The sequence below is a fragment of the Pleurodeles waltl genome, chromosome 5, assembly GCF_031143425.1.
Source record: "Pleurodeles waltl isolate 20211129_DDA chromosome 5, aPleWal1.hap1.20221129, whole genome shotgun sequence".
NCBI classification, from domain to species: domain Eukaryota; kingdom Metazoa; phylum Chordata; class Amphibia; order Caudata; family Salamandridae; genus Pleurodeles; species Pleurodeles waltl.
The window spans coordinates 1662831092-1662903180 of record NC_090444.1 but is presented as its reverse complement, the minus strand read 5'-3'; the positions used below and the strand labels follow the sequence as shown (position 1 = coordinate 1662903180).

At 45.5% G+C, this 72089-nt stretch overlaps 1 protein-coding gene across 1 annotated transcript; it reads left to right on the top strand.

Moving 5' to 3' along the window:
• The first annotated feature begins 36990 nt into the window (after positions 1 to 36990).
• LAPTM4A (lysosomal protein transmembrane 4 alpha) lies at positions 36991 to 71349 on the top strand. The gene is made up of 7 exons (XM_069235989.1): positions 36991 to 37205; positions 47487 to 47607; positions 54938 to 55014; positions 55110 to 55232; positions 68415 to 68510; positions 69569 to 69667; positions 70694 to 71349. The coding sequence occupies exons 1-7, from the start codon at positions 37107 to 37109 to the stop codon at positions 70766 to 70768; spliced, it is 690 nt and encodes a 229-aa protein (XP_069092090.1). The 5' UTR covers positions 36991 to 37106; the 3' UTR covers positions 70769 to 71349.
• Positions 71350 to 72089: the final 740 nt, after the last annotated feature.

Below are 72089 nucleotides of genomic sequence, written 5' to 3'. Positions count from 1 at the left end.
TGCTCATGGCCTGGAAAATCTCGGGCGAGATGGCCAGATCTGTGGAAGTTCAGAAGAGGCTGTCCACTTTATACACTAGGCTTGGGCTCTGCCCAACCACAAGTGATATGCTTCAGCATGGGGGAAATGGGTGGGATGGTGCCTGGAACAAAGTATGGATTCTGTGGGGGTAGATTTGAAAGATGCCATTATTTTTTTGTCAGACAGTGCTTCTGCAGGTTTATGTTACAGGTCAGTAAACAGTTTTACACATGAGCTATTTATGCTGGCCATACGTATGTGGATGATAAGCCACTAGCAATGCATCCTTTCATTTGAAACTGCTTGTAGGAAGTTGGCTCTGTATGTGCTATTTCAAAGTAAGGAATAGCATGCACAGAGTCCAAGGGTTCCCCTTAGAGGTAAAATAGTGGTAAAAATAGATAATACTAATGCTCTATTTTGTGGTAGTGTGGTCGAGCAGTAGGCTTATCCAAGGAGTAGTGTTAAGCATTTGTTGTACATACACATAGACAATAAATGAGGTACACACACTCAGAGACAAATCCAGCCAATAGGTTTTTGTATAGAAAAATATCTTTTCTTAGTTTATTTTAAGAACCACAGGTTCAAATTCTACATGTAATATCTCATTCGAAAGGTATTGCAGGTAAGTACTTTAGGAACTTCAAATCATCAAAATTGCATGTATACTTTTCAAGTTATTCACAAATAGCTGTTTTAAAAGTGGACACAGTGCAATTTTCACAGTTCCTAGGGGAGGTAAGTATTTGTTAGGTTAACCAGGTAAGTAAGACACTTACAGGGCTTAGTTCTTGGTCCAAGGTAGCCCACCGTTGGGGGTTCAGAGCAACCCCAAAGACACCACACCAGCAGCTCAGGGCCGGTCAGGTGCAGAGTTCAAAGTGGTGCCCAAAACACATAGGGTAGAATGGAGAGAAGGGGGTGCCCCGGTTCCGGTCTGCTTGCAGGTAAGTACCCGCGTCTTCGGAGGGCAGACCAGGGGGGTTTTGTAGGGCACCGGGGGGGATGCAAGCCCACACAGAAATTTCACCCTCAGCAGCGCGGGGGCGGCCGGGTGCAGTGTAGAAACAAGCGTCGGGTTTGTAATGGAAGTCAATGGGAGATCTAGGGATCTCTTCAGCGCTGCAGGCAGGCAAGGGGGGGGTTCCTCGGGGAAACCTCCACTTGGTCAAGGGAGAGGGACTCCTGGGGGTCACTCCTCCAGTGAAAGTCCGGTCCTTCAGGTCCTGGGGGCTGCGGGTGCAGGGTCTCTCCCAGGTGTCGGGACTTAGGATTCAAAGAGTCGCGGTCAGGGGAAGCCTCGGGATTCCCTCTGCAGGCGGCGCTGTGGGGGCTCAGGGGGGACAGGCTTTTGTACTCACAGTCTTAGAGTAGTCCTGGGGTCCCTCCTGAGGTGTTGGATCGCCACCAGCCGAGTCGGGGTCGCCGGGTGCAGTGTTGCAAGTCTCACGCTTCTTGCGGGGAGCTTGCAGGGTTCTTTAAAGCTGCTGGAAACAAAGTTGCAGCCTTTCTTGGAGCAGGTCCGCTGTCCTCGGGAGTTTCTTGTCTTTTCGAAGCAGGGGCAGTCCTCAGAGGATGTCGAGGTCACTGGTCCCTTTGGAAGGCGTCGCTGGAGCAGGATCTTTGGAAGGCAGGAGACAGGCCGGTGAGTTTCTGGAGCCAAGGCAGTTGTCGTCTTCTGGTCTTCCTCTGCAGGGGTTTTCAGCTAGGCAGTCCTTCTTCTTGTAGTTGCAGGAATCTAATTTTCTAGGGTTCAGGGTAGCCCTTAAATACTAAATTTAAGGGCGTGTTTAGGTCTGGGGGGTTAGTAGCCAATGGCTACTAGCCCTGAGGGTGGGTACACCCTCTTTGTGCCTCCTCCCAAGGGGAGGGGGTCACAATCCTAACCCTATTGGGGGAATCCTCCATCTGCAAGATGGAGGATTTCTAAAAGTCAGAGTCACCTCAGCTCAGGACACCTTAGGGGCTGTCCTGACTGGCCAGTGACTCCTCCTTGTTGCTTTCTTTGTTCCCTCCAGCCTTGCCGCCAAAAGTGGGGGCCGTGGCCGGAGGGGGCGGGCAACTCCACTAAGCTGGAGTGCCCTGCTGGGCTGTGACAAAGGGGTGAGCTTTTGAGGCTCACCGCCAGGTGTCACAGCTCCTGCCTGGGGGAGGTGTTAGCATCTCCACCCAGTGCAGGCTTTGTTACTGGCCTCAGAGTGACAAAGGCACTCTCCCCATGGGGCCAGCAACATGTCTCTGGTGTGGCAGGCTGCTGGAACTAGTCGGCCTACACAGACAGTCGGTTAAGTTTCAGGGGGCACCTCTAAGGTGCCCTCTGGGGTGTATTTTGCAATAAAATGTACACTGGCATCAGTGTGCATTTATTGTGCTGAGAAGTTTGATACCAAACTTCCCAGTTTTCAGTGTAGCCATTATGGTGCTGTGGAGTTCGTGTTTGACAAACTCCCAGACCATATACTCTTATGGCTACCCTGCACTTACAATGTCTAAGGTTTTGTTTAGACACTGTAGGGGTACCATGCTCATGCACTGGTACCCTCACCTATGGTATAGTGCACCCTGCCTTAGGGCTGTAAGGCCTGCTAGAGGGGTGACTGACCTATACTTGCATAGGCAGTGAGAGGCTGGCATGGCACCCTGAGGGGAGTGCCATGTCGACTTACTCGTTTTGTCCTCACTAGCACACACAAGCTGGCAAGCAGTGTGTCTGTGCTGAGTGAGAGGTCTCCAGGGTGGCATAAGACATGCTGCAGCCCTTAGAGACCTTCCTTGGCATCAGGGCCCTTGGTACTAGAAGTACCAGTTACAAGGGACTTATCTGGATGCCAGGGTCTGCCAATTGTGGATACAAAAGTACAGGTTAGGGAAAGAACACTGGTGCTGGGGCCTGGTTAGCAGGCCTCAGCACACTTTCAATTGTAAACATAGCATCAGCAAAGGCAAAAAGTCAGGGGGCAACCATGCCAAGGAGGCATTTCCTTACACAACCCCCCCCCCAAACGAAAGAGGATGAGACTAACCTTTCCCAAGAGAGTCTTCATTTTCTAAGTGGAAGAACCTGGAAAGGCCATCTGCATTGGCATGGGCAGTCCCAGGTCTGTGTTCCACTATAAAGTCCATTCCCTGTAGGGAGATGGACCACCTCAACAGTTTAGGATTTTCACCTTTCATTTGCATCAGCCATTTGAGAGGTCTGTGGTCAGTTTGAACTAGGAAGTGAGTCCCAAAGAGGTATGGTCTCAGCTTCTTCAGGGACCAAACCACAGCAAAGGCCTCCCTCTCAATGGCACTCCAACGCTGCTCCCTGGGGAGTAACCTCCTGCTAATGAAAGCAACAGGCTGGTCAAGGCCATCATCATTTGTTTGGGACAAAACTGCCCCTATCCCATGTTCAGAGGCATCTGTCTGCACAATGAACTGCCTAGAATAATCTGGAGCTTTTAGAACTGGTGCTGAGCACATTGCTTGTTTCAGGGTGTCAAAGGCCTGTTGGCATTCCACAGTCCAGTTCACTTTCTTGGGCATTTTCTTGGAGGTGAGTTCAGTGAGGGCTGTCACAATGGATCCATATCCCTTCACAAACCTCCTGTAATACCCAGTCAAGCCAAGGAATGCCCTGACTTGAGTCTGGGTTTTTGGAGCTACCCAGTCCAGAATAGTCTGGATCTTGGGTTGGAGTGGCTGAACTTGGCCTCCACCTACAAGGTGGCCCAAGTAAACCACAGTTCCCTGCCCTATCTGGCATTTGGATGCCTTGATAGAGAGGCCTGCAGATTGCAGAGCCTTCAAAACCTTCTTCAGGTGGACCAGGTGATCCTGCCAGGTGGAGCTAAAGACAGCAATATCATCAAGATAAGCTGTGCTAAAGGACTCCAAGCCAGCAAGGACTTGATTCACCAACCTTTGGAAGGTGGCAGGGGCATTCTTTAAACCAAAGGGCATAACAGTAAACTGATAATGCCCATCAGGGGTGGAGAATGCTGTTTTCTCTTTTGCTCCAGGTGCCATTTTTATTTGCCAGTACCCTGCTGTCAAGTCAAAGGTACTTAAGAATTTGGCAGCACCTAATTTATCTATGAGCTCATCAGCTCTTGGAATTGGATGAGCATCTGTCTTGGTGACAGAATTGAGCCCTCTGTAGTCCACACAAAACCTCATCTCTTTCTTTCCATCTTTGGTGTGAGGTTTGGGGACTAAGACCACTGGGCTAGCCCAGGGGCTGTCAGAGCGCTCAATTACTCCCAATTCCAGCATCTTGTGGACTTCCACCTTGATGCTTTCCTTAACATGGTCAGACTGTCTAAAGATTTTGTTTTTGACAGGCATGCTGTCTCCTGTGTCCACATCATGGGTACACAGGTGTGTCTGACCAGGGGTTAAGGAGAAGAGTTCAGGAGACTGTTGTAGGACTCTCCTACAATCAGCTTGCTGTTGGCCAGAGAGGGTGTCTGAGTAGATCACTCCATCTACTGTGCCATCTTTTGGGTCTGATGACAGAAGATCAGGGAGAGGTTCACTCTCTGCCTCCTGATCCTCATCTGTTACCATCAACAGATTCACATCAGCCCTGTCATGGAAGAGCTTAAGGCGGTTCACATGGATCACCCTCTTGGGGCTCCTGCTTGTGCCCAGGTCCACTAGGTAGGTGACCTGACTCTTCCTTTCTAGCACTGGGTAAGGGCCACTCCATTTGTCCTGGAGTGCCCTGGGAGCCACAGGCTCCAGAACCCAGACTTTCTGCCCTGGTTGGAACTCAACCAGTGCAGCCTTTTGGTCATACCAAAACTTCTGGAGCTGTTGGCTGGCCTCAAGGTTTTTGGTTGCCTTTTCCATGTACTCTGCCATTCTAGAGCGAAGGCCAAGTACATAGTCCACTATGTCCTGTTTAGGCTCATGGAGAGGTCTCTCCCAGCCTTCTTTAACAAGGGCAAGTGGTCCCCTTACAGGATGACCAAACAGAAGTTCAAAGGGTGAGAATCCTACTCCCTTCTGTGGCACCTCTCTGTAAGCGAAAAGCAGACATGGCAAGAGGACATCCCATCTCCTTTTGAGTTTTTCTGGGAGCCCCATGATCATGCCCTTTAATGTCTTGTTGAATCTCTCAACTAAGCCATTAGTTTGTGGATGATAGGGTGTAGTGAATTTATAAGTCACTCCACACTCATTCCACATGTGCTTTAGGTATGCTGACATGAAGTTGGTACCTCTGTCAGACACCACCTCCTTAGGGAAACCCACTCTGGTAAAGATACCAATGAGGGCCTTGGCTACTGCAGGGGCAGTAGTCGACCTAAGGGGAATAGCTTCAGGATACCTGGTAGCATGATCCACTACTACCAGGATATACATATTTCCTGAGGCTGTGGGAGGTTCTATTGGACCAACTATGTCCACACCCACTCTTTCAAAGGGGACCCCCACCACTGGAAGTGGAATGAGGGGGGCCTTTGGATGCCCACCTGTCTTACCACTGGCTTGACAGGTGGGGCAGGAGAGGCAAAACTCCTTAACCATGTTGGACATATTGGGCCAGTAGAAGTGGTTGACTAACCTCTCCCACGTCTTGGTTTGTCCCAAATGTCCAGCAAGGGGAATGTCATGGGCCAATGTTAGGATGAACTTCCTGAACAGCTGAGGCACTACCACTCTCCTAGAGGCACCAGGTTTGGGGTCTCTGGCCTCAGTGTACAGGAGTCCATCTTCCCAATAGACCCTATGTGTTCCATTTTTCTTGCCTTTGGACTCTTCAGCAGCTTGCTGCCTAAGGCCTTCAAGAGAGGGACAGGTTTCTTGTCCCTTACACAGCTCCTCCCTTGAGGGTCCCCCTGGGCCTAAGAGCTCAACCTGGTAAGGTTCAAGCTCCAAAGGCTCAGTTCCCTCAGAGGGCAGAACTTCTTCCTGAGAAGAGAGGTTCCCTTTCTTTTGCTGTGTTGCAGTTGGTTTCCCAACTGACTTTCCTGTTCTCTTGGTAGGCTGGGCCATTCTTCCAGACTCCAGCTCTACTTGTTCACCCTGTGCCTTGCATTGTGCTCTTGTTTTCACACACACCAGTTCAGGGATACCCAGCATTGCTGCATGGGTTTTTAGTTCTACCTCAGCCCATGCTGAGGACTCCAGGTCATTTCCAAGCAGACAGTCCACTGGGATATTTGAGGAGACCACCACCTGTTTCAGGCCATTGACCCCTCCCCATTCTAAAGTAACCATTGCCATGGGATGTACTTTCCTCTGATTGTCAGCGTTGGTGACGGTGTAAGTTTTTCCAGTCAGGTATTGGCCAGGGGAAACCAGTTTCTCTGTCACCATGGTGACACTGGCACCTGTATCCCTCAGGCCCTCTATTCTAGTCCCATTAATTAAGAGTTGCTGTCTGTATTTTTGCATGTTAGGCGGCCAGACAGCTAGTGTGGCTAAATCCACCCCACCCTCAGAAACTAGAGTAGCTTCAGTGTGGACCCTGATTTGCTCTGGGCACACTGTTGATCCCACTTGGAGACTAGCCATACCAGTGTTACCTGGATGGGAGTTTGGAGTGGAACCTTTCTTGGGACAGGCCTTGTCTCCAGTTTGGTGTCCATGCTGTTTAAAGCTATGACACCAGGCCTTTTTGGGATCAAAGTTTTTACCCTTGTACCCATTGTTTTGTGAAGAGGCTCTGGGCCCACCCTCCTGTGCAGGTTTTTGGGGGCCTGTAGAAGACTCTTTACTATTTTTAGTTTTCGTTGTCTCATCACCCTTCCCCTGGGGAGTCTTTGTGACCCCTTTCTTTTGGTCACCCCCTGTTGAAGTCTTGGACACCCTTGTCTTGACCCAATGGTCCGCCTTCTTTCCCAATTCTTGGGGAGAAATTGGTCCTAGGTCTACCAGATGCTGATGCAATTTATCATTGAAACAATTACTTAACAGGTGTTCTTTCACAAATAAATTGTACAGCCCATCATAATTACTTACACCACTGCCTTGAATCCAACCATCTAGTGTTTTCACTGAGTAGTCTACAAAGTCAACCCAGGTCTGGCTCGAGGATTTTTGAGCCCCCCTGAATCTAATCCTATACTCCTCAGTGGAGAATCCAAAGCCCTCAATCAGGGTACCCTTCATGAGGTCATAAGATTCTGCATCTTTTCCAGAGAGTGTGAGGAGTCTATCCCTACACTTTCCAGTGAACATTTCCCAAAGGAGAGCACCCCAGTGAGATCTGTTCACTTTTCTGGTTACACAAGCCCTCTCAAAAGCTGTGAACCATTTGGTGATGTCATCACCATCTTCATATTTTGTCACAATCCCTTTGGGGATTTTTAACATGTCAGGAGAATCTCTGACCCTATTTATATTGCTGCCACCATTGATGGGTCCTAGGCCCATCTCTTGTCTTTCCCTTTCTATGGCTAGGAGCTGTCTCTCTAAAGCCAATCTTTTGGCCATCCTGGCTAACAGGAGGTCATCTTCACTGAGAGCATCCTCAGTGATTTCAGAAATGTGGGACCCTCCTGTGAGGGACTCACTATTTCTGACTAACACAGTTGGAGACAGGACTTGAGGGGTCCTGTTCTCCCTATTTAGGACTGGAGGAGGGACATTGGCCTCCAAGTCACTAATTTCTTCCTCTGTGATGGCATCATCAGAGGGGTTTGCTTTTTCAAACTCTGCCAACAGCTCCTGGAGCTGAATTTTGGTAGGTCTGGAGCCAATGGTTATTTTCTTTATATTACAGAGAGACCTTAGCTCCCTCATCTTAAGATGGAGGTAAGGTGTGGTGTCGAGTTCCACCACCTGCATCTCTGTATCAGACATTATTCTGCTAAGAGTTGGAATACTTTTTTAAGAATCTAAAACTGTTTCTAGAATCTAATTCAAACTTTTAACAAACTTTTAAACTCTAAAAAGACAATGCTAAACAGGGACTTAACACACAAGGCCCTAGCAGGACTTTTAAGAATTTAGAAAACTTTCAAATTGCAAAAATGAATTTCTAATGACAATTTTGGAATTTGTCGTGTGATCAGGTATTGGCTGAGTAGTCCAGCAAATGCAAAGTCTTGTACCCCACCGCTGATCCACCAATGTAGGAAGTTGGCTCTGTATGTGCTATTTCAAAGTAAGGAATAGCATGCACAGAGTCCAAGGGTTCCCCTTAGAGGTAAAATAGTGGTAAAAATAGATAATACTAATGCTCTATTTTGTGGTAGTGTGGTCGAGCATTAGGCTTATCCAAGGAGTAGTGTTAAGCATTTGTTGTACATACACATAGACAATAAATGAGGTACACACACTCAGAGACAAATCCAGCCAATAGGTTTTTGTATAGAAAAATATCTTTTCTTAGTTTATTTTAAGAACCACAGGTTCAAATTCTACATGTAATATCTCATTCGAAAGGTATTGCAGGTAAGTACTTTAGGAACTTCAAATCATCAAAATTGCATGTATACTTTTCAAGTTATTCACAAATAGCTGTTTTAAAAGTGGACACTTAGTGCAATTTTCACAGTTCCTAGGGGAGGTAAGTATTTGTTAGGTTAACCAGGTAAGTAAGACACTTACAGGGCTTAGTTCTTGGTCCAAGGTAGCCCACCGTTGTGGGTTCAGAGCAACCCCAAAGACACCACACCAGCAGCTCAGGGCCGGTCAGGTGCAGAGTTCAAAGTGGTGCCCAAAACACATAGGCTAGAATGGAGAGAAGGGGGTGCCCCGGTTCCGGTCTGCTTGCAGGTAAGTACCCGCGTCTTCGGAGGGCAGACCAGGGGGGTTTTGTAGGGCACCGGGGGGGACGCAAGCCCACACAGAAATTTCACCCTCAGCAGCGCGGGGGCGGCCGGGTGCAGTGTAGAAACAAGCGTCGGGTTTGTAATGGAAGTCAATGGGAGATCTAGGGATCTCTTCAGCGCTGCAGGCAGGCAAGGGGGGGGTTCCTCGGGGAAACCTCCACTTGGTCAAGGGAGAGGGACTCCTGGGGGTCACTCCTCCAGTGAAAGTCCGGTCCTTCAGGTCCTGGGGGCTGCGGGTGCAGGGTCTCTCCCAGGTGTCGGGACTTAGGATTCAAAGAGTCGCGGTCAGGGGAAGCCTCGGGATTCCCTCTGCAGGCGGCGCTGTGGGGGCTCAGGGGGGACAGGCTTTTGTACTCACAGTCTTAGAGTAGTCCTGGGGTCCCTCCTGAGGTGTTGGATCGCCACCAGCCGAGTCGGGGTCGCCGGGTGCAGTGTTGCAAGTCTCACGCTTCTTGCGGGGAGCTTGCAGGGTTCTTTAAAGCTGCTGGAAACAAAGTTGCAGCCTTTCTTGGAGCAGGTCCGCTGTCCTCGGGAGTTTCTTGTCTTTTCGAAGCAGGGGCAGTCCTCAGAGGATGTCGAGGTCGCTGGTCCCTTTGGAAGGCGTCGCTGGAGCAGGATCTTTGGAAGGCAGGAGACAGGCCGGTGAGTTTCTGGAGCCAAGGCAGTTGTCGTCTTCTGGTCTTCCTCTGCAGGGGTTTTCAGCTAGGCAGTCCTTCTTCTTGTAGTTGCAGGAATCTAATTTTCTAGGGTTCAGGGTAGCCCTTAAATACTAAATTTAAGGGCGTGTTTAGGTCTGGGGGGTTAGTAGCCAATGGCTACTAGCCCTGAGGGTGGGTACACCCTCTTTGTGCCTCCTCCCAAGGGGAGGGGGTCACAATCCTAACCCTATTGGGGGAATCCTCCATCTGCAAGATGGAGGATTTCTAAAAGTCAGAGTCACCTCAGCTCAGGACACCTTAGGGGCTGTCCTGACTGGCCAGTGACTCCTCCTTGTTGCTTTCTTTGTTCCCTCCAGCCTTGCCGCCAAAAGTGGGGGCCGTGGCCGGAGGGGGCGGGCAACTCCACTAAGCTGGAGTGCCCTGCTGGGCTGTGACAAAGGGGTGAGCCTTTGAGGCTCACCGCCAGGTGTCACAGCTCCTGCCTGGGGGAGGTGTTAGCATCTCCACCCAGTGCAGGCTTTGTTACTGGCCTCAGAGTGACAAAGGCACTCTCCCCATGGGGCCAGCAACATGTCTCTGGTGTGGCAGGCTGCTGGAACTAGTCAGCCTACACAGACAGTCGGTTAAGTTTCAGGGGGCACCTCTAAGGTGCCCTCTGGGGTGTATTTTGCAATAAAATGTACACTGGCATCAGTGTGCATTTATTGTGCTGAGAAGTTTGATACCAAACTTCCCAGTTTTCAGTGTAGCCATTATGGTGCTGTGGAGTTCGTGTTTGACAAACTCCCAGACCATATACTCTTATGGCTACCCTGCACTTACAATGTCTAAGGTTTTGTTTAGACACTGTAGGGGTACCATGCTCATGCACTGGTACCCTCACCTATGGTATAGTGCACCCTGCCTTAGGGCTGTAAGGCCTGCTAGAGGGGTGACTGACCTATACTTGCATAGGCAGTGAGAGGCTGGCATGGCACCCTGAGGGGAGTGCCATGTCGACTTACTCGTTTTGTCCTCACTAGCACACACAAGCTGGCAAGCAGTGTGTCTGTGCTGAGTGAGAGGTCTCCAGGGTGGCATAAGACATGCTGCAGCCCTTAGAGACCTTCCTTGGCATCAGGGCCCTTGGTACTAGAAGTACCAGTTACAAGGGACTTATCTGGATGCCAGGGTCTGCCAATTGTGGATACAAAAGTACAGGTTAGGGAAAGAACACTGGTGCTGGGGCCTGGTTAGCAGGCCTCAGCACACTTTCAATTGTAAACATAGCATCAGCAAAGGCAAAAAGTCAGGGGGCAACCATGCCAAGGAGGCATTTCCTTACACTGCTTACATGCGTTAGGGTGTCCAATCCACATAAGCACAGGTATGCCCAATTATGTGATGTTAATTTTCTTCTACGTGCGGTTTGAATAGTGGCTTGATAATGCCTTGTTGTCGAGGAAACAACTTTCAACTAAATTGACTACATTGTTTTGTCTAGTTTAGTGTAGAATAGTCTTAGATGTGAAGACTCTGGATTTAGCAAGAAGGTCATTTTCTCCTGAAGGAGTCTCCTTTGCAATCTCTAAACTAACAAGGACTCCACCTCCATGCACTGACTACCCAGTTTTCCCTCATAACGATATGTCATCAACTGTTTGAAGGTATATAAAGAACACACTCTTGTTAGTCGCTCTGATCCTTTAGGTCAGTCACTGTTGGCTATTCGAAAGCCTTTCAAACCAATATCTACTGCAGACCTTACTAGATGGGTCAGGTGGATCATGGCAGAGGTCTGCATTGATGTGTCTATGTACAGTGCTCCTTCTGCTAGAGGTGCTATGGCTTCTAAGGTCTTTGTTCTGGGATGAAGATATTTTGTGTGCGGCTGATTTGACATCTGACTCTATGTATAAGCAATTGAATTATTGCATGTGGCTTCTATGTGGTGGATCAGCTTTGAACTAGCATAATCTGAGCCTCTGGATCTGACAGAATTAAAGATTTTCTAGCATTAGTGACAAGAATTTTGAATTCTATTAAGTACAAAGAGGCAAGGATTATCCCACCAGGTTATGTGCAATGATGTGTAGTTTCTACACGGACATGTTCTTCTAAGTGATGTTAACCTGTTACTGCTCTGCAGTATGCATATCTTTTTATGTTTATGAATTGACCGACCCATCTTTTTGTTGAAACTGTTTTCACTGTATGTTGTCTGTTCCAGGAGCTGAACAAAAACAAGAGTGAGGTGGCCTTGTCAGGAGTGGCTATGTCGTGGATGAACGGAACTTGCGGTCTCAGGAGGGAGTTGATTTGAGCTGGAATATATGTCAGGACTGGAGGCTCAGAATATACTTCTCTTTCTACACTAACTCCAAAACAGCAGCCAAATAAAACATTAGAAACCCTTATGTAAACCCTTCAAACCTCCCCCCCCCAAAACCATACTCCACCAATTATCATGGTTCATAAACCCCAAAACTGAGAGACACCATCTAGACTGCCTCTTTCTTTGCTGCTCTGCAGTCAGATAATTGCCTCTCAGCTCTATGTATTTGTTGATGTGATTAATACTAGTCATACTTATTGCTCTGTTTCACATACTGTGCTTACTTCTTGTTTCCTTTCATGCCACGGCCATCTCAGCCCTCTTGCTTTCTTGGTGCTTCTAAAGCTTCTGCCACTCATTTTTGGGGCTCCCGGCCCACTCTTCATCTAGCACATGTTGGACTTCCCCATCCTGTGTCCTGCTGGCCGCCGTTGCTTCCACTGCTCCGTTTTGGGGCGAAGGAGGTGCATGCTGCCCAATTGGGCTACACGTGCATAGCCCTCTTTCTACATTAGCAGCCAGTGCTACTTACACATGTGGCGCTTCTGAGAGTTTCTGCCCATGGTGACGTAGCAGCACATTCCCCAGGTTGCAACAACAGAGGATTGCCTCATTTTGGAGTGCTTTTTCTCTTTAAATTGCTCTTTAATGGATTACTTGGTTCTGTGAACCTGAGGCTTGACAGTGCTCCCTCTCAACACCCTGATAGGAGTCTCTCAGAGTTGCAGCAATTCTGGTCTGCCTTATGCCTTCCCAGGCACTTTTCCAGCTTGCTCAGGGTCCTGCCCTCTTGCTCCTCCCTCAGAAGATTGATGGATTTCTTGCTTTAGTCCTACTTGGTGACTTCACATGTCCCAATATGTCTGACTGTGAACATTTCAACCCCAATGATTATAATGATTATGAACAGGAGGATGATGAGGGGTACTACTTTGATGAAGGACTGGTGGAGGTTATCGACCTCTCTGTACAGCGTTCCTTGGGCAAGGCAGTGTGGGTGGTGCTTCAATGCATCTCACACCACCTTAATCAGTTTACTTGGCGCCAGTCAGCCTTCGCCTCCTTTACGGTGACCACGGATTGCACTGGTTCCCCCACTCACCCTCCTCAACACAGACTAAATCAGACTGGCTGGCCGCATACAGAGACCATTGTGAGGTTATCGCAGAAGATTTTAGGAGAACATACTTATAGTGTCCGGTCAGTGCCTCTTGACCCACAACAGGCACCTCTCACCTTGACTTGGACTGTGACCCTCCCTCTTCCACCAGCTTCGACCTGAGTGAACCTTCGAGCAGAAAGGGCAGTGGAGCCAGTAGCCCCCTGCCAAGTGGTTTCAGTCCTCTATCCTTCATAATCCCTTTGATTTTGAGCCAGACAATATGGTCCACCCATGATCCTCAGACTGGACGCCGACTCCAGTGGTGGCTGACTACATGCAGACTCATGTCCACAAGAGCTTCAAAAAGGAGGTGATAATCACCTCAGAGGGAAATGTCTAAGGCCCGATCTCCCTAATCAACAGCTGAAACCCCTGACAGAGACCCAAGCAGGCTTATTTTCCTCAAGTAGTGTGCACATGACCCCAAGAAGGGCACTGACCGCGCCCTAAGTGCCTGTGTGGACAAATTGTTTGATGTCTCTAGCCAATTGACAAAGATTTTGGAACTGCCGGTGGAGGCATGAGAAACGGGTAGGGGGTTGAAGCCAGAGATTCTCGCTGTTTGGGCTCATCGGCCAGTCTGCCTCCTGGGCAATGTCAATTGTGCTCTCTTATCTGAACAACACAAATCGGTCTTTTGGACACTTTGAAAGCTGACTCCGTAGCTGAAGGCAATATGTTTGGAGATTGCTTTGCAAAAGACATTGGAAAGTTTGTGAACATGTTCACCGCCCTTGACAAGGCCCAGACCTCCCTCAAGAAAGTCTTTCAACCCTTTTTTGGACAGGACGGACGAGGTTGAGAATACTTAACTGGCTGCTCCATCTCTCAAGGTCCTCAGAGGACACCCCCAGAGCTAGATTTTTCCCCTCTAGATCAAGGAGTTTCAGAGGTCGTTTCAGCAAGGGAGTGGCCTAGGGAGCACAAGCTACCTTCAGCTCTCAATATTCAGGTAATTCCGACTCCCTTTCCTTTAATTATTTTGGGGGGCAGACCTCGCTATTTTGCTCAAAACTGGGCCACTAGTTCTTCAAATGTTTGGGTTCTAGACACTGCACGAAGTTACAGAATAGAGCTCACTCAACATTCTATTTCGTCCCCTCCATTTTACCATACAAGAAATACGTTTTATTGACTAAAAAATACACAATCTGCTTTCAAAGCAGGCCATTATCCCTTCCAGTTGTCATCTCAACCGTTTCTGCTGCACAATTTTTCTTGTCCAGAAGAAGGGCAGATGCTACTCTCTGGTGCTAAACCTGTGTCACTTCAATCAGTGGGTGGTCTCCACAAGTTTTAAGGTATTCACCTTCTTCGAGATCTCCTTTAAAAAGCAGACTCGGTGGTCTGGCTGGATCTAAAAGATGCCTACCTTAGATTCATATTTTTGCATCTCACAGGTGGTTTCTGTAGTTCCAATGGCGGTCCCAGTGGTTAGAATACCTACCCCTTCCTTTCGGCCTTTTTTTCAGCACCTTGGGCCTTCATCAAATTGATGACGCTGGTGGTCAAATCTCTGAAGGTGACGGGTCTATGTGTGATTGTCTATTTCTATGACATGATCATTATGGCCCATTTACCCGATACCTTGCCTCTCTGCCTTTCATGAATGACATCCCATCTGCAGGAGCTGGGTTTCGTTCTGAACCTCAAGAAATCAGTGGTAATCCCTTCCCAAAAGATGGAATTCTTGGGTTTCCAAGTAGACTCGATCATGACTCAACTGCTCCTCTCAGCCACCAAAAAGAAATCGATGAAGACGGAATTAAAATCTATACTGAGCAAGCAGACTGTCTCTTTGAGATCTGTAGCAAGTTTGGTGGGGTTCTTGTCCTTTTCCATCCAAGCAATCCTTCTGGGCATGTTGCATTACAGGGCTCCACAGCTCTTGAAGATCCATCACCTCTGACACAGGTTGATGTGCGGTTCTCAACTTCTGCTATCTCAGGAAGCAATAGCAGAAATCATGCAAGGCTGGAACTACAGAGACATATTCAGAGCTGTGCCAGGCGTGGTCATCAAATCAAGTGCCAGGCTTTCGGGTTGGGGTGCTCGGTTTGGAGAATTCTCAACAGGAGGTCATTAGTCACGAGAGGAGCTTGCCCGCCACATTAACTGTCTTGAACTTTTGGTTCGATCTTTTTTTATCAAAAAGCCATCACCCAAGCAGGTCACCTGCTGCAGCCTCCTTCGCATTGGCAAAGTCTCAGTGGTTCAGTATATAAACAAATTTGGTGGAAGCAGGTGTTGTATGTTGGCAGAGATTGTCTAGGACTTCTGTCTCCAGAACAGGATCGCAGTGATGAAAGAGAATCTGCTTGGAAAGGACAAATCTGTGGCGGATTGGAATTCCAGGTTCCGGAGGGATACCACTGATTGGAAGCTTCAACCCCATGTTTTTCAGATGGCTCATCTGATGTTTGGTTCTTGCAAAGTGGATCTGTTTTCCCTCTGACTGTATTGTCAGTTGAAGGATTTCCACAGTTCAAGGCTGGGCCCAGTGGTGTTAGCCCACGGATATCTTTCTTGAAGATTGGTCGATGCTGTTGGGCTGAGTTTCCTCCATTTACGATGATTCCCAGGGTTGCTGGTCAGACGCCAGCAAGCGACTTTGGTGTTAATCACTCCCATTTGGAAGACCCAGTCTTGGTTTACTGTTCTTCTGGAGAGGTCGATGGACTTTCTGTTGACCCTTCCAATATTCCCAGAGCTGTTGTTAGATCTGGCGAGGATGCGCCACCCCTTTCTGATGCAGGGCCAGTTGGCTCTCTTGGCCTGGAATATCTCCAAGCCAAGATAACTGGAAGCTACCCCCTTCATACACCAGGCTTGGGCTCCAGCCACCCACAAATTATATGTTTAGGCATGGCACAGGTGGGTGGGTTGGTGCCTGGAACTAAATTAGGATTCCTTTGGGGCAGATCTGAAGGATATCATTAATTTTCTATCAGAATGGGCTTCAGCATGAATGTGTTACAGTCAGTAAACTATTTTCAGTGCGCCATATCGGAGGGTCATTCCCAGCTGGATGGTAAACCGGTAGGTATGGGTTCTTTGATTTGAAAGTTGCTCAAGGGCATCAAAGTTTCTAACCTATTCCTAGGTACCCCCATTTATGGGATTCTACTTCTGTTCTTCGGCTGTTTGAGCGATGGCTCGACAATAGGTTGCTATCAATGATAGAACATGTAATTGTGTCTGGGTGTCATGTAGAAGAGTATCCGATGTGAGAGCCCTGAACTTAGCAGGTAGGTTATTTTCTCCTGATGGTTTTTCTTTTACTATTTCAAGATGGACCAAAACTCTCTCTTGATGCATTGAATACCACACTTTGCCTCACAATGATAAACTTTCTGTTGCAAAAATGTCTGAAGGTATATGAAGAGCGCACACTTTCTTGTTGTGCTCACCCATTTGGACAAATACTGTTGGCTATTCAGAAGCTGTTTAAGCTGGTGTGTACTGTGACTCTTGCCAGGTGGGTCCTGGCAAAGGCCAGCATTGATGCCTCCCTTTATGGGGCTCATTCAGGCACCATGGCCTCCAAGCTATTTGTGCTGGGATCCAGGCTGGAGGATATCTTTCGTACAGCCAACTGGTTGTCTGATTTGATGTTTAAACATTTTCATTTTAAGCCTATTGTTCATGCAACTTCTATTGTGGTGGATCAGCTTTGAACCAGCATAACCTGAGCCTTCAATAACATAGAATGAAAACATTTCAAGAATTTTCAACAAGAACTTTAGATTCTATTAAGGACACAGAGGTGAGGATTATGGTTTTGTATTGATATTTGGTGATTTATTTTACTAATATCGAATTGGTCATGTTGTTTTGTTGAATAAACAGGTGCTGTTCCTCCTCTGTTAGGACGGAGGAGCGTAGCCCCTCCCTCCCCCCGCCAGCAGCAGCCTCTGCAAATCACCTTTAATAAACAGAACGATAATAAACCATGTTTATTTTCGTTTTGTTTGTTAAAGGGGGGGGCCATTGGGGATGATGACGATGAGGGGATTGCACTGTGCACGCCCCTCACTGCACATGTATGTTTGGCTGGCCGTCTCCAGCCGGCCAAACATACATGCACAATAGGCAACAGCGCAACACAGTTGGGCTGCAGAGAGCATGCACAGGCTCCCAATCTGCCTGAGAGCACCCTTGCTTTGAGCAGCGTCAGGATTGACCGCAGGGCAGGCAGGGAGCCTGTGCCTGCAGAGCAGGAGTGGAGCAGCTTGGCAGCGGTGAAGCAGGTAAGTTATTTTTTTTTTATTAATTCACCCCTCCCCCCATACCCCTCCTGCACCCCCCGGAAACCCCTGCGGCGCCCCGCCCCAACAAAGCCCCGCAAGCCGCTGTGGTGAATAAACACTATTTCCAATATATGTAGTGCATTACCTTACCTGGATGAGAGCTCTGTTTTCATGGCCTGTTGTTGGATTTTAGGAGCTGCCCAAAAACAAGTATAAGCAACTCTGGACCCAGAGAGGGGCTTTTGTGGCTTGATGAAGCTGGGCTCCTGTGGAATTCCGTCAAACGAAGACTTGTCTTTGAATTGGTTTTGCCGTTCCTGTGGTTCCTTTGGATGTTGTATGTTGATCTTTGGACTTTTTGGTGACATTTTGGGGGATTTTCAGTTATTGAGCAAAGAAAGAGGCAGCTTAGATGTTGTCTCTCTGTTTTGGGGTCGATGAACCATGATGATTGGTGGATTATGGTTGGAGGGTGTTCGTTGAAGCGTTCATGGGACTTGTGGTTTCACATAAAGTTTTTGTAATGTTTCAGCTGGCTGCTGTTTTGGGGGCTAGTAAAGGAACAAAATCATAATCTGAGCCTCTATGTGTCCTTAATAAAATCTAAAATTCTTGTCAAGAATGCTAGAATTCTTTTAGTCACTTTAGAGATGGCTCTGCAGTTTCCTTTTGTTTCTGTTTGGTTTTGGATTTATTGTTCATTGGACATATTATTGTTCAACTCTGGGTTTATTCGCAAAGCGACAATCAAGATGGTGTTTCTTAGTTTTAGCGTCTTAGGAATGCCATGATTGGTGGACTGTGGTGGGGGGGGGTGCTTTTTTTTTTTTTTCTTTTTTTTAGTTTATTACAAGTTTTTCTACTTTTTTGATCGGCTGCGGTTTGGAGCTAGCAAAGTGAGAGAAGCATAATCCTCACCTCCTTGTGCTTAATAGAATTGAAAATTCTTGTTGTGAATGATAGAAAAAATATAATTCTAAATCAAGACCAGAGGCTTTGGATTATGCTTTTCTTTCTTTACTACTGAAAAATGCAGCAACCAATCAACAAAAACATAGGGCCTAATATAGGTCTTGGCGGAAGGAGTACTCTGTCACAAATGTGACGGATATCCCGTCTGCCATATTACGATCCCCACAGGAGATAATGGGATCACTATATGACAGACAGTATATCCTTCACGTTTGTGGCAGAGTATTTCCCCCTGACATAAATCGGGGCCTTAAACTACATTTCCCATCAGTCTCTTGTCCTTTGACAATGCTGCTCCACCAATCATAGTCCATCAGCTCCTATAAAAAACCATGTGACCACAGTCCTTCCTCTTTCTTTGTTTCTGTACAGCATCAAATAAGTGTTGCACTCTACTGCTCTTATTTTGTGTGTACAAGTTTGGTTTTAGTCATTAGTTCTTGCATTGGTTTACAGCACAGCCCTTCAGGTTTGTTTTATTCTGGGGGACTGCGTTCCCTCTCCCTTGTGTGCGTGCTGCTCAGGCAAGAGGGACTTAATCCTTTTTCTATCCCGAGCTCCACGCATGAGCGCTGGAGCTGCACCTTCATTGAAGCTCCGATCAGCACTGAACCTGGGCTGCTCAGTTTTGGATCTCCCAGTCAGTACCCAGATTATTCCCATTGGGGCTGCATAAGTGTTATAGGGCAATGCCTTAGGGGGTTACAGGTGGCTTGCCCAGCACTGATTTGCCTGTCACAGACAGTGGTTACTGCCAATTACCTTCATCTGTTTGAGGTCCCGCTTCTGAGGTTTTCTCCCATATAATTACCTATTCTCCTCTGGAATTAGTACACAAGGCTATGCACCATAATGGTCCTTTATAACAATGAGGGTGATTCCTTTGAGGAGTTTGGTTTTTGTCATTGATTGGTATATTGTTTTGCTGCTCGCCCATTCAGGCAGTTTTTTTTTTCCTGAGGGAGCGCGTTTACTCTCCCTTGTTCTGCCAGCATGCAAATTTGTGAAAGATCTTGGCAAGTATGTAGCCACTGCCTCAGTGTTGGAGAAGGCTCAATGTTCTATTAAAAAACTCTTGAACAGTGGCCTTTTTGCAAGGGCCAGACACTTCAGAGGCCAGGCGTTGGGCCATGGTTTCACACAGGCTTCCCCCAGGAGTTACTCCCACACAGGTCGAGGTACATCATCTTACTCTGGATTAAATATCTACTACCCCTCATGCAATAGAGGGGACAAGGATGCTCCAACAGGGGCAGTTACCATGGAGGAAACACAACATTGGACACTTCCTACTCAGGTAAAAAACATCCCATGTTCCAACATTACTCAGTGGGTGCAGAACCAGTTTGTTCCTGCACAATTAGCAGAGGATCACTCAGGACTCATGAGTGTTGGAGTTCAGGGTTCCAAACTAGAATTTTATGTGACTCCCTCTTAGAAGACCCCCCATTCTCCCTTTTTTCCCCAATCAAAGTGTGTTTTTTATCGATGCAGACATTCAAGGGATGCTCTGCAAAGAAGCAATAGTTCCCACTTTGCCTCAACCAGAGGTTTTATCAGCACAATTTTCCTTGTACAGAAAAAGGCAGGGTTTTCACCTTGTGCCTTAGGTGGTATATTGCCAATTCAAAATGGAGGGCATCCATTTTCTTTGAGACCTCCTCCAGGAAGGGGACTGGATGGTGTGCCTTGATCTGTACGATGCCTATCTAACAGTCCCGATTTTTACTCTGCACCGGAGGTTTCTTCAGTTTTGTTGGCACCAACAGTGGTGCGAGTTTACCGCTCTTCCATTTGACGTCTCTCCCAGTAGTGCAATATCTCAGAGAGTGGGGAGTCCGAATGACTGTATACCTCAATTATATTCTCACCATGGCTCAACAATAAGAGACATCCTTCTCCATTTCTCTTGGGCAATGCAACTCCTCCAGGATTTAGGCTTCATCATCAATGTGGAGAAATCTCTCCTAGACCCAATACAGAATCTCAAGTTTTTGAGATTCCCTCTTTCGAAGATGAGTTAAGGAGGGCCCTGGCTTCTCAGACTATATCACTGAGAATTTTGGCCAGGCAGGTGGACCTTCTGGCATCTTCCAGTCAGGCCTTCTTTCCAGGTCCCCTCCATTATCGAGCTCTGCAGTGCCTAAAAATTCTGCATCTCAAGAAAAGACTGTCCTATTCATAGCACATAATTTTGTGGGAGAAAACTAGAATGGGGATCTCCTGGTGGCTGGATCATATGGATGCCTGCTAACTGCAATGCCCTTTTTGCCTCTATTCTGGAAGTGGTCACAGAGTTGGATGCCAGCAGATGGGGCTGGGGGTTGCAATGTGGCCCAGTAGAGATGGGTCACCGGAAGAACTTCACCTTCATAGCAATTGCCCCGAGCTCCTGGCTGGAGCTTTTGCGGTTCGAACTCTAACTCAACACTAAGTGAAATGTCGCATCCTGCTTTCGGCTGGACAATGATTCAGTAGTTTGGTATATCAAAAGGTTCGGAGGTACACGTTCATGTCTCTTATTGAAGACTGCAAAGGGCTTTTGGCATTACTGCCTGGAACATCAGATATTGGTGACAGCGGAGTATATTCCGGGTCAGCCGAATGTGGTAGTGGACTGGAGTACACAGTTCCTTCATGACTCCTGTGACTGGAGGCTTCACCCTCACATATTCAAAGCCCTGAACCACTTATGGGGCCCAGTGAGGTGAGGTGGATCTTTTTGCATTGCATCTAAATGCTCATCTTCCAATCTTTTACAGCTGGAGACTGGACCCGCTATCGGTGAGCTCCAATGCCTTCCAATGCCTTTCTCCAGTCCTGATCAGGGAAAGTTGCTATATGCATATCCCCCTTTCTCCATGATTCAGAGGGTCCTCTCTCAGGTGCATCGCCAGACCATAGAATTTGTTCTGGTGACCCCTTGTTGGAAAGCACAATCATGTTTCCCCAGTGGCAATGTCGCTATTGTGCTCTGGTTTGGATTCAGACATTCCAGGGTCTTTTTTTCAGACCCGATGGGTCTCTCCCATCTGCTGCTGGCTAAGGACCCATTGTTACTGATGGTGTAGAGGATTCCAAGAGGCAGTGGCAAGTGCCAGGCATTTTGGAATAAGCTCTTCCTGTCTCAGAGCCCAACTCCCAGTACTCACAAAAGATATACTGCTGCTTGGCGCAGATGGGTTCATTGGTATAGTGAGCGGGGTGTTGATCCTTTGGGGGCAAATGTACAAGTGAATATTAACTTGACATGACATTCAAGGTTTAGCCTACAGAACGATTAATAATTTTCATTCTGCAACCTCTGCAGGCCATCCCTATTTAAAAGGTAAACCTGTGAGAGAACATCCATTGATTTGTAAACTCCTCAGTGGTATTACAATGGTTCGCCCCTCCCCCCCAACCAAAGTGTTCTGTTTTGCGGGATGTTAATGTGGTTCTCCAATTTTTAAGGGCTCGGCCTGCAAACGAGGTTCTCACGAGGAAACAACTGTCAGCTAAGATGACCTTGCTTCTGTGGCTCATTTCATGTAGGCAGATTTCCAATGGGAAAGTTTTGGATATAACAAGTACAGTGTTTACACCCTCAGGGTCTCTTTTCGTATATCGAAACCTACTAAGACCAATTCACGCTGTATGAGTTATCTAGCTTGTCCTGTTAATCAGTAATTGTGTGGGGTAAAAGGCCTTAGGGCTTATGAAGACTGTACCTGCGAATGTCACAGGAACCAATCGGGACAATTGCTTATCTCCTTTCAAAAGCCCTTTCATCCTATTTCCTCAGCAACAATGGCTCATTGGGTCAGGTGGTTGTTGGCCAAAGTGGAAATTGATGTGTCAAGTTTGGGAGCACATTCAGTGCAAGGCTATGGCGTCTAAAGCTTTTTCCACAGGGTCTAGGTTAGAGGACATTATGGCAGCAGTGGATTGGTCCACTGATTCAATTTCTAAGGTGTTTTATCACAAACCAGTTGTGGATGTAGCTTTGTCGTTGGTGGCACTGCTATAAACTAGCATAATTCCAAGCTTCTGGTCTGGAGATAGAATAAAAGGTTTTCTAGCTAGCGCATCAAGAATTTTCAATTCTATTAAGAACACAGAGGCAAGGATTATCCCACCCTAGGACATATTGATAATGTATGTTATGATAACATTTTGTTGGTGTTGTCTACCATGCTTAACCTGACGTCATTGTAGTAAAAGTGAAGGTAAAACGAGCCAATCGGGTCATTTTACTTTCACTGAATCAGTAGCCCCCTCTTAGCACTGATCATAATGGGAGAGGCATCATTGGAAAGGGGAGAATCTCCCTTTTCCAAATGTAACTCTATGCAGAGGATGCCGCGCATGGGGATCACAACAGGAAGGTGATCTTCGAGCAGGGATCTACCCACTAGCCACCAGGGATGGGGGAGCACTCCCTTGGGCAAGGGCTTTTGCTCCTCCAGGACACATATATATTTAAATTCAGTCTTCCTGCCCCATAGGGGGAAGATGGGGCAACAGCTCCCAAACTGCCCTTCCCGGGGGGTAGAAAGCCCACTAAGCACCAGGGACTCCTTTTTTACTTAAGTGTATGGTTGGGGGCTGCCCAGAATAGGCAAAGGAACCATTTTTGTTTTTTTTTAAAGAGGGGTGAGGGCTTATAGGCAGAGTAATTACCCCTGGTCTGCCCCACCCCGGGGGCAGAAAGCCCACTAGCTGCCAGTGAAATGAAATTCAAAATAAGAAGCGCGGGGCTGCCACCATGGGCATGGCCATGACTCCACCCCAAATAAATGGGGGTATAGTTATTCTCCCCCCTTGGGAGAGATGGGGTTAATTACCCTGGATCTATCCCCGGGGGACAGAAAGCCCACTAGACACCAGGGAATACATGTTAAAAAAAGGGGAATGGGGGCTGCCCACCATGGGCATGGCCATGCCCCAGCCCAAATGGGGGCACAATCTTTTTGCCCAGGGGGGAGATGGGGGAATTACTCTGATTTGACCTGCAGATTCCAGAACTTTCCATCACCGAAATGTGAGGAAAATGTGTTTTTTTAGTCAACGTTTGAGGTTTGCAAGGGATTCTGGGTAAAACAAAATGGTGAGAGCCCACCACTGCAAGTCAGCCCACCACTGATACCCCAAGGTGTCTAGTTTTTAAAAATATACGTTAGCTAGGTTTCCCTAGGTGCCGGCTGACCTGGGGTCCAAAATCTAGAGCTGCCCACTTGGAATAAAAGGGTCAGTTATTGGTGGAAAAATGTGATGCGTCCATGTTGCATTTTGAGCCGTTTCCTATTGTGGGTACTAGGTCTACCCTCACAAGTGAGGTACCATTTGTATGAGAAGACTTGTGGGTGCATAGAATAGCAGAACATGTGTTGTTTCACTTCATTTGTGCCTTTCAAATATAAGCCAGTGTATAAGAAAAGACATTTTGAAAAATACCTTCCAAATCATGAGCTAGTACGGGTACCCACAAATTTAGAGATGTAGAAATAACCACTGCTTCTAAACTCCTTATCTTGTGCCCATTTCAGAACTACATAGGTTTCTTTGATACCTATTTTTTACTCTTTTACCAAATGAATTGCTGCATACCCGGTGTACATTGAAAACCTACTGCAAGGTGCAGCTCATTTATTGGCTCTGGGTACCTAGGGTTCTTGATGGACCTACAAGCCCTATATATCCCTACAACCAGAAGAGTGCAGCAAACATAATGGCATATTGCTTTTAGAAATCTGACACAGTTTGAAAAAGTTACGAAAGAAAACGTAAACAGAAATGGCTGTTTTTTCAACTCAATTTCAATATTGTTTTATTTCAACTGTTACTTTCTGTAGGAAAATCTTGAAGCATCTACACAAATGACCCCTTGCTCAATTCAGAACTTTGTCTACTTTTCAGAAATGTTTAGCTGTCTGGGATCCACTATTGGTTTCAAACCCATTTCTGTCACTAACTGGAAGGAAGCTGAAAGCACACAAAAAATAGTAAAAATTGGGTATGTCCCAGTAAAATGTCAAAACTGTGTTGAAAATGTGGTTTTCTGATTCAAGTCTGCCTGCTCCTGAAAGCTGGGAAGATGGTGATTTTAGCACCGCAAACCCTTTGTTGATGCCATATGCAGGGAAAAAAACAGATGTTTTCTTCTGCAGGTCTTTTTTCAAATTTTTCCCCCAAAAAAACAAAGGTATTTTGGCTAATTTCTTGGTCTCCTCCAGGGGAACCCCCAAACTCTGGGTACTTTTAGAATCCCCAGAATGTTGGAAAAAAAGGATGTAAATTTGGCGTGGATAGCTTATGTGGGCAAAAAGTTTTGGGGGCCTAAGCGCGAACTACCCCAAATAGCCAAAAAAAGGCCCAGCAGCTAGGGGGTTAAAAATCGGTTCCTTTTTAGATAGCCCGTTGCTAATATGTAAAGGATGAAGCTCCTTACTCAGCAGTTATCTTCTCATACTTTCTTGCAGTGAACAGCTGCTCAGGACACATGCAAAGGTCCCAGAGAAAGGCGCTAACTGTCCTCCCTTTCAAAAGCAAGCATTACACATTCCACTAGAGAACACTAAGCCAACCAACGAACACACCATATTACTGTTGCATCTCTATTACACAATAAGATCATGTTCACATGAAGACCCTAATGAATACATAGACCCTAGGACACCACAGATACTTTCCCTGGAAAAAAAGCTATGGAGCATTAAGCGCTAACTAACGCAAATAGCCAAAAAAGGGCACAGCACTGGTGGGGGGGTGGGAGCGTAAGTCCCAGCAGCTAGCGAGGTTAATATAAATCTCATATTGTCCTATATTTCAACCCACTCTTTATTTCAATTTTCTCTGAGAAATATGGTGTTTTGGCTGATTTTCTCATTGACAGGCATGGATAACAAACTGGCGTAGGTGATGTTTAGGCACAGCCGTAAAGGTTCAAGATGGAAGAATTGGTGCTGAACTTATGGCTAATGGGTGTGAACTTCAGGATCATCTATTGGTTGCTGTTGGTTACTGATATCCATGTTGAAGAGAGGTTGTTCATGCATGGTTTAAGCTGTTATATATTTGCGGGAAAAAAAGTGGAAGGACAGAATTCTATGTCAGGACCGGAGGCGAGGATTATGCATCATCTTTCTTCACTTTATGTTAACAGCAGGTTCAAAGTTCAAAATTAAAAACGAACTACAACACCCATGGGACCACATCCCCATGGTAACCAATGTCCAATCACACTGTTATCCGACAGTCTGTATAAATATCCCTTTGTGACGACGTCCGTCCTCTTTCTTCACTGCTCATTCGTCAGTTAAGTGTAATTCCTTACTGTCTCTGAGTTGGAAGAATGCTTGATTACTACTATTATTGATTTTTGCCTCATTATTGTGGTTTTAGCTTGAGCTTGCCGCGCGTGTACTGCTTTAGCCTTGCTGCTTAGCAACCGAGACGCGCGGTAGGCATTTACTTTGTCCGAGCGCGGTTGGATTTTAATCTGTGTCGGGTCCACCAGAGGGTGCTCTTTCGCGCGCTCTGGTTTCCCGAAGCGTTTCCTCAAGCAATTTGAGCCGCGTAAAGCGCTCAAGCGCCTCAGGGCAACGCGTTAGGGTTTTCAGTGAGTTCCCAGCTCACTTTCAACCCCAGCATTACAGCGCGTTTGCGGTTGAGTGAATTTCTTGCCGACAGTAACGCGACGATCGCAGATCGCGCGTTGAGGCCTTTCTGCCTCTGATTTTCCCTGAAAAGAGTGCGGGGGGGCTTCCCTGTGTATTTTATAGGGAGATTTTCTCCTGTCATCACCCTCTCTGTGTCCCTCAATGCAGTCCGCACAGGACCACAACAATTACCCCACCCTATCCCCTGGGGAGGGCTCCTCTCAGCGGGCGCTGCCCCCTGAGGTGGACCTCCTCCTTACACAGGCCATCAGTAGGGCCTTGGCCCCCTTAAAGGAAAGTGTGGCCAAGCTGTCAGATCATGTGTTTAAGGGGACAGGCACGTTTGGGGGGACGGGGGCTGACCATAAGGGAACGGCAGCCCCCAAGAAGATTCGCAAGCGTGCCGCGGGGCACCTGGAGGGCTTCGGTATCCTTACTGAAGCATTCCATAAGAATGCGCGCACGCTGAAGCGTCCACCCTTCCGGGAGGGTTCTGAACTCGGAGAGACCGGTGAAGTGGTTCACCTCATACCGGACCCTGATGCGGGGTCTCCCAAGCGGGTCGAGGGGGACACAGAAGGGGATACCTCCTCGGAGGAGGACGAGGATTCAGGACATCCTTGGCGTCCAACCTTTAATTTGTCTGACCCGCAAGGAGCTGAGGACTCCAAGTCAGAAATGTTTCATCCAGAGGATATATACCACCCTAGATTCTCTGAATGGCATCCAGACAAGAGAGTGGCGACTATGTTGCCAGCAAAATCCGGCAGCCTCTCGAAAATAAGGTTAGAGCCCGGTTGCGAGCCGAATGCCCTCGCCCTACGCTGCCAGACAAGGTAGCAGCAACTCCCGAAACAGACCCGAAGATGTGCACATTCTTCGGGAAATACGTGAGGGATCCCAAGAAGGGCATAGACTGCTCCTGGAGGGGGAGCCAGAACAAGTTGTTGGATGTCCTGGGACCCCTAACTGAGATCATTCAGCTCGCTGAGCACGCGAAGCGCACCAATACTCCCATGCCCACGGATATCGTGGTGGGATGGGCCCAGAGGGCGGTATGCCTTTTAGGAAATGCCAACTGTGCCCTCTCGGCGGAGAGGAGAAGGTCCCTTCTCATAAAAATCGACCCCAAGTTAGGAGAACTCTCCAACTCAGTGTCTGGGGCTATTGCCCAAGGGAATTTGTTTGGCGACCCCTTCGTGAAGGAGTTGAGCAAATTTGTAGCCACCTTTTCAGCGCCTGATAAGGCGCAAAGCTCCATTAAGAAGATCTTCCCGGGGAAGGTTTTTGGCGGAGCCGGAAGAGGCAGGGGTTGCTCCTCCGGCCGCGCGTACCAGCAAGGCCCCAGTTCCTACCCCTCAAGGAACAACGGATGGAGAGACGGCCAACAGGGCGCCTTCTTCCCCAATCAGGGTAGAGGAAAGAACAGTAGGGGTGCCCGGGGTGGAGCCAAAGCCCCCAGAGGTGCCAACGGTGAGTGTTACCCTTTTTAACCCTCGAGTTCTCGGGGGAGGCTGCGGTTATTTGCTCACAAGTGGGCCCAGTTAACATCGGAGGCCTGGGTTCTTCAGACGGTGCCGGGATTCCACATAGAGTTCTGGGGGACTACGGTTCAAGAATTTCCACCGCGTCCCTTGGTCTTTTCGGAGTCAGACTCGGCACTGATAGACACGGAAGTCCAGGGGCTCCTGCAAAAGGAAGCAATTTGCCTATCTGCCCGTCATCCCAGAGGTTTTGTGAGCAATCTCTTTCTCGTAGAGAAAAAAGACAAGGGCTTCCGACCAGTCATCAACCTCAGAGCCTTCAACGAGTGGGTCGTTTATCTGCACTTCAAAATGGAGGGCATTCACATGCTCAGGGATCTCCTGCTGCACGGGGATTGGATGATTCGATTGGACCTCAAGGATGCCTACCTTACGGTCCCAATCTTTCCCCCTCACCGTTGATTCCTTCAGTTCATATGGAAGGATCAGGTGTTCGAGTTTACGTCCCTGCCGTTCGGTCTGTCGTCAGCACTGTGGTGCTTCACGAAGCTGCTCAAACCAGTAGTGGAGTACCTACTGTCTCGAGGAATCCGCTTGATCATTTACCTCGACGACATCCTTCTGATGGACCAGTCTTGCATGCGGCTAATATCCAATGTGAACACAACTATTCAGCTCCTCCAGGACTTGGGGTTTGTGATAAACCCACAGAAGTCGGACCTTCTTCCCTCGCAGTCCATGACTTTTCTGGGGTTCCTCATCGACTCCCAGGCGGCCTCCCTCGGTCTCCCGGGCTCAAAGATTACAAAGATCAAGAAGGAGTTGTTCAAGGTCGTGAGGCGGGACAGGATCTCGCTACAGCAGTTGGCCACAGTGGTGGGACTCCTCTCATCCTCGATTCAGGCCATCTTCCCGAGCCCGCTCCACTACAGGGCCTTCCAGCGCCTCAAAGCTCATCACCTGCGGCGCGGCCTCTCTTACTCCGAGCTGATAGCTCTTCCCCAGGAGGTGCGGACAGAGATCCAGTGGTGGCTGGATCACATGGAAGCGTGGAACAGCAGGGCGATCTTTGGAGCCTCACCGGACCTTGTGATAGAGTCGGACGCCAGCCGCTTCGGCTGGGGAGCTCGATGTGGGGATGTCTCATTCGGGGGACGCTGGACCCACCGGGAACTCAGCCTCCACATCAACTGCCTGGAACTCCTAGCGGGTTCTTTTGCGATCAGATCCCTGACACGGGACAAGGTCTCCTGTTGCGTTCTCCTGAGAATGGACAACATTTCGGTGGTACAGTATATCAACCGTTTGGGGGGGCACCGGCTTGAAGGCCCTGGCGGAGTTGGCAAAGGACTTCTGCCACTTCTGCCTCCAACGACAAATATCGGTGACGGCGGAGTACCTTCCGGGGTCCCAGAATACCCTGGCGGACTGGAACTCCAGATTTCTGAAGGATCCCAGCGATTGGCAACTGGACAGAGCAGTGTTCCTCGCACTTATGGAGCGGTGGGGCCCCTGTTCAGTGGACCTCTTTGCGTCCAGGTGGAATGCCCAACTACCTCAGTATTTCAGCTGGCGTCCGGATCCCGGTGTGACGGCAGTGGACGCTTTTCTTCAGGACTGGGGTCGGGATCAGAGTTATGCGTTCCCACCCCTTCCTCTTGATCCAGAGAGTGACAGCGCAGATTCGTCGCCAAGGGGCTACAGTGATCTTGATCACCCTGCTTTGGCGGTCACAGGTGTGGTTCCCTTCCCTTCTGGAACTCTCCTGCGATTTTCCAATTCCGCTTCCGGTCAGCCCGACCATTCTGTTGAATCCAGAGGGACAATCTCACCTGCTGGTCCTTCAGGTCCATCTCTCTCTGGTGGCTTGGAGGATTTCCGGTATCGTTGGATAGACCCCAGACTTTCACAGGAGGCTGAGAAATTCATCAGACAAGCCTGGGCCCCTAGCACCTGTAAGAGGTACAGATCAGCCTGGAACCGCTGGGCTCGTTGGTGCGTGGGAAGGCACGTCAATCCCATGGTGGCCCAAATTACAGATATCATAAACTTCTTAGCCGATCTAGCGGAATCCGGTCAATCTTATTGCTCGATTAACTCGATTTGATCTGCGATATCGGCGTGACACCCCCCGATTAATAATTGCCCGGTGGGGGAACACCTGTGGGTGTGCAAACTACTGAAAGGCATTAGATTGACCAGACCTCCTGAACCCAGGTATTCGACGCTATGGGATGTCAACCAAGTTCTGCGTCTTTTGACTTCCTGGCCAGACAACCAGTACCTCTCACGGAAAGAGTTATCAGCTAAGCTAGCTACTCTGCTATGCCTCATCTCATGCAAACGAGTCTTAGATGTGAGAGCTCTAGATATATCCGCTAGGGTTTTTTCTCCGAAGGGAGTGACATTCACCATATCCAGACGAACAAAGTGTAATACCAGGTCGGTAACTTATCCAGCGTTTAAGCATACACCTAAGTTGTGTGTGGTACGGTGTCTAAAGACATATGAGGACGTGACGGCCAAACTCCGCCCACCGGGGGAAAGACAATTGCTGATTTCAATTAAGAAGCCCTTCAGGGCAGTCTCCTCCCCCTCCATTGCCCGTGGGTCAAGTGGGTCTTGATGGAAGCGGGCATCAATGTTCAGGTCTTTGGAGCTCACTCCACCCGGGGGGCTATGGCTTCCAAAGCGGTCCAGTTAGGGGGAAGGCTGGAGGACATCATGAACGCGGCTGACTGGTCGTCAGAATCTACGTTTAAAAAGTTCTATTTTAAACCTATTCACGAAGCTGCTTCATTAGTGGTAAGTAAGCTTTAAACGTGCATAATCCTTGCCTCCGGTCCTGACATAGAATGAGATATTTCCTAGCTATCGAGAAGGAAAGTTTCAATTCTGTTAAGGACACGGATGCGAGGATTATCCCACCCGACATCACGGGCATGTCGCCCACCCAGGATGAATTCACCGGATCTGGAGGTGGTATTCATATTTTCTTGAGTTGAGACTGTGGTCTTCTAACATTGTATGTTTCTAATCGATTTATGATGTTGCATAAATTGTAGTTCATTCTATTGAGGGGAGTGGCATCTCCGAATGGTTGTTTACCTCACCTGTTTATACTTTGAAAACATGGGTTCCAATCTCATTGTTCACATTTCTTCCTAGGAATGGAGGCTGCACCAACCTAACGACAACCTAACTTCATATTGCAGCGAAGTTGAGGACGGGCGTCGTTACGAAGGGATATTTATACGGACTGTCGGATAACAGTGTGATTGGACATTGGTTACCATGGGGATGTGGTCCCATGGGTGTTGTAGTTCGTTTGTATTGTTGAACTTTGAACCTGCTGTTTATAAAAAGTGAAGAAAGATGATGCATAATCCTCGCCTCTGTGTCCTTAATAGAATTTAAACTTTCCTTCTCGATAGCTAGGAAATACGAAATTTCCTAGCTATCGTGAAGGAAAGTTTCAATTCTATTAAGGACACGGAGGCGAGGATTATGCAAATCTTTCTTCACTCTTTATTCAACAGCAAGTTCAAAGTTAAACAAAACATGAACAGAAAAACTACAAGTTCCATGAGCCCGCCGCCATGGTAACGAGTATCCAATGAGGTGCCCTCCTTCACGTCAGTATAAATGGCCCGAGACACGTCACACTTCCTCGACTTCACTGCGGAAGGAATCCTGGTAGAGTCAATTGGTCGTAGTTTCGGAACCTAAAAAATAGGTGTAATTAGATGCAAGTCCGATAGAACACAGGAAACCTACCAAAGGCAACAAAGTTATGAACTCTAAAACACATATAAATGAAAATATATCTGAATCAAGTGTTTACCTGAAAAATTAAAAATATGAGCAGAATAACCAATAAACAAAGGCATAAACGCAAGTATACCACCTTGCTACGCAGATAGATGTAATCGGGAGGGAACATATCCGCGAAATGTATGTGGGTGGGATAATCCTCGCCTCCGTGTCCTTAATAGAATTGAAACTTTCCTTCACGATAGCTAGGAAATTTCGTATTCTATCACAGGACCGGAGGCGAGGATTATGCAAGTTCAAAGCTTACTTACCACCAGTGCGGCTGCGTCGTGAATTGGTTTAAAGTAAAACTTCTTAAAAGTAGACTCTGAAGACCAATCAGCAGCATGCATGATGTCCTCCAACCTGCCCCCCACTTGTATGGCTTTGGAAGCCATAGCTCCCCGAGTAGAATGAGCCCCAAAAACTCGAATATCTATACCTGCCTCAGAGAGAATCCACCGAATCCATCTGGCAATGGAGGGAGAAGAAACCGCCCTAAACGGCTTCTTAATAGAAATCAACAATTGAGTCTCACCTGGAGGTCTACAAGAACTGGTCACTTCCTCATAGACTTTGAGACATCTAACCACACATAGCCTCGGGGAATCAAGAAAAACGGGATAGGACACCGACCTGGTATTATTCTTAGTTCTCCTTGCAATAGTAAACGTGACCCCTTCTGGAGTAGACTCGAGCGGAAACATCCAGTGCTCTGATATCTGACACACGCTTACAGGAAATGAGGCAGAGAAGCATGGCTAATTTTGCCGACAATTCCTTCATCGACAAATATTGGTTGTCCCGCCAAGAGGATAAGAGATTAAGAACCAAGTTCACATCCCAGAGCTCCGAATATCTAGGTTGTGGAGGTCTGGAGAGTCTAATACCCCTAAGAAGTTTACAAACCCAGGGATGCCCCCCAATCGGGAGATTATTCAGGGGAGGATGGCCCGCAGAGATGGCCGAGCGAAAAGAATTGATGGTGCGATACGCTAAGCCGGATGCAGCTAATTCCGCCAGGAAATTGATGATGTCGGCAATGCTGGCCCCCATGGGATCGCAGTGTTTGCCCACACACCAACTAGACCACCTATTCCATGCTGATCTATATCGTTTGCATGTACCAGGGGCCCAGGCCTGCGCGATGAAGTTATTAGCTTCCTGCGAAAGCCGGTTGTTTTGCCAATGATGCCGGAAATCTTCCAAGCTATGAGGGGAAGATGACCTTGAAGGATTAGAGGGTGGCAGAACCCCGACGGATCCAGGAGTATCGAGGGAAAATCCGGGAGGCGAAGAGGACACTCGCACGAGAGTTCCAGCAGAGTCGGGAACCATGCCTGTGATCTCCACCAGGGGGTTATTAGAATCACCGTCGCCTCTTGGCGGCGAACTTGAGCAGCAACCCGCGGGATAAGAAGAAACGGGGGAAAAGCATAACCCTGAAGAGTGCCCCAATGTTGGAGAAACGCATCTACTGCCATCGCTCCCGGATCCGGACGCCAGCTGAAGTATAGGGGAAGCTGGGCATTCCAACGAGACGCAAAGAGATCCACTGAACAGGGACCCCAATGATCCATGATCGCCTGAAAAACCGAGCGATGTAGTCGCCAATCGCTGGGATCCCGGAGAAACCGAGAATTCCAGTCTGCCCACACATTCTGGGTTCCCGGAAGATACTCCGCTGTGACTGAGATTTGGTGTTGAAGGCAAAAATGCCAAAAATCTATCGCTAGCCCCGCTAGGGCTCTTGATCTTGTTCCCCCTAAACGATTTATGTATTGCACTGCCGATACGTTGTCCATCCGTAGTAGAACTACGCATGAGACCTTGTTTCTCGTGAGAGACTTGATTGCAAAAGAACCCGCCAGGAGCTCCAGGCAGTTGATATGCATGGTTAGTTCCTGCGGGGTCCAGCGTCCCCCCAACGAGATGTCCCCGCAACGAGCCCCCCATCCCTGGCGACTGGCATCTGACTCGATCACCAGATCCGGGGCCGCCCCAAAGATGGCCCTGCCATTCCATGCCTCCATGTGGTCCAGCCACCAACACAACTCCGTCCTTGCCTCTTGAGACAGGGAGATCAACTCGGAGTACGTCACCCCTCGGCGAAGGTGAAACGCTTTCAAGCGTTGCAGGGCTCTGTAGTGTAGGGGACCCGGAAAAATGGCTTGAATCGAAGACGAAAGCAGGCCTACCACTCTGGCTAACTGGCGTAGAGAGATCTGGTCCCGTTGCAGGACCTTTCTCAGTTCCTTCTTTATCTTGGAAATCTTCGTCGCCGGGAGACTGAGAGACGCTGAGCGGGAATCCACTAGAAACCCTAGAAAGACTAACGATTGAGTCGGAGTAAGTTGCGACTTCTGTTGGTTGATCACAAAACCAAGGTCCCGGAAAAGCGCAATAGTTGTGTTCAGATTGAACATCAACCGAGACCTGGACTGATCCATCAAAAGGATGTCGTCCAGATAAATTATGAGGCGAATGCCTTGTAACCTCAGAGTTTCCACTACTGGTTTGAGAAGTTTTGTGAAGCACCACGGCGCCGACGACAGGCCGAAGGGGAGTGTGGTGAATTCGAACACCTGGTTGTTCCATAAGAATTGCAGGAATCTGCGATGGGGTGGAAAAATAGGGACCGTGAGGTACGCGTCCTTGAGATCTAGACGAACCATCCAGTCCTCTTGTAAGAGGAGGTCGCGGAGCATGTGAATACCCTCCATTTTGAAATGTCTGTAAACCACCCACTCGTTGAAAGCACGAAGATTGATAACGGGACGAAACCCTTTGTCCTTCTTTTCCACCAAGAAGATGTTGCTTACGAAGCCTGAGGGGTGAAGGGAAGTAAAGGAAATGGCACCTTTGTGAAGAAGGGCCTGAACCTCTAAATCTATGAGTTCTGAGTCTTCTGCCGAGAACACGATGGGCTGAGGCAGTTTCTCCTGAAATGGGGTACCCCAGAATTCTATTTGAAAACCTGAGACAGTTTACAGAACCCATGCGTCGGAGGTAATGCGCCTCCAATTGTCCCTGAAAAACCTCAATCTCCCGCCAAAATTTGTTGGGAAAAAGGGATAAGCCTCACCCGAGGGACCTCCTGGGGCATTATATGCTCCTCGTGCATTTCTGGAACCTCTGCTTCTTCCCCTGCCTCTGTTGGGGAAGAAGGTTCCTTGTCTGCCGTCCCTCCAACCGTTGTTGCGGAAGGAGCTGGGGCCTTGCTGGAAAGGACGGCCGGAAGAGCGACCCCTGCCTCGCCCGGCCCCGCCAAAAACCTTGTTGGGGAAAACCTTCTTAATCGAAGATTGCGCTTTATCCAAAGCTGAAAACGTAGCCACAAATTTTCCCAACTCTTTCACAAAGGGATCGCCAAATAAATTGCCTTGGGCAACAGCCCCTGCCTCCGAGTTAGACAGTTCCCCTAACTTGGGGTCGATTTTGATCAATAAAGATCTGCGTCTTTCTGCAGAGATGGCACAGTTCGCGTTGCCCAGAAGACAAACAGCTCTCTGAGCCCATCCCGCTATGATGTCCGTCTGAAGGGGAGTGTTTGCTTGCTTGGCCCGCTCCGCCAATTGAATAATCTGTGTGAGGGGACCTAACACATCAAGAAGTTTATCCTGGCATGCCCTCCAGGAGCGATCAATCCCTTTTTTGGGATCCTTGGTGTACTTGGAAAAAAACGTACACATTTTTGGGTCAATAACTGGCGTGAAAGCGACCTTATCTGATAAAGACGGGCGTGGGCACTCCGCCCGTAGACGAGCGCGCACCTCTTTGTCCAGAGGTTGCCTAATTTTACTGGCGACATATTCAGCCACCTTGTGGTCTGGACGCCACTCCGAGGAACGCGGATGGTAGATACCCTCCGGCTCAAACATATCGGAGTCAGAATCGGCGTGATCCGAAGGATCTGGTAGGGTAGCACCCGGACGCCAAGGGCGACCCGAGTCGTCATCTAAAGATGATGAGTCCTCATCTGAACCTCCCATGAAGCCTTTGGGGGATCCCAGATCAGGGTTCCATAGGTGGTGAAGCTTGTCACCCAGTACTCCGGGCAAACGGTCCTCCCGGGAGGGTACGCGCTTATGCGCGCGCGCACTCTTGGGATTGGGTGAAAATACACCATCCCCCAGGTGCCCCGCGTCGCGCTTGCGCATTTTCCTGGGGGCCGAAAGGGTAGAGGAATCACCCTCTGCTCCCGTCACACCAAACATGCCCGTACCTCTGGACACCTGTTCAGTAAGCTTAGCTACAGTATCCCTAAGAGGGGCTAAAGCGTGAGAAATAGCCTGGGAAAACAAAGTGTCCACTCCGGGGGGAAGGGTACGGTGAGAGGGACCCTCACCTGGGGACATGTTGGTAAAAGGTTCATTCTCTTGGGAGGAATGCATAATGAGGACTATGACAGAGTGTACACCCAACAAAAAATATACAATATATAGGGTAAAATCCCTACCCTCTCTGTCACTGATAGTAAGTCAAGAAGTAATGCCTTCCCTAATGGGGTAATTCTTACCCAAACGGGTGTCAGGGTAGGGAAGAGAAAAAATGCACCAGGGTGCCAAACATGCAATAGAGGAGAAACCCTCAATTCTGGAAGAAAAAGCAAAGTGATTAATGCAGATATGCCTGCTGAGAGACTGAGTGTGTCATCTGGCAGGCCTGGGAATTGAACCCTGCTTGTCTGGGTGAAAGGCAGGAACCTAACCCCCTGGACCAAACAGGCTTCCCTAGAAAGAAGCAAACGCGAAGCGCGAGCCACGCACTGAAAGAGGCACGCTCTCCGATAACGAGGAACACAGCGCGCGCTCCCTCTGGTGGGCCCGACGTGTATTAAACACGCCGAGGGCCGAAAGGAAATTAAACGCTCGAGCGGCCCGTCCGTTCCGGACCGCTCATGGCGATAAAGCTGCTACAACAGAAAGCCCCGCAAAACAATTGAGCGGCAGCGCGCCAAGTTTAGGAAAACAAACTCCCAACGGAGGCAGAAAAGGCACTTATCTGAGCAGTGAAGAAAGAGGAAGTGTGACGTGTCTCGGGCCATTTATACTGACGTGAAGGAGGGCACCTCATTGGATACTCGTTACCATGGCGGCGGGCTCATGGAACTTGTAGTTTTTCTGTTCATGTTTTGTTTAACTTTGAACTTGCTGTTGAATAAAGAGTGAAGAAAGATTTGCATAATCCTCGCCTCCGGTCCTGTGATAGAATTTCTCAGTCACAAGGTGTTTTATAGAAGCTGGTGAACTGTAATCGGTGGAGCAGTATGGACGAAGCTTAAGATACTCATGGTAAATGTAGTTTAAGTTTTTATTTACTGTTGATTGCCTGCTGTGTTTTTTCAGTGGCAAAGCAAGAGCAGCATAATCTTTGCCTCTGTTTACTTAAAAGAATTGAAAATGCTTGACAAGCTAGCTGGAACATGTTTTATTCTCCTTTCTACGATCTGCGGTAGCCCACAAGAACTGATATTTTAACAACTCTCAGAGTGCACTGCTTCCCATTTCTCGGCTATTATGCTCCTTCGATGCGCGGAAACTGCTCGTATGGACGAGGGTGCCACCCAGATTCTTTCTCGCTTGGTAACGATAAAGTTTGGCCACCTGGCCACATTACAGAAGTATCCCCAGCCACGAGCAGAAGCTGTCTCTGCAGTGATGTATGTGAACTTTAACTATGAAAGTCCATCACGCTTTCCAAGGACCATTCTAACAAATTATGTTCTAATGACACAGCGCGAGACAGACGTATTACGTACAACAGAAGACCTAATCACACGCACAGAGCGTGTCCTGCAATTGGTCAAAAGCAAGGACAGCCCTCTAGTTTAATCGCGAGTGTCCTTATACTCGCGTTTGATTGGCCAGAACGTATATCTGGTCTTTTTTTTCCGACAGCGTGCGTGTTGACGCAGTTGTTTGGGGGAACTGAGCTGCAGTGCCTGGGAAAGGCTGAGAGGACGCAGACAGTAGAGAGGGACATTTTACTCGTGTTTATTGGGTTAGCGCTTCGCCATGAATCTGAAGCGGGGTCGTAATCGGCTCTACAGTACCCGCTGCTGCGGGTGCTGTCACGTGCGCACAGGCTCCATCATTCTTGGCACTTGGTACATGGTAAGTGCGACTGGGGCTCTGCGCATTCGCGCGACAGTTCCGGGTTATCTTTATGAAAATGTTAGGGGACATAAATATCCACATAGTGCTAAACCTGGATCGAACTGAGCATTGCTTCATCCGGCGAGTGTCTTTCCGCATCAAAATCTCCATGTGTGCACATCTGATGATTGGAACCCTAATTAAGAAATATAGCTCCCAAATAATCGGCATCTGTAAGCGCCCGGTGCACCTCACCCGTAGAGGTGATGGGACATCACGTGTTGCTGTAGGTACTCTCCCCAAGCTTGTATTTGGGAACCGCCCACGTCAACGGTACCCGTATAAGATGAGCGCTACGCCGCCTCAAACTTCTGTGGTTTGAATCCCACAGTTAAAGTTACAAATTACGTTTAAATATTGCACAATATCCGAGCCTACAACTCCCTAACCTTTTGAGTTTTCACTACACACTTATTTAATGTATTTATACATGTCGATGCAGATATTAACTACACTCGGCATCTACCGTCCTTTAAAGCTTTTCGTGCGCTGTGAACGAACATAGTACATGGTTTCTAATAAAGTGAAAACTGGGGGTCCTAGTTGGAAGTGGAGGAAAATGGCTAGCGTGGCAAAGGCACGCACGCTTTAACATAATCCTTAGTCCAACTGTCAACTTTGTCACAGTTATTACTTTGTTTTCTCCACCACAACTCCCCCCCCCCCCCCCCCCCCCCAAACACCTCTCAGTACAGGAGAAAAGAAAACTGGAATTGTGCCAGATGCTAACCTTGCAAAGTGGGTTGTAATGGTTATGACGCAGACATGTGGGACTAACTATAATGAGTAACACAAAAGGATGATGGATAGAGTGCTGAAACTTTCAAATGCTCACTCCGAGTCACAGATCCAGGCTAAATCCATCGTTCTTTTGCTCACCATGCCTCCCCAGTTTGGAACCAGCCATATGCAAATCAGTCTTGACCCTGGTCCCTGTGTAAACAGTTCAGCTGGAATTGCCAGGTCCTCCCTGGACTGGAAACAAGCTTCCTGGGATCGGTTTTGGGATATCACGCTAGCATGAATCCAGTGGCACAGTGAGCAAGAGATCTACCTATGTCTGGGCATACCCTGGCCACTTAGAGTGACTTTAGCAACAGAAAAGGATGGTGCTTAGAGTGCTAAAACTTTTCACCCACTCACTCCTAGTCACGGATCTCGGTTGAATCCTTCGTTCTGTGGCTTACCATGCCACCCCAATTTGTACACAGCCATATGTAAATGAGTCTTGACCCTGCTCCCAATGGGGTGACATGGTGAGCAAAAAAAAAAAATGGATTAAACCCAGATGTGTGACTGGGGTGGAAAGTCTGCGTTGTTCAGCATTCTGTCCGTCATCTGTTGTTTTTGCTTTTGTTGCTCTAAGTGGGAAGGGAATGCCCAGCTGTGTGTCCCATGCTCACTGAAACTGGTCCTGGTATGCTTGTTTCTGGTCCAGGGAGTACCTGGCCTTGCATTTTGGTCTAGACTGTTCCCTTTAGGAAGCTGGGTCAAGACTGATTTGCATATGGCAGGGTCCAAACTGGGGTGGCATGGTGAGCAACAAAATGATGCATTAAATCCAGATCTGTGACTGGGGTGAATGTCTGCATTGTTCAGTATTCCGTCCTTCATCTGTTCTCTCTACTAACTATGATTCATAAGGGGAGGGGGGGGTGAAGGGCACCTGAATTTAACAAAGTAGAGGGAGACAGGAGGGGACGTCCAGACAACTGAAAAATAACCGCTAACCCTATATATCTACAATTAGTATGCATCCAGTAGTATTACATATTTCTAACATAAAGAGTGAGCCAAAACTTGTAATAATCGTGTGTGTGTGTGTAGATATATTTCTTACAATACTTTTTATTAGTTATTTTATCTTATCAATGTATTTTTCTTTCATAGTCCTCAAAATGGCTTTTCATTTGTGGTAGGTAATGTATAATCACTACATGTATTAGTCATAATAATGTCCAAATATATATACAAGGACATACTAACCTTTCTTTATGAGCACTCTAAAAATACAAATCACTCATATGCCGATCATTACTCACTCATACCTCAGTTGTAAATAAACACACAAAACATGTTAAGAATATCAAGTAGGGTAAAACATCTCAATATTTAAGGTAGAAACAATAGGTGACATCCAGAGGAAAAACAAATTCCCAGTTGTACCCAATAACCATACTCAATATGTACTTTCCTTCAGCACACATTTGATATACTCTAATTTATCATTTGTTGAACTGAATCCTTTTGAGATCTATAAAAACATATTTTTTATAGTCTTCTTGGTGTGCCCTGTGTCGTCTTTCAGTATGGAAGGTCTTCGGTCCCCACTTTATTAGCACCAATAGTGTTTCAGTGTCAAACCAAATTCGGTCAACAACCTTCTTCGGGGCGCAAGGGACAATAAAATTAGAGCTGACAGATAGAGGAGGTATCCTGGGGGGATACCACTTTTAGTTTTGCACGAAGCATCTAGCTATTATAATAAGATGGCAGATGTGTTGCTAAGAAGTCCCCACAGAAAACTTGTTGGGCTAGTAAGTAAATCCAGGTAGATAATAGGGAAGTATCTCCAAAGCTTAGGGTGGGCTCAAACCATGATTCAACTGATAAGTGTACGGCACCATCCTCACGAAGATGCTAAAACTGGACAAAGGTAGGATTGGAGCACAATGTTGCTGTCTTGGATACCACAGTTACTATGAATACCAGTAGGTGAGTTAGACTATTCCTGCATCCCTCGACGTAGTCATTACTTTGGGAATACCGAAGTCATGCTCGCATTCAGTTTTTTTAACATAAGATATATGCAGATCTACTGATACTGCCAAACCAAAGACTTTATTATGGATTAAATCTAAATAGTTATACAATTAAGACAAGAAAGAGCTTAATCCCTAACCCACTTCAAACAGAAAAACCTTGAAGCTCTAAATCCTGAATGTGGTAATGGATGAAAAAGATGTGAGGAGAGGCCCATGTGTCTTGTCTAACAATGTCTGCTAGAGAAACCTCCTGGCTCTCTGCTAGAAGTGCTACTGCCCCTCTGGTAGTTCTACCCTGAATGACTTAAAGAAGTGGGGTATAGGACATGGGAGTGGGCAAAGAAGTAGTGGGCCAAATCCAGCTAGAAATGGACAAAGCCTCTTGACCTTGGCAGCCTAACATTATAAAAGTGTTACAATATTCACAATGGTTTAGATTGATCCATATAGATCAGAACTGCTTTTTCGGCATACGAGGAGTGGGGAAGGGCCTTCTCCTGGAAACGGAAAGACAAAACTCAGTTATCATAATTTTGTGCTGTGTTTTCAAATGTAGGGGGAAAAAAATCAGGCTCATGCTTCAAGATCACACCATCATCGAATATTCTGAGAAAAGGAGGCTTGCTTGGAAGAACCTCACACCCACCAATCCAATGAGCTGAAGTAATTACCACAAAGAAAACCACCTCCATAGTCAAAAAGTTCAGTTCTAAAGAGACTAACGGTTCAAAAGTAATCCTTGAAGAGACTTCAAGATAAAAGATAGGTCACAAGGAGCAAGACAAGGAAGCATCAAGGGCTGAGAAATTGAGCCCTTTCAGAAGTTTGGAACCAGAAGACTCATCCTCTCTTAAGTCCATCCACCTCTAAACTTCCGCAGACTTCACTACTTGTTCCAACCACTTCCTACAAGGCTGAAAGGTTGAAACCACTAGTTTTCAGCGATAATCCTCCTAGGAGGACAGAAGATAGGGCGCACTGAATAGGAGATTAAGATCATGAGGAAAAAAAACAGCTTTGAAAAATCCTCCAAATATTTCTTTTGAGCTGTCATCTTGACCTCTGTACGGCCACAGCCGGTGGACTTGGATACCCTTATTTTGCAGCTCAACTCTTTCAACCTTTAGAGTGACAGGAACAGACATTGGAGTGGAAGGCATCTTGGAGCCCGAAGAGGAAAGGAATTGGGGTGTTTTCCAAAAAGACATGGGCATGGATTGCAGCAAAGCGTACCAGGCTCTGTGAGGCTCAGAACAAAATACTACTGCCACATCTGCTGCTTTAACTTAATTTCAATGGAGAAGACATGGGTAAAAACCTGTAAAAGACGTGGGACTAGGTAATCAAGAATAGTACATGGGAAGTTGTGTATTCTATAGCGAGGCAGATAAATCTAGGAAAGATCCATTGTGTCTGGCAAATGACCCTGAAGATCTCTAATTTTGATTCGGATGGATACTCCGCTTAGCTGGTCTGCCTGGATGTTACCCTATTCTCTGACGTGGATAACAAGTTCATCCAGTCCCCTAAATTCACTGCCATTAAATTGAATGATGAAGAATGGAGATGTAAATTGAAGTTGATTTTTTTTATTTCCGACGCATGATATAAATACTCGAAAAGATGAACCAGAAGTGTCCGAAAAGGTTTCTGTGACCAGAAACTCGAACATGGCCAAGTGTTACTGCATCTTCAACCAAGGGGACCCTTGAATTTGATGAAAGAACAACAAAGAACATTATTACGCAGAGTCCTTCAGCTGGAAGAAACATCATCCCAGATTGTACTCTGATGTGGACTGCTCTGAAACGTTTGTCCTGTGAAAGAATTGGCTGACATTATGGTAGATCAGGGGGCTGCCCGTGACAAACTAGGCATCTTTAAATAGGTTCCAGCCATTTGAGGTGCTCTTCCCTTGATCAGCCTTTAATAAGTCATTGTCTTGGCAAAGGAAGACATGCCACGCTTGCAGATATAAATAGACAACCAATGGTGTCACCTTCTGGCTCAATACCCTTGGGACAGATCTAATTTCAGAGAGCAATACCTGGAATTGGTAAGGCTTCTCTAATAAACAGAAGCTCAGAAACGTTTGTTGGCATACAGCAATGTGAAAGTGTTTCCACGAGGTCTATTGTGATCAAGAAAGCTCCTTTGGCATTTGTTTAATTATTTTCTGTTAAGTTTCCAGTGTGGAATAAGTAATCAATCCTTTTTTTCTTTTGATAACAGAACAGATCAAACCAAGGGCAATGGGTTCCCTTACTTGATTACTCTAATGACCTCTGTTAGATCAGTTTATGTCACTGGCAGTAGGCTCAGGTACGTCAGTGGTGTAGCACGGGTGGGCAGGCACAGGTTGGGGCAGCAACCTTCTCAAGCCCATAAAGTGCAGCCGTTCAACATTGCAAGCGGGACGCTATTGGGAGCTAGCCAATCTCTCCTGCTTGTCGTCTAGCGGGCTTTCTGCTCCCCCCCTCCCCCAGGATTAGAAATACTTCATCCCCATTTATTTGGGGGGGGGGGCTTGTGTATGCCCACGGTGGGCAGCTGCAACCCTTTTTTTTTTTTTTTTTTTTTTTAAATTCCCTGGAGTGGACTTTCTGCCGCTCCCTGCCCTCTGGGGGTGATTACCCCTGTCTGCTCACCATGTGTGTTGGGGGGGGGGGAGGTGGAGTAAGAGCTGTTGCGTCACCTGAAAGAAAGACCTCTGTCCCCATCTCTTTGGGGTGGGGGCATGCCCATGGTGGCAGCCCCACCCTCCTAATTTAATAAAAAAAAAATCCCTGGTGTCTAGTGAGCTTTCTGCCTACGAAGAGGGCAGAAAGACTACCCATTTTTTGGTGGGGGTTGAGGGTATTGTCATGCCCATTTTGTGTAGCCCCCAAACCCTGGACTTTTGTATAAAAATAAAATAATCCTTGGTGCATAGTAGGCTTTCTGCCCCCAACCCAGAAGAGCAGATCTGGGGCTCTAGCCGAAGGCTTTAGTTTTAGTCCCCATTTATTTAAGGGGGTGGGGGGGTGGAGGATGCAAGGATACTGATTGAAGTATTAACTAGAATCAGTTGCAGTGCCACTTGATAGGATATACTATGTAGCAACTGGTTAGAAATTGCATGTACCGAGAGAGTAAAGTGACTGAACTTTTTCCCCTTGACAGAAGCGTTCTTTATGGAGTAAATTTCAGTCCATTGCATAGCACTACAATGCCGGCTTTGGCGTCACTGAGCCGCCTTTGTGGTACAGAAAAAGACATGTCACTCCCAGGATATGCTGGTATGATGACAAGTGAGATCTGTGTCTTCTGCAGAGGTATGTGCGCACCCAGCAGTCATAGGTGCATGCGCTTGCAGAGAAAACTTAAGCCGCATACAATAGTGCTTAGAAATGTGAAGCATTTAGCTTGACCTGTACTGTTTAAAACTTACATGACGCTTCACACGCCACACTTGCCAATCTTCCTTGCCATGCGTGAGGAATAATCTCATTTAGTGAAGATGCAACTTTGCTTAACAAGTTTCCAATTCTAATGCTGGGTATGTGAGGCTTGATGTATATCAGCCAGTGGTTAAGGAACTTGAACCTAAGACCCTACAGAGTAATTGGAAGGTCTGATGCAGCAGTGCACTGTGGATTCTTCCCAACCCACTCTGCAGAATCACTCGAGGTCACATCCCAATCAATTGTTTTTTACCCATCATGGTCCCTCAGTTTTTACCCAACTATATACAAATCAGCCTTGACCCAGCTCCAGTGGGGACAGTCCCCTCAAACTGCGAGGCCAGGTCCGGTGACAGGTATTCCCAGATGTGGGTCCTGTGCTTCCTGGAACCAAGATAAACCTGACTGATGGGCCCATAACAAGGGCGAAAGTGGTCCTGTGTTGCTTTTGTTGAGGTTCAGGGAGGACCAGCATGGCAGTTAAGGCTGAACTGTTCCCACTGGGGCAGGGACAAGATTGATTTGTATACAGTTGGGTGCAAACTGAAGTGGCATGGTGTGTAAAATAATGATGGACTTGGATGCAGCTTTGAGTGACTGAGAATATTTCACATACTCCATCCATCACTTTTTGTATACTTTAGTCCCTCAGTGGGATTGGCTTTGTTCAGCACAATTGCTTATAATAAGTATGTGTGTGTTGGTTTGGCAGCTTGTCTTGCCTTCGTATCTCAGAAATGATGTCCCCTGGGTTTTTGGGTTTTCACTTAGCCAGCAGTTTCTTATTTTTGAACAAGGCCTACCTTATTCTTAGCCCCTTTTCAGTCTGTTTCAAGAACAAATGTAATTCTCCCAGTCTCTCATAGATTTATACTATTTTTTTCTTTCTTGGCTTAACCAGGGCTGCAATTCCATAGCTTCTGAATCATCTGTCCTCCTTACAATCTTCAATGGTTTTGTCCTTGAAGAACAGAGTGGGGAAGTTAATTCAGCCAGGCTTAAGTGTCCCCTTTCTGTCAACATTGCAGTAGTTGTCAGTATATGCTACAGTCTTCCTATCCAGTGCTGTTGAGTGTTTCCTGCTTCATACATGGCTTAAAGAGTTTTTCCATGAGTGCTTCCAAATTAACCTCATGATGTAGACCTTATATAATTGAGAGACATGAGTGCATATCTACCTATTGATTTCATATTCGTTATGCTCCAGATGGTAGTGTTGCTTAGAGGTATCATCTCAGAATAGGGTCTGTGATCGGGAACACAGACCAGGTGGTAATGATCTGAAAAATTGTCACTAATTTTCAGTACCCAGAGTCCACGTTTTCCTTGTCTCAATTCCTTTTTTCCTTCCAGTGTGATTCAGTAACCGTATGAGCTACATCTTGGCATGTCTGACAAGGGAGTGATCAATTGAAAAGGAAAACACAATTGGAATTTAAGAGAAGTGTGTGTGTATGGTAAGGGTCTTACCACATTCCATAGGAAATGTTGGTAATTTGATCTTTGTACTCCTTAATAACTTTGCACACTCCCTTTCACTGCCGAGCAGAGGGATGGTCACACAATTTAAATGGCACAACAGTCTTTTTGATCCCATAGCATCTCTCTTGGATTGGATAAAAACAGTCTGCTTTCTGAAAATATGCATTTCAAGCTATTGCCATACTGAGAAAGGTCAGTGATCTATGAAATGGGAATGCACAGTCCTGTTGCACCACAGTGAGCACTGAACCTCCTGTGTGTACACAGCCACCCTTAATTCATGATTTTCATTTCAGTCACCCGCAGTGTGATGGCTCAACCTTATCATGTAAGTATGAACACATACTATTCCGATGCTGTTAAATAACTTTTAGATACTTTAGTGCTTGTTCTTCTCTAGTTACCTTGTGTGAAAGTGTATGCTCTATGCAGCAGATCTTTTAGTTATTGTGGCAAGCTAATGACTAAAGCTAAAAGCTAGTGCTGTTTTTTATTTTTAATGAAAGGTTACAATAAAGTCAGAGGGCCTGACTTTCCTATTGTGAAAATAATATGATCAAGTCACTAGGCATTTAAGGGCGAAATTGATATATTCAAATCAGCTGAGAGGAATTTTGTTACATAGAATCTCAGTCTACAGTAGTACGCAAGGGTTTTAGTGTTTCCTGCTCTGACGTGGGGGTAGAAGAGTTGCACTTTTGATAAACCTTAGGACACCTACGAGTTTGCTTTCCCAACAGTATTGTTTACATTTCTAATGTTTGTGACTGACAGCTGTCTTGTTGGAAAGCTTATGCTCGATACAATAGATCTATTTTGGTTATGATGACAAACCAGCGATAAAGCGTTCGGGCCTTATCGGTTCACTGATATCCTACTTTTTTTTTTTCTTCTTCCAAAGCCGTAGCTTTGATTCCTTCATAATAAAATCTTATGATAATGGCAGTAGGCTTGATTTTATTTACTGTGAAAAGCATTTGGTAAAGCCAGGAGGTCTTTAATTTTGGATTGTCACCCACTATTGCAGGCTGTTGAATGAAATCTGACCCATTATCAAAGTTTTGGTGTTATTCATGGCCCGTGACAGACCACATGACATAAAATTTTCATTGTGATAATCCCTTGCTGGGCCATTTTGAGAGGGACTGTGTATTGTTTTGCCAACTAATTCTGTACATATCTGTCATTTTATCAGTGTATGCATGATGTTTGATAGCATATGTGCATTTCGGGAGGTCTGTATTTGGTGATGGTGCCAAGCCAGAAGTAAAGGCTATAGGTCTTATTGCTTCATTGGGAAATGTTATATGTTAGATTTCATAGGTTTGGTCTATCATGACAAGTTATGAGCGAGCCAGTATGTCTTGACATGTTTAAAACTGTGCTAAACGCAGTACGCTTTTTATTGGTGGATTGTTATCACACTGTGGTCAAAACTTTCAGAGGTATTGTTACATGGAATCTCACAGATTACCATAGTAGGCAGGAGTTTTGGTGAAATACTCAAAATGTAGATTAAACGTTTGCAGTGTGATTGTTCTGATAAGGCCCTCTTGGGAGGGATTTTATATAGTTTAACTATCTGTAATTTTGTTCATATTTGTAATCTCATTACTGTGTATTTGGTGGTTGCCATATTAGAAAGCTTAAGCTCAATACAGTGCGTTTGAGTTGGTTATGAAGACATACCAGTGATGAAGGCAAGTAATCCCGATTGGGTGACAAGGAAAAGTTACTCCAGATATCCTAATTCTGATCTGTTTTCGTACAAAGGCGATGGGCATCATTTGTTATCCCCAGATTACTTCTATCTATGTCGTTTTGTCACAATGGCATATTTTAACAAGCATTTGCAATGCAACGAGTCTCGCGTTTGCTCACGTTAGAGCTGATAGGTGAAAAGTCGGGTTAGGAGTTTACAACGCTATCGGCAAAAGTGCACTTATGTACGTAAGCCGAAAAAGTGCATTTAACTATGTAAAGCGCTCGACTTCTGCCAAGCGAAATCGCGCTAGTAAATTAGAGAAAAAGTAGTCCACGAGCCGGACAGAAAACAGCGAGCCTCGCATGTTTTCTGTACTTGGTCGATGCGCTTGAGGAGGGCTAGCCACCGGAAGAGGCATGACGTATGCATGGCTTCGACTAATGAAAGCAAGCAGATTTTAATAGGCAAGCCCACTAACCAATGAAAAAACACTGACGTGACATCGACAGGGCTCCGAGCCCTTTTCTAAACCCTAAAGCGTCTCGCTGCGATACACATGCGCGAGCACATGCAACGCAGGCTCGACCCTAAAAAGCAGTGTACCATTATGTTTGCTAGACTCTTTTGGTTGTGGGGATATATAGGGCTCCAAGAACCAGAGGTACCAGAGCCAACAACTGAACTGCATGTGTTTTCATTGTGTACGGAGTATGGATCAATGCATATGGTGAAATATGTAGAGTGAAAATGAGTTAGCAAGGTAATCTGTGTATTTCTATAATGGGCACAAGATATGGAGTTTAGGAGCAGTGATATGTTGGTACAAACTTTTCCTTTTTTGCAGGTTGTGAACCTGTTGATGGGCATCTTGCTCACAGTAGAAGTGACACACCCTAATACAGTACCAACAGCTGACATACAGTATGAGGTTATGGGCAACTACTACGCTTCTGAGCGAATGGCTGGTAAGTGAGCGTTTGTTGTTTTTCAATGCCAGAATGATAATGGGTTTGAAAGATAGCACGGCGTATCAGAGATGATTTCTATAATGTTACTGATATCTTGAGTTTTGTTTGTTCTCTTTCGAAGTCACTGTTAATCATGCAAATTGATGTGGTGCATTTGGTGAGTATACTCCACTTGCTATCCACTTTGTGAATTTTTAAGTCAGTCGAGATAATCTTCATTTTCTGGTCGTCCTCCTTTCCACCTGTGTGGATTTATAATTTGCCAATCATTTAAACTGTGTTTGTATTGAGAAGCATCATGGAACTGTAAAGATTTGCAGGGAACAGTTTATCCATGCAGAATGCTTCCAAATTTAAACAACCTTTTATTATACAGGCCTCGAAAAATCATAAAAATGTTACTACACCTGTAGGACGAGTAGCTTGAATAATCTCACATATGAATGCACCTTCAAATATGTGAGTTCAGTATTTCTGCAGGGGAAACAATCCTCTTTAGTTTTATTAAATACACTAAATGTTTGTTCCATGTATAATAAATGTAGCCCACATATAGGGTACAAGTGATATATATGTGTGACTTGCCTCTTAGTTTACTGTGACATCAGGGCAGGAGTGTCTCAGTTTATTAAAAAACTTATGTAGGAAAGTACTCACTCACTTACTCTCACTCTCACTCACTCACTTACTCTCACTCTCACTCACTCACTTACTCTCACTCACTTACTCTCACTCACTCACTTACTCTCACTCACTCACTTACTCTCACTCACTCACTTACTCTCACTCACTCACTTACTCTCACTCACTCACTTACTCTCACTCACTTACTCTCACTCACTTACTCTCACTCACTTACTCTCACTCACTTACTCTCACTCACTTACTCTCACTCACTTACCACACTCTCAAAGAGAGTGAGAGTATGATCCTGCTAACCAGGCCCCCAGAACCAGTGTTCTTTCCCAAAATCTGTACCTTTGATTCCACAATTGGCACACTCATGGCCCACAGTTAAGTCCCTTGTAAAAGGTACCCATGGTACCAAAGGGACGTGTTGCCAGGGAAGGTCCCCAAGGGCTGCAGCATGCATTATACCACCGTGGGAGACCCCCTCACCAAGCACATGCACACAGTGCCTTTGCAGCTGGTGTGTGTTGGTGGGGAATAAAAACACAGTCAACATGGCACCACTCCCAGGGTGGCATGCCCACAAACCACTGCCTGTGGCATAGGTAAGTCACCCCTCAACAGGCCTTACAGCCCTGAGGCAGGGTGCACTATACCACAGGTGAGGGCATAGCTGCATGAGCAGTATGCCCCTACAGTGTCTAAGTCCATTCTTAGACATTGTAAGTGCAGTGTAGCCATATTTAGTATATGGTCTGGGAGGTTGTCATTCCGAACCCCACAGCTCTAAAATGGCTTCACTGAATACTGGGAAGTTTGGTATCCAACATCTCAGCACAATAAACCCCATACTGATGCCAGTGTAGGATTTATTGAAAACAGCACCCAGAGGGCATTTTAGAGATGCCCACTGTATGTTAGCCAACAGCCTGCCACTTCCAGACGAGTTTCTGACCAGATGGTGTGAGAGCCTTTGTGCTCTCTGTGGCAATAAACAAAGCCTGTCCCCCCTACTCCCCTGCAAGAACTGTAACACCTGGTGGTGAGCCTCTGAGGCTCAAGCCTGTTGTTATTGTGCCCTAAGGCACTCCAGCTAGTGGAGTTGCCTGCCCCTCAGAAATACCCCACTTTTGGCAGCAAGTCCGGCGGGAAAATTAGGGAAAACAGGGAGGAGTTACCACCCCAGCTAGGACCACTCCTAAGGTATCCAGAGCTGAGGTGACTCTTCCCCCCCCCTACAGAATCATCCATCTTAAGTTTGGCGGACAGGGCCCAATAGGGTTAGGTTTGTGTCTACCTCCCCAAAGGGAGTGGACACAAGGGTGTAGCCACCATCCGGGACAGTAGCCATTGGCTACTGCCCTTTAACCCCTGTAATGCCCCATAATCCAGGATTTAAGGGCTCCCCTGAATCCAAGTTGTCAGATTTCTGGTGACCTCACAAGAAAGGACTGCTAAGCTGAACCCCCAGCAGAGAAGAAGGAAGATGCAAACTGACTTGGCCCAGCCTTACCGGCCTGTCTCCTGCTTCAGAGAACCTGCAACAAGAAAGCAATGCATTCTGCGGGACCAGCGATCTCTGCCAAGCACCAGGGGACTGCCCTGCATCACACAGGACCAAGAACTCCATGTACAAGTGGCCCTGTCCCGGAAGAAACTACAGCTAATGACTCCAGAACCTCCCCGGATCATTGAGTCCTTACCACTCTGCACCTGACTCCCATTGCCATTGTCCAGGTGGCCCAACCTGCTAGAGAGGATCTCCAGGCGATTCAGAGCAAGTGCCCACCCTGGGTCGACCTCTCCTGCCCCTCACGACAAAGCCTGCAGTGTGAATCCAGAAAAATCCCTGGCCGCTAAAGCTCTGGGCGAAGATATCTGACGTCTAAAGGTACACTGCACCCGCAACCCCCAGATCTTGGAAAACCTGACCACTGGTGCAGCAACGTTCAGCAGGCGCCCCTCCGACTTGTCCAGCCTGTGGTTTTCCCAAGCCGACACCCTGGACCCAGCCTGCAGCATCTAAGTGACCCCAAGATCTCCTTATAAGAAAGCATTGGGAGCCCAACACTCTGTTTGCAACCTGAGCCCATGTTAAACTTGCCTTAGCTTTGACCTCTGCACCTGGCTGGCCCCGTGTTGCTGGTAGTGGGTATTTGGGGTTAACTTGAACCCCAACCTGTGGACTTCCTAACCCTGCCAGAAGCGTCCAGTAGGATCTAAAAATAGCTTGACCTCATAATGGTCGAGTAGATTGATTTTTTTTTTTTTTTTTTTAAGCCCTGTTACATATTACTTTTATTATTAGCATTTAGCTTTTTATTATTATTTTTTTTTGTACAATTTAAAACAAATTTCCATGATGAAGATAGGCAGTACAATTGCTTTTTACAGTCAGGTTGAAAATGAATTGTTCCGTTCCGGTTAAATGAGTATAGGACAAATAGACCAAAACCTTTTGGAACGCCATTTACTCCTGTGATACAGAGCTACTACAATGAACATGGCTATGTGTGTTGTGGTTTGGAAGGAGATTAGAATAATAATTATATGCAGCGAGGCTAAAGAATGCAGTCTTACTCTAAACAGCAAGGTGTGTGTGTTTTTTAAGTGCTCTGTTTATTTCTTAAGCTTGGGTTTGGTGGTTGCGCAGTCATTGGCCTACCCAGCCTGCAACTAAAAGCACCCGCAATGAGGATGCACACCATGCTTCCTAATGCACAACGCATTTTTTGTCACAGAGTGTCACTCAAAGACTGTGAAGGAAATAACATAAGCCTGCAAAGTTTGCAGATTCTGGACAAGCAGTGACATATACCATCTGTATTGCAGTGCTCCTGGCAAGGTTTTTTCGTGTGCCATTTTCCCACTCATCCGCCGTCCATTTCCAGCAGACAAAGTTGTAGTGTACCTATGCCCCACCCTCCCTCTTGTGACTGAGACACTGCAAGTGTGTGAAGAGGCTGTGGGTTTCCTTGCCTTGAAGCTTTCTGCTGCGATTCGTTTAGTTTTTCTGAGCAGTGCACGGATCAGTTGTGTAGCCCCTGATAGTTAAGCCTACAATGAAATAGGCCTCAGCAGGGATTGAGGGATGATAATAGACTTGCTCCTACTTATAGGTAGGACCATTTTGGACAGAACATAGTCTACCATAGTGCAAACTCATACTTTTGTCTGATGGTATCTTGTGAAGGGGAAAGAAAAGGGAGGGGGGGCAGGGGGAGAGAGAAAAAAAAAACACACACACACACCTATGGGCGGTCCTCTCGCATGGCAAACATTTACTTTTTACTCAAAACATATCTGTGCTTGGAGAGCAAAGATAAGCATGACATGGGGACTCCTAGATTGTAGATATCAGTCCCTGCTGAGATCTGCTACCCAACGGTTAAGATCTCTCAAGGCCTGTTATGCGCATCACTAAGTAGCACTCAGCTGCTCTCAGATTTGCAATCTAGGAGTCCCCATGTCATGCTTATCTTTGCTCTCCAAGCACAGATATGTTTTGAGTAAAAAACTAAATGTTTGCCATGCGAGAGGATCACCAGTGAAAGTTAGTACCCCTAAACCCGGTTGGTTCTTTGTGGTTCTTTTGAAGCTTGATCATGAAGAAGACCCACGTAAGACACATACCTTCAGATATATCATGGAACAAAAATAGAGCACAGTGACCGCCCATAGGTGTGTGTTTTTTTTTTTTTTTTTTTTCTTTCTCTCTCCCCTTGCCCCCCCTCCCTTTTCTTTCCCCTTCACAAGATACCATCAGACAAAAGTATGAGTTTGCACTATGGTAGACTTTATGTTCTGTCCAAAATGGCTGCTGCCTCATTTATATGCATATTGAATTGAAGGGAAAAGAGTGGAAGTCGAATGTTTGCCCCTATTGTATGGTAAAATAAAAATTCAAAACTTAAAGATAATGTATGTAATAGATGTGTTACCTCACATATGATTGACTCATAAAAAGTTCCTGATTGTAATCACATTTTTATTTCACTACATAAGGCCAGACCTGAAAATTAACCTTTAAGATGTGCTTTTCTTTTAAAGAAGCATAATTATGTGAAGATAAATCTTGATTTAAGCAAGCAGTGGCAAAGCCAATAGGTCGTGCCTTGATGACCTCTTGGCTTTGCCTCTGCTTTTTTTCTGATGCTGGACCTCATCAGCCAAAAAGGAAAATTATTTTTGTTGTTACTTTGCAGTAACTGCAAGAAAAGCACACTGACTAGTCCACTACTGGTGATTGTCATTCCACTTCTGTGCACATGCGTCACCACACATGATCATGCCAGCAGAATGGGATTGGTGTCACTTGCTTTTTTATTTGTATTTGTCAGACCAATAATGCGGCAGCCACTTAGATGGATTAAAAAAATGAGGGCAAAAGTACATAATAACAGTAAATAATAAAAAATAAAAAAAAATAATAATTATCTCTCAGGGAGAATCTTCCCTTTTCAGTGGTATCTTTGCTTAGTAGATCCCTGCTTGGGAATTGCCACGTGAAGGTTATCACCAAGCAGGAATCCACTCCACTAGACACCAGAGAGGGGTAGAGGCCACTGCAAGATGCATCTCAGTTATATGCTCTGGTTACTTGGGGTCATTGGTGACCCTACAAGCCCTTGCTCTATGTGCCTCAACCAGAAGGGGTCCATTGGACGTAACGGTATATTGCTTTTGAAAATCTGCCACAGTTTGAAGAAGTTACTGATGAAAACGTAGGCACGCTTGGCTGTTTTTATTTCAACTCCATTTCAGGTTTTATTTTTTTTCCTTTTCCACCCAAGTGTTAACTTTCTTTGGGAAAACCTTGAAGGATCTACACAAATGACCTATACTGAATTCAGAATTTTGTCTAATTATTGGAAATGTACAGCTTTCTGGGATCCACTGTTGGTTTCACACCCATTTCTAGCACTAATTGGAAGGAGGTTGAAAGCGCGTAAAATAGGCTGTGCCCCAGTAAAATGCCAAAAATGTGTTTTTTTGTTTTTTGTTTTTTTATTTTATTTATTTATTTCTGATTCACGTCTGCCTGTTCATGAAAGCTGGGAGGATGGTGATTTTAGCACTGCAAACCCTTTGTTGGTGCCGTTTGCAGGGAAAAAACAGATCCTTCCTTGTGCAACCTCTCCTCCTCCCCCCCCCCCCCCCCCCCCAAAGAAAACAAAATGTAGCTGTATTTTGGCTAATTTCGCTGTCCCTTCTAGTGTACCACCTTGCTGAGCTGATGTACCTGTATTGATGCCCTGAATAATGAACCTGGAAGTAAAACTTGATTAAGGACTTAAATGATATCAGATCAGATGAATGCAGTTCTGCCGCATGAACATATGTCAGCTCATGTCATTTGTGGCTTCAGGTGCTGAGGCTCATCATCATAGTTTTCTCCTTTCCTGTCAAATTCCAGATCTCAAAATTTTTTAAAGTGCCAAGACTGGGCAGTAGAGCAGATAAACTGCAGCCGTTTCAGAACTTGGTTGTAAGACTTGCTTTGAAACTAACGAGCATTGATTCTGTATCATTGGTATTGCGTCTCTTCATTGGTTAGTGGTTAAACAAAGCATTCTTTGTCTTGTCTGTTACGCCCTGTTTAGTGCACCACCTTCCTTCTTACTTCAGTGTTTCCCATTTTATAAACCCAAACGTTATATACACTCCTAACTCACTTCAGTTCCTACCCCAAAATTTTAACTATGTGACCCATTGGCGGTGAGCCGCCTTTTGTGTCCGACGCAAAGCACTGTATCACCCTCTGGTTTCACATTCAGATACCTTTGTTCAGTTTTGGTGTTTATGAAAGCTTTTAATGTGGCTTTTTCCCCACTTTAGAATTTTCCCAAGCCCCCCGTACCCCCATTCTGGCGCCATCTCAAACATGTAAATTTTTGTTTCTATGCACTAAGGTAACTTTAGTGTATTATACCAAGCTTAATCAGACCCTATAAACAAATATCAATTCTAGCAGTCCGACTGCAAACTAGTCACGTTTTTGTCAGGTCAGGGAGTAAGTATCTTCCAATCTGAAAGAAGTAAAAGACCTGAAATTTATTTTGTGTTTCCGTGAGAAAGTACATAACACCCATACCCGGCTTTGTGTGTGTGTGTTTCTCCCCCCCCATATGTCGTACCTTGAAGCGTACTTTGCACATCTGAGGAACAAGAGAAAACCAAGGTTCAAAAGTTGGCTCCTGTGATGATTTTCTCCCATAAATTCACAGAAGATTGCCATTTTTCATACTCCTGTCTTTCACATGAACTTTTAAGTGAGAAGATTATCCACCGGTTATCAGTTAGCTTTATAGTAATTTTTCTCGACGTGAGTTGATGACACAAAGGCTATTTTAGAAGGGGCCAAATGTCCAAGGACCCTGTAATGAAGAGTAGCTTAGGAGGGAGCACAAGAATATTAGTCAGGGGAGCCATGCTTATTGCAGTGTAAAACTTCCTCATTTGAACACCTTAACCTTTTTTTCCTTTGCAGTGGAATTCCTATGAAATCCTGTTGCAGTGTGTAAGAATATTCATAATTTAACATTTTTTTGCTCTAAACTACTTTATACCTTTATTTTTTTAGCAGGGCCTCGTGAACTTTTGTTTAATAAAACCGCGGAAATGTGTAAAGTCAATCGATTAAGGAAAGTTAATTTTGTCAAATGTTAAGCTTTTCTTGTTGCTTCTCTTTACACAGAAAATGCTTGTGTTCTCTTTGCCATCTCGCTTCTCATGTTTACAATCAGTGCCATGATGGTGTACGGGTCAATTGCTGTGAGTATATCTTTTACATTCCAGTAACGCCTTTATAAATACATTTCCTAATATTTTTGGGCAAACTAATTGATGTACTTATTCTTTCATAAAAGCATCGAGGTGGTTGGCTGATTCCATTTTTCTGCTATCAACTCTTTGACTTTGCACTCTGCTGCCTGGTAGCCATCAGCTCTCTTACATACTTGCCAAGAATTAAAGACTATTTGGAACAGTTGGTAAGTGACCCTTTTCTACCAGCAGTTTTTATAACCTGTTTTTTTTATGCTTTACAGAAGGTATGTTTGAAGCTTGTTACTTACTAAGCTAGACAGTATTGTATGGAATTACCATAGTTAAACACCTGCAGGTTTCAGCACTTACAGCCCCATGTGCGAACTTTTGGAATTGCGATTTCCTAATTACGATTCCACGCGACTCACAATTCCAAATGTATGAAACTCCATTGAGTTTCTTTTGTGATTCGAAGTGGGTCTCAAATAGACCTACCTCACTAATATTAATGAGGTAGGTCGCAATTTGCGATCCACTGGGAATCACAAACCTCACCGGGATGGTGGCCTGCTGGGGGTCAGCAGATCACCATGTCTGTACTTGCTTTTAAATAAAGCAATTTTTTTTTTCTTTTTTAATGCAGCCCGTTTTCCTTAAAGGAAAATGAGATGCGTTTAAAAAGCAAAAAATTAAACTTTCAGTTTAAGAATAGGCATTGGTCATTGAGACCACTGCCTGCACTTAAACCCATTTTGTGATTTGGTAAATAGACTACCGAATATCAAAATGGTTTTTGGAGACTAGATTATTATTATTATTATTATTTTTTTGCCAATTCTGGGCCCCTAATTAGGTCTGGTGTCAACCAAGACCTATTTTTATTAAAATTCGGTAGGTCTCTCACTGTCTATGTGCGACTGGCTTCACCGTGAGTGGTAGCAGTCTGCTCTTTCATAAGGAGCTTATCGGCACACAAAGTAGTTTTGTTCACTGCCAGGAACTACTGTGGCAATGTGTGTTTTTTGAGACCAGAAAATATTTTAGATTTTTTCCCAATGTTTGTTTCAATGGTGAGGGCCAGGTAGCTCCCACAACAATGAAGATTTTTTTAAAGTCAAGTCAAAACAAGCCACGCACTGACAAAACAAAAGACTTACCATCAGTGTTGGGCCTATTGGTTTTGCCAGTCCCTGTTTATTTTCACACTTCTCCTAATCTTGTTTAAATTGGTTACCCTGGTGTTCCAATGTGAATATTTTTGGGAAATACTTGCATGGATCAACACATTTTACTAACTGATGCTTCAAAGAAATGGTACCTAAAAGTACACAGTAATTTAGCAAAACATTTTTTCCTCTATTTTAATTTTTGTGTGAAATATATATATATATATATATATATATATATATATATATATATATATTTTGAAAGCAAAGAATCATCAGTCTTGCTCTTAAGCTTCTGCAAATATTTGCATCTAATCAGAAAGCATTCTGGGAGCATTATACGTAGCCTCGGATTGTTAAACTTTGCAAACGTATGTTCACATTTTTATTTTTTTAATGGAACCACTGTCAGTAGAGCAGTCCGAGATAAGAACATTTATTTAACACACTTGCCCTAGAGATACATGCTTTGAGTGAACCATAAATACAAGTTCAAACAGCATTAAGATAGGGACACCAATATTACCTGAACTGCAGACAGTTGCCTTTCCCTGTAAACTGGAACCAAAGGGTTTACGCTGCAGGGTGTTGGTCCTACTTGTCCCAAGGACAAAATAAACATGAAAACTTGTTGTCCTAGACCCAAAATAATATGTCCTGGGCATTGGTCTATTGGAGTTCCACACCCCGGTAATACATTTGTCATAAGACCATAGATGTCCATCAAAAAGGATCTTTTTTTTATTTTTATTTTTTTATCCCAGAATAGTTCATCTTCAAGCGCCGAAGACCCTTGTGGGAATACGTAGGTTTGTATGAAAAATTAAGTTTGTTGGTCATCAGACAAGATGGACCTCTGATGTTTAAGGTGTGGCCAAGGGTGTGTTTGTGTATTTACGTTCCAAAATAGAGATTCAAGTAATCTAATACTTGAATTTAATGTGGACTGGTTTCTCTTGATCAGCACCTAAAGCTTAGGTTAAAGATAGTCTGGCCGGGGATATCAGTGCAGTCTAGAGGTGAGCAGCAGACACACCTCTAAAGGTAGTTCCTGGGGAATGTGGCACTGCTACGAGTGTGGCTTGCAGCTTCTCAGGAGCTCTCTAGCGCTTGTCACTGCACATGGTAACCATTGAAGGGGCTCTCAAAAGATCCGATGGGGAAGGCGGTGACTGGTAAATCCTTACATATCCCATATCATCATAGTCATACTTCCTCACTAGGGGGATAGGACCAAGATCCTCTCGGGGTGTTGAGCTGTGAGAAAAGGTCTTTTTTGTCATGGCTAGCCCCCACCTTTTGCCTCGTATTTGAGGTAGTCTGAAAGTTGTTAGTGCCCTGGGCTTCTGCTTACCAGGTTCCCTGGGCCAGATCTCTTTACCTAAAACTTTTGTAATGCATTAGCACAATTGGCAACACCTTTAGCTGCCACTATAAGTCCCTAGTAAATGGTACTTTGGTATCCAGGGCATGGGGTACTAAGGAAGGGACCCTAAGTGCAGCAGCACAGATTGTGCCACCCTCTACAGCCATGCATCCAGAAGCACCCAGCATTGCCATTGCAGGCTGAGTGTTCTGGTGTAATCCCAAAAGACAAACTCTCCATGGCACACAGCCTGTGTACCCTGTCCACTACCCTGCATGTACTATAGGTAAGTCACCCCTCTGGCAGGCCATCCAGTCCTAAGGCAGGGTGCACTATACTGTATGTGTGGGCATAAATGCATGAGCAAATATGTCCCTTCTGTGTCCTTGCCAAACTTGGGACATAGAAGTGAACAAGGCAGCCATTTTAATGCTTGTGCTGGACACTAGTCAGTATGAGTTTCACAGCTACATGATGGCTACCCTGAACCCTGAGTTATGTATCAAACAAATCAGAATAATAAATCTAAACTGTAACCAGTATTGGATCTATTACAAAATGTACCTATGGGTCACCTTGGAGGTTCATTTTTCTCCATCTTGCATGGAAGGAAAATAGCCAATCAGGTGTAGGGACGTGACCTCTGCCCACAGGAAATGGTCACTTAGTGGGTGTAGCCACACATTGGTCACTGCTACGTACCTTCTAAAATGCCCACTAAATACAGTATATAGTGGGCATCTCTAGACCAAGAAATCAGATTCCAAGGACAAAAAGACCAGCAACAAAGAAGACCAAAAACTCAAGAACTGAAGTCCTGCTGCACCAAGAAAGGGTGCCAAACCCAGGCAACTGCACCCAAGTCTCTACAGTCGCCCCTGAGGGGTTGCTTAGACGCTGGACGGACTCTAGAAACCCCCAGAGGACCTCCATACTTCGAAAATCACCAGAGATCTTCCTTCAGAGTGAAGGCATCACTCAACCACAAGGAACCAACAATCCAGTAAGGTCCTCTTCACTGACCGGCTGCTGACCTCCGAACCGGACTCTGCAGCCAGACCAAACTCCACCCAACGAATCGCAAAGACAAACCCTGCAAGAGTGGCAAGTTTGGTGGCACTGCACACTCCAGTGGCCAAACCGTACTCTTACCCTGGGTAGCGGCCACTTCACATTGGACATCAAGAAGGACAGTCCACTCCAGAAGGAGCTGGAGGAAGCTCTAGTTGAGGGACTTCAGAAAACACCAGGACCACCCACCAGAGTGCCCCTGCTGTCATACAAGCGACCCTCAAAGTGACCTACCTCCTGCTTCCAAGGGCACCTTTGCGCACAGCTCCTGGCTTACTGATTCACTCTGCACCCGACCGCCCTGTACCGAAGATCCTGCTGTGCCCTAAGGGTAACCCACCCTATGTGACCTCAACACTCCAAGGGGACCCACTGGACCTACCCCTAAGTCCGCCTGTGCAGCTCCTTTCCAAGTGGTCCCCCACAGTGACCTGGCACTAGCTCCAGCGACTTTTCTGCAGCTGCTCCTGCCGAACCTGGGAGGCGCCCAAACTTCTCCTGCTGGTCCATAGTGCCCACCGACGACTTCGACATACCTGCAAAAGGAGACCATGGTAAACGCACTGCCTGATTTATTTTTTTTTTTTTTCTTTTTTTCTCCAAAGTATTTTCTCCATTGATTCCTATGGTACGTAATTGCTCACAAAAAGACTAATTTTATTAAACTTCAAAAATTCATAACTTTAAAAGTACTTATCTGATTTTGATGACCTTGGTCTTAAATTTTTTATAAAAATCTGAAGTATTTTTGTAAATTGGTCACGAGTTATTCTTTTGAGTTTGTGTCTTGCTTTATTGATATTGTGAGTACAACAAATGCTTTGCACTTCTCTAAGATCAGTCTAACTGCTCGACTAAGCTATCATAAAAATTGGAGCATTAGGTGGTCTAGTTTTTACCTCTGTAAACTGTGTGGTTGCCTGGGCCCCTGTACAGTGTGTATAGCTTTGCACACTACATAAAGGGCCAGCCTCCTACACTAGCCTATGACCATCTCACTTGATAGACTGTCAGATTATCTAAGCAGCGACTCTGGATTTTGAAGTGTGGTCTGCACATATGCAAGTAAGTGAGACAGGCAACGTCAAGACCCATCAACCAATGTAGTCCTTTTGATTTTGGGCGAGTTAAGGGCAATGAAAATCTCCCAGGAAAAGGCACATAAAAGGAACAGCAGCTGTGTCTGAGCCAGACTGCTATGCAACAACTTGCGACTAGAATATTGCAGGTTGAACAGCGGGTCTTGGACTTGGAAGATGCTAGACCTCAGTAAGACTCTCTAACTAGTAAACTACAGGCAGAACTGGTAGAACTTCAGATTAAAATTGATGATGCAGAAAACAGATCCCGCTGCTCCAACTTATCCCTCACGGGGATTCCGGAAGAGCACTGAGACAGATGGTTGGCAGCCTCATTGCGGATGTTATTCACAAGCAAGTATACCATGAGGCTGCCATTCAGAATCTGGACATAACTTTAACACGAGCTCATCAGGTTTCCGCCGTTCAGTCTCCTAATGCAAAATGCCCATGGACAATCCTTGTTAACTTTAGAGACTTCAGATCAAGGAACGCATTTTGGCCAATGCCATTAAAGACCAAACATAGCATGCTTCTGAGAATTTCTTTTACGGTCTTTTCTCGCATGTCTAACTGCAGCACATCGTTGCAAGTAATTCAAGTTCATGATAAGCAGCTTCCAGAATCTTGGTACCCCTGCGAGTATCGTTCAATAGTCTATACTAAAAGGGTAAAATGATTTTTGGCATCTACCAACCCTATTTTGCGACTTTGCAACCTGTTACCAACTTGCAAAATAGAGTTTGTGGCTCTCTATTAGGGAGGAGCATGCCAAGGCCATCCCTTCCTAATAGTGAGTCGCACTGGTATGTAGGAATGTTTGGCGACCAGGAATGTGGTCGCAAAAGATTTGCGATTACCACTAACTTGAAGTTGGTAGTAACCATTCGCAAACGGGAAGGGGTCCCAAGTGACCCTTTCCCATTTGTGAATGTGGGTGCAAAAATTTTTTGAGAGCAGGCACAGGTCCAATGGATCACTGCTTGCTGTTAAAACAGAAAAGAAAACTTAATTTTTCTTTTTGTAATGCATCCTGTTAGAAGTGGGGTCTCTAGTTGGCAGTCAGTTTACACCCTGTGCAAGTATGGACCCCCACTCTAGTCAGAGTAAGGTAGATATACAGCTCAGACAACCCCTGCTCACCCCCTTTAGTAGCTTGGCACAAGTAGTCAGGCTTATCTCGGAGGCAATGTGTAAAGTATTTGTACCAACACACACAGTAACACAGTGAAAACACCACAAAAGGACTCCACACCAGTCAAGAAAAATAGGCAATATTTCTCAAAATTAAACCAGACCAAAACGACAATCCCACATACACAAGCAAAGATATGAAGTTTTTAAAGTAACAAGAGTCTTAATCCATAGAAATCAATTAATGTGTTGTTTATGCATAAAGTACCTGGTATGCATAAAAAAATAAAGCCGCACAGGCGTGCGAGCGTGCGTCGGAAAAGCAAGCGATGCGTTGACTCCTTACTCGCAAGTGATGCTGTGCATCGTTTCTTTCTCCTCTGGGCAATCGATGCTTTGATTTATTTCCTGGCAGGGAAGGGATGTGTCTATTTCCGGACAAGCAGCCTCCGGTCCATGCGGTGTTATTGAATATTTTGACACCCAGGGTTGTTGCGTGGAAAATTCCGACACGCTGGGCGAAGGTTCCACGTTGAGACAGGTGCTGCTTTGCTTCTCCAGCTATGAGGCAGGCGCTGCATTGATTTGATTTTTTTTCAGATGTGCACACAGCGGTGCATGGATTTTCTCTCGCAGATTACCATCTTCCACTTCTAAGGGCCCAGGGACTGGATTTGGCACCACTTAGCAAGTCGGGTCTCTCAGCAGAAGAGCCCAGGGTCTGGCAGATTGTCTTTGTCCCTGAGACTTCAGAACAGGGGGTGCGCTCAATCCAAGCCCTTGGAGAAACTTCGCCAGCAGTATTTCAGAAAACAAATTTCAGTCCTTTCCCTTTTAAGGCAGAAGCGGCAGCAAGCCAGTACAGCAACGCAACAGGCACAGTAGCAGGTCATCCTCAAGCTCCACTTGAGCCAGAAGCAATCTGAAAGTCTGGGGTTTTCAGTCCACTATTTATACTCCTTTCTGCCTTTTGAATTGAAGTAGGCAAATCTCAAAGGAATGTCTTTGTAGTGCAGAGACCCTGCCTCTTCCTTGCCCTGCCCCGCCCCTTCCTTGCCCTGCCCCAGACACACACTAGGGGGTTGGAGACTGTATTATGTGAGGGCAGGCACAGCCCTTTCATGTGCAGGTGTCCCCTCCTCCCTCCCACTCTAGTTCCGGAATATTCATCAGGTTACGCAGGACACACCTCAGCTCCCTTTGTGTTACTCTGGAGTGAATTCACAACCAGCCTAACTGTCAGTCTGACCCAGACATGTATTCAGCAGCAAAGCCGAGGAACAGAATGGGTTAGCAAGGAAATCCCCACGTTCTAAAAGTGGCATTTTCAAACGGACAATCTAAAAAACAGCTTTACCAAAAGATATATTTTTAAATTGAGGTCAGAGACCCCGAACTCCACATCTTCTGCTCCCAATGGGAAACTGCACTTAAAATATATTTAAAGGCAATCCCCATGTTACCCCATCGCAGGGATAGGCTTGCAATAGTGAAACCGAATTTGGTCCTATTCCACTATAAGGACATGTAAAACACAACAGTACATGCCCTACCTTTTAAATACATGGCACCCTTCCCTGGGGGGCTTCCTTGGGCCTAACTTAGGGGTGACGTACATGTAGTAATTAAAAGGAAGGTTTGGGCCTTTCAAGTAAGTACACTTGCCAGGTCGAATTGGCAGTGCAAAACTACACACACACTGCAGTGGCAGGTCTGAGACATGTTTACAGGGCTCATGTGGGTGGCACAAGGAGTGCTGCAGGCCCACTAGTAGCATTTGATTTACAGGCCCGTGGCACCCATAGTGCACTTTACTGGGGACTTGCCAGTAAATCAAGTGTGCCAATCATGGAAAACCAATTGCCAATGTCTTTTAGAAAGGGAGGATATGCACTTAAGCACTTGTTAGCAGTGGTAAAGTGCCCAGATTCCTAAAGCCAACAAAAACTGGTCTGGGGAAAAAAAAAAAGGGGGGAAGGAAGCAAAATGTTTTTGGGTACGACCCCGGATAGATAAGGCCAGGTCCAACACACCCCGTTGTCCTTTAAGGAAAACGGGATGCATTACATAAACAAGCATTTTCAGTGCAACTGGTCTCACGTTTGCTCGAGTTAGAGCTATTACCGTTGTAAACTCCTAACCGGCCTTTTCTTGCCACGCAAATTAAAGAAAAAAAACACCACGCGATCGCGCTATGTAAAATGCAGTGCGATGGCACTGCATGGAAAATAAACAGATGAAGTAGTCCAGAAACCATGCTGAAAACATCGAGCCTTGCGTGTTTTTAGTACTTTACTGGTGCTGTGTAGGTGGGCCGGACAAGGCATGACGTATGCATGCCTTTTCACAAATGAAAGCAAGCAGATTTTAAAAGGCAAGCCCATGAACCAATAAAAGTGACTGACATGACATGGTGTGTGGTTGGAAGCCCAAAGAGAGATTACAGCATGGGACGGAGCGTTTTGCGCTTGCCCATAAAAACTGCTTTATTTAAAAAGCAATCACAGGCATGGTGGTCTGCTGACCCCAGCAGGTTACCACCCATGTGATTGTGACAATTCCCAAATGGGTCGCAAATTGCCACCTGCCTCATGAATATTAATGAGGCAGGTCTCTTGCGACCCATTTGGGAATCGCAAACAGTGTTAAACACACTGTACATAATTGTGTTTGATTTCCTTATAGTGAGTCACAAAACATCGCTATTAGGAAATCGCAAATATCAAGCTACGTACATCTGGCCCAAAGTTCTTTACAAGGGATTGTCACACATTTGCCAGTCGGTGGAGCATGAAAAAGCCTTTTTGGCATTCTTTACAACAGTCATTAGGGGCAGTCGGGGGGATTGGGACTGCAGCCATATACTTTTCTATGCTCAAGATTGCTCAGGTGTTTATTGCCACCTTTATTTTTTTCTATCGTACTCTTTTTATCTTCATGAGATCAAGCTAGATATTTTCACTGACACTCTTAGATGCCTTAAGCAGCCTCCAGGTGCCATGTCAAGGCACCATCTAGTTGTTGGGGCGGTGGAGGGAGGTATAGGAGAGGAAGGGGTTGCACAGGATTGGTGTGGGGAGGGAGTTCCTGGGGGAGTCCCAGACTGCGTGGGCTCCAAGGATGGAGGGAGTGTGGAAGGAGGGCAACAAGATAATGACAATCAGGTTGGCAAATCATATGTAACTCTATCCACGGTTTCCAGAGATTCAGAGACTGGTGGGCTGTTCATATGTTTGTACCAAGTGGGCCAGTTCCAGGCTATTGGGGAAAACGGATATTGCTAGTCTTTGTGTTCTGGGACAGCGGCTAAGACAATTACTCCAGATATTATGATTATTCCGGTAACCAACACCAAATATTTTAGGGTTGCTTCCTGCAATACTAATGGGATCAATGATCGCACCCAACTTAGATCTATTTCATCATGGCTTGAGGCAGCTTGAGTCTGAATCATTTGGCTCCAAGAGACGCACCTCAAAGCTTCCGCTAAGCTCCCAATATTATCTAGATCAGTGGTGCCCAACCTTTTGACTTCTGTGGACCCCCATTTTATCAATACTGGAGCCTGGGGACCCCCACTGAATCACTATTGGAACCCGGGGACCCCCACTGAGTCATTACTGATAGCTGGGACCTAATATGATTAAAATTTTTAAGCAGTCGCGGACCCCCTGAGTAGGCTTCACGGACCCCCAGGGGTCCCCGGCCCACAGGTTGGAACCACTGATCTAGATTTGCTTCTCACTCTTTTTTCGCTTTTGTGAATGCAGCAGTTAGGAGTGGCCATCATGCTGGTGCAAAACTTTCCTGGTGAAGTGATACAGGTTGAGCGAAATCATAAAGTCAGGTTAATTCAGTCACTTTACGGGTCCATTAGCAAACCATACGTTTAGTGACCTTTTACGAGCCCATAGAGGACGAGCTGGCTCCTTTAAAAGAATTCTATACTGTTTATTCTCCTTAAGGGATTAATTTTAATTGAATGCAATTTAAATCGTATTCCGGTTGTAAATCGGGACTGCTCCTGCCAAAATAAGCACCAGAACAAACCAAAGTCAAATTGATGGTTAGAAAAGCTAATTTGCAGCTTAGCTTTGATAGACTTGGCGGGTCAGTCATCCTACAGGAGGAGAAAATGCATGTTTTTCCAAACGTTTTAACTCTGCTTCATATATCGGAGATAAAACCAGTATATTTTCGAATCCTTTCTCTGATAACTCTGTTTCCTTTGTGGATTTTAAGCTGAGCAGTCGTTCGAAAGAGGGGCCACAATGGTCACTTGAGAAGTCTTTATTAACACAAGATAGCTGGGTGATGGCCATGAGGAACGAAGCGACAGCTTCCAACTTTGTTTGGGAAGCCTGTAGGGCCTTTATTTGCAGAGAAGCTATTTCTTATACAGCTTAAGTTAATAAAGCGTGATGTGAAGAGATCTCTTCTGTGCAATGTGATTTGGAGGAAGCCCGTAGAATGGATTCCATCCTTCACACCTTAGATTCTAAAGCTAATTTAGAGCAGCCCAAAAAGCTCAAGCATTTCTTTGCTTCCATAGAAATCATAATTCATGCTTTCAGCAATTGTATAAGGAGAGCGAGCATGCAGGACGCTTTTTGGCTTGGTCGGTCAAAAAGAAACAATCAAGGGGCCATTAAATCAACTTTTGACGCAAACCAGAAGCACATCGTGACAGAGGTGGACCAGATCAGTAAGGTCTGTTTGGACCATTATGTGGAGCCGTATACTTCTACTATCAACCCCTTGCCTAGAGTAATCGCATACTTTTTCTGTCCAGTGGACCTACCCTCATTGAATAGGGAACTACACAAAATGCTATCAACCTCTTGCCCAGTGCCAAGGCGTGCGGTAATAACGGTCTACCTGCCCCCTTTTTATAAACTTAGCATCTCCGGTGGTAAGGTTTCTAGCAAAACTGTTTCATGAAAATCTTGGAAGGATGTGAAATGCCCAGAGTTTACTGCTGCAGTCAATGTAGGTTTCCTCAATGAGGATAAGCCCCCTACAGACCCTGGTCCATATCGTCCCATACGTGTACTGAATTCCAATGAACTTTTGCAAAAATTCTGGCGTAGAGAATTGCACCAGCTGTAGTAGTACAAAGCGATTAAAAATTGATTTCTCCCGGGAAAATCTATGACAATTTAATACAAATTATTATTCAGTCAATTATTATTATTCCACTAATAAGATCGAGCCCACAGTAATTACGCTCAATGCTGAGAGCGCCTTTGATTGTGTGCAGTGGGATGTCCTGATTGCCATTTTACTTCACTTTGGGTTGCCTCCAAAATTAGCCCAGGCTGCTGAGCAACATATCTGTCAAAGCTGAAGCCAACGTCGTGATTAATGCCCAAGCCGTCAGGTTGATTCCCATAAGATGGAGTAGTAGACAAGATTGTCCTTTGTCGCCAGTACTCTTCATTCTACTTGTGGCCTTGGCTGCGGCTCTCAGACAAGATCCTCAGGTTTGGCCTCGGCTTCCAGCAGATCTGAATTTAAAGCTTTTTGTGGAGGACATGAATCTATTTAGCAGGCAATCCTCAAAATATTTGTTACGCTTTCAGTAAAATCCAAACCTTCTTGGATATTGGGGGCTACAGGATCAATAGGAATAAGTCTGAGATCCCCCTATATAACTTTCCCACACACAATTTTGCCTATAGACCTGCAACAGCACTTTTTGGCCACTTGGCCTATATTGTATTTGGGAATCCTTGTTTACCATCAAGTTGACGATCTGTTTAAGATTGTTTGTCACCCTACTGAATAAGGTGCGTTAGTTATTAACCAGCTGGCACAATCTATTACTAACGTCCATAGGGCATGTAGCTCTAATGAAAATGTAAATTTTCTCGTGTTTACTTTTGTTTTTGCAACTGTATTGATTAAAGTTCGACAATCATTCTTTACAGAAATAGACCAAACTATTTTCTACTTTCTGTGGCAAGGTAGAAAGGCTCGTACTAGACTGACAACTTTTCTGCTCAATACGGAAGATGGAGGCTTAGCACGTCCTGACATGCGGAAGTATTGACAAGCAGCTGTCTTGTATTGGTTAAACCGCGCCATGAAAGAACAGCGCTGTGTTCTGTTTTTGCCTGCAATGCATTCTTAATTAATTATATGTCCAGGTTCCCTTTTATTTATTTTTTGTTTATTTTTTTTTATTCCAAGACTGCCCAAACGTTCCTGTTATAAGTTCCCTTACATTCTGATCAGTAAATTTACATGTCTTCAAAAAGAGAACCAGTACCCCCTGCTACATCTCTTGGTGCTTTTAAGGGATTCTGGGCTAGCTGGCCTACCTTTGCAACGAAGTACTATTGAGAAGTGGGAAAAGGCAAGCTTTTGTAGGCTTAGTAATTTTCCCTTAGCAGGGTGTATGAAATCATAGGATCAGGTGATCGCAGAAAATTCAGATGTTTCGCCCACTTTTCTACATTTCTATCTTCAAATTTGCAACTTGATATCCTAGATCAAGTCTATTCCATTCTCCTGTGCTACGTGGTCAGGAAGGGCTCATACAAAACATCAATGCAAGGTCATCTCTTAAGGGCCACTTAGGTAAATTGGTGATATTGTCATCTTATAAACTGGATTAAATGTGCACAACCACCAGGTATCTCTTGTTTCTAAGTAGCCCCATCACCTTTTCCACTGTTCAGCCTCCTTTCGCATCAAAGAAAAGTTTTATGCACACCCTTTAAAATGTGTTGTAGAGTGAGCAGAAAACAAAAAAACTGCACCACGTAGACCATATCTGATTTTCCTGCATAGAATGAGTGCATTTCACGGTCAGGGTAGGGTGGCTAGTCGTTTTAATTTCTCATATTCTTCTTTTGTGATTTTTCTGAAGAGGATACTACAGCTTCCCAGGCAGTGCTAAAAGACGACTTACTTGGTGGTCTTTCATCTGCAGTGCACCACAGCCCACATGTCCATTTGTTCTAAACCAGGCGATCATTATGGAATTATTTTGTTCATAGTGTATCATTGTTTCACCATTGCAATATGGCCAACAGGTTACTTCAATTCATAAGCCAGACCTCTGGTCATTAAAAATAAAAGAAGAATTGATAGAGATGCTCCTATGTTCAGAGGAAGATGCAATCATTTGTGATACAGAAATTCTGACATTCCTTTGTAGGTTTTCCAGCAGTTAACTTCACGAAGGTTTAAAAAACAATCAATAGAAGTAAATACTCAAATTGTAGGTTACGTTCGTAAACTTTTTAAATTATATGGGAAGCAAAAAGTAGTCACTAAAATGTAGTGAAATCGAAAACCGGCGTGTAATAAGTTGCCGGTTTCCATGTAGCATTCAAAGTAATATTTCTGTTATCTTCATGTAAAATAGGCCCGGCCTTCACTATGAAACTTTCAGTGACTCAAGTAATGCTCTTAATTACTGTCTATTGCTAAAGTGCGAGCATTGGCTTTATGTTCACTGCAGCATAAAACGTCCCTCAGGAGAAATTACTAGTGAAATAAATTATTCTAAAATGACACAATTACATTGAATGTTACATTGTTTTTGTTTTCTAAAGTGTTTTTGTTTGTTTTTGTCAATAGCCTGATTTCCCATATAAAGATGACATGCTGTCGCTGGACTCCAGCTGCCTCTTGTTTATTGTCCTGGCGTTTTTTGTTTTCCTAATTATTTTGAAGGTAAGTTATTTTTATTTTTTATGTATTTTTTTTTTCATGCCAAGTTTTCCCCCATCCCCCCCCCCTGTTGTGTAGTACGTTATACACACAGTCCTTGTATCTTAGTACAGAATATACAACTGTTCATAAAAAGGTTTGTGTTGCGTTATTAATGCTTTTTTTGGAATAAGTATGAGCACCACGCTAGGAAAACTAAGAGCAGTATTAATCACCATAAATAGCTAAACTAAGACGTAATAATGCTTTTCATTTCATCTCTCTAAATATATACAGTACAAAAAATGGAAGGCCAGCCAAGTAGTTCGTCTGCAGTTGTAGTCTGGAGGGAAGAGATTAAAACAGTAGCCCAATAGCAATGTTTTAATACTTTTATCTTTTTACAGTAAGATGTTCAAGTGAAATTAGAAAATATATACACATGCGATGGCATGCGTAGCTGCAGATACACATGCTGTGCATATACTTCTGCCATCTAGTGTTGGGCTCTGAGTGTTACAAGTTGTTTTTCTTCGAAGAAGTGTTATTGAGTCACAGGATCGAGTGACTCCTCCTTTGGCTCCATTGAGCATGGGCATCGACTCCATGTTAGATTGTTTTCCCGCAGAGGGTAAGGTTGAAGTGATAGTATAAAGAAAAGAGATGTCCACGCTAATGGAATGTTAAATATATATACATCTACATATGTACAAATGTTGTTAACTTAAACGACTACAGGCTGCCGGGGAGGTGGGAGGGTGCATGTGAATTTGCAGTGTAACATGCCACGAACAGATGTACACTGGATAAGTGACATTTTCCGTTCGATGGCATGTGTAGCTGCAGATACACATGCTGTGCATAGACTACAAAGCAGTTAGTCCTCCAGCTAGGTCAGCCAGATAGCTAAAGGCACACCGGATGGGTACAACTACAGTGCTTTGGTGCCAGGAAACTGCCTGCGACACAGCTCTCAAGCCGCTTCTTGAAATTAATTTAAAATCTTAGCCACTGAAATTCTCTTGTAACTTCGAATTGTGTTAGAATGGCAATGTTCTTAGTTTGGAATATTTATTTTACAGGCCTATTTAATTAACTGTGTGTGGAACTGCTACAAATATATCAACAACCGAAATCTGCCAGAGATAGCGGTCTACCCCGCGTTTGAAACTCCTCCTCAGGTAAACATTATATTGGATGCATTAGATAGTACACATTTAAAGCCTGATTACGAATTTCACTGTTCTAGTAGGGTGGTAAATCAACATGCAAAAAATACCATTAACATGCAGGAATATCGTACCAGTACCGTTCAATGACAGATTTAACCCTGTAGGATTAGGACCTCTCTTGTGAGGCCAGCTTTACCAGTAGTAAAGCCATATGGATTTCCCAATTTTCTGGTGTTTAACACACGCATTCACAAGTGGTAAATGTATGCTGTGAGGTGGGCATGGAGGGAATGGAGTGTGGGAAGTATGAAATGTTATGGTATCTTTACCCCGCTAGAAGAGTAAACCTGTTTTGGCTGTTGCTTTAGCCAAAGCCTCTTAGACTTTATCAGTCCTCAGCCCAGCCACCTGATGCAATCGGGTATGGTGTTCTGGCCCCTGGGGAAGCCAGGCATGTGTACATCTGCCCACTCAAAACACAATAGAGCAGAATTCCGTTCTGGAATTATGCTCCTCCTAAATCATAATCGGAACTGGGTGGTCATTTCACTTCTCACTCAGGAGTTTTGAAGGTTTAAAAGAATCCATAGGTACATGCACCTTTCTAAGTGGATTCAGACTTCTGTCTGGCATGGCACGTTTTTCTTGAGTAAAGTTGGAGTTCTATTTTAGAGCAGTTTTCTCTAATTGAAACCAGTGGCCCTCGGCCATCAGCTTCATGGTCCCTATAGTGTGGGACTTTAATTTATGGAATCTGACACAAGTCATAAAAATAAATAAAGTGCTATACATGTCCATTTTCCTATGTAGCTAAGAGAATACAGTCTACAAACTAGAAACCAAAGAAACGTAATGAGCGCCTTCTACCGCAAGTGATTATGGAGAGAAGGTTCCTTGGTGATAAGCAGACTGAATCACATCTTTAAAGAAGTCATTGTTAATTGTATAGTAGAAATGATCTTTCATTGTTAATTGTGTAGTAGAAATTCTTTCAGCTATGTTCCTACTAAAGACTTGCTTTTTTTTCTCTTTTAGTATATTCTTCCGTCTTATGAAATGGCAGTCAAGATGCCCGAAAAGGACCCCCCCCCTCCTTACATACCTGCCTAAAGCGATTACGCTTTGACGGTGATTGTCTGTTACTTGTGGAGTGGATTTGTTTTTCATTTATCCCGTAAGCTTCTTAGATAATAGGTGTTTAGGGGCAATTCATATTTTTGCATTTATCTTCAACAAAACACTTAGTAGTAGCCCTGGAATAAATATTTTCTCATTTCTTTGTACTTGTGTGTTTTCCAGAGTCTGGAAATTGTATTGCCTTAATTTCTAGCAAAAAATCTTTGTAACTCACAGAATTATAAACTGTCCTGAAGGCAATCTGTTCAACAACAAAAAAATAAATGTTAAAGTGTTTACAGAGAAGATGAACGTTGCAGTTCAGGACTGTGGTACTTTTTTGCACTTTCGTACACCATGACTCTATGGTTCTGTCCAGTTATAAGATTCCTAGAGAAAGGTAAAACATTTTTTACAGGAGAGTAATAAGGGTTTTGCAGAATGCTGTAAATGCAAGAAATGGGCACTTTACAGTATGCCAGATTTTAAGTGTGACAAATGACAATTGCATGTTTCTAATTAAATTGTATCTTTATTTGTGATAAGATTATACTTTCATAAAATCTTTTAAGAAACCTTGTGGTTGTGGATTCCTTTGGAAAATCAGGGTTCAGGTAAACGGGCTCACCAGTATTTCATCACAAGTACAGTGTTTTAGAAGATAGCTTTTGGTTACTTCGGTAGTGGGAGCAGACTACTGCTGCTGCTTTAACAGCCTTGGGTACAGGGTTGCATTGATGTCCATCGCAGGCTGTTTGTCTTGGGCAGATGGCGCTTTATTATGATTTCACCTTTGGTCTTTTGTGAGTGTATATACGCCAAACACCTTCACAAAATACATTGTCTCCAACACTGCCTGCACCTCATCCAGCAAGTTCCTGAGGCTGAAACCCACTGAGACAATGCCTGGTATTTGCCAAAAACGAGGCAAACAATAGTACAAACCTGGCTCAGTAGCATGACCCTTGACCTCTTAGAACCCCAATTTTCATCCACTGCCCTATCGCTTGCATTCATCTTGGAGCACGTTGCCACAAAGACTAAGTCTACATGGTAGCACCTGTTCACTGAAAAAAAGCAAAGCAGTTACTTTCAGAAAGAACCTACAGAACTGCTGCAGGTACTTCTGTTCTTGAATCTGGGTGGTGGAAATGCTATGCTCCATGTCCGCCTAAACTACACATTGGCCTTCCATAAGGACATCCTACATGCTCTAGCATGCCTTCTCTATGGCGCGAAGAAATATAATCACATCAACTCCATCCTCCTGGAACTCCACTTGCCCGTCCGATCTTCAAAACTAGCTGCATCATTT

Bases quoted from the DNA above. Each gene is read 5' to 3' on its own strand.
- LAPTM4A (XM_069235989.1), top strand. From the start codon at position 37,107: ATGAATCTGAAGCGGGGTCGTAATCGGCTCTACAGTACCCGCTGCTGC. The intron at 47,608-54,937 runs GTAAGTGAGCGT...CTCTTTACACAG, and splicing joins CGCTTCTGAGCGAATGGCTG to AAAATGCTTGTGTTCTCTTT. The intron at 69,668-70,693 runs GTAAACATTATA...TTTCTCTTTTAG, and splicing joins CGTTTGAAACTCCTCCTCAG to TATATTCTTCCGTCTTATGA.